General features: G+C 34.4%; 3 protein-coding genes across 3 annotated transcripts in view; 2 read left to right on the forward strand and 1 right to left on the reverse strand.

Moving 5' to 3' along the window:
* Positions 1–3,143, forward strand: part of LOC111695888 (RAC-alpha serine/threonine-protein kinase) — a 13,792-nt gene extending 10,649 nt beyond the window's left edge. The window contains exons 13-15 of the mRNA XM_023465355.1: positions 1,168–1,279; positions 1,501–1,603; positions 2,736–3,143. Of these exons, the coding sequence (XP_023321123.1) occupies positions 1,168–1,279; positions 1,501–1,603; positions 2,736–2,803 (283 nt within the window). The 3' untranslated portion in view covers positions 2,804–3,143. The remainder of the gene's footprint in view (positions 1–1,167; positions 1,280–1,500; positions 1,604–2,735) is intronic.
* Positions 3,144–4,057: 914 nt separating this feature from the next.
* On the forward strand, positions 4,058–5,377 carry LOC111695889 (actin-5C). Its single transcript, XM_023465356.1, has one exon. The coding sequence runs from the start codon at positions 4,128–4,130 to the stop codon at positions 5,256–5,258; it is 1,131 nt and encodes a 376-aa protein (XP_023321124.1). The 5' UTR covers positions 4,058–4,127; the 3' UTR covers positions 5,259–5,377.
* Positions 5,378–36,890: 31,513 nt separating this feature from the next.
* Positions 36,891–52,196, reverse strand: LOC111695913 (protein big brother). The gene is made up of 7 exons (XM_023465385.1): positions 51,208–52,196; positions 47,356–47,442; positions 47,086–47,193; positions 43,008–43,151; positions 42,097–42,149; positions 41,914–41,998; positions 36,891–38,226 (listed from the first exon to the last, which is right to left on the reverse strand). Exons 1-7 carry the CDS (start codon positions 51,475–51,477, stop codon positions 38,179–38,181), a joined length of 795 nt encoding a protein of 264 aa, XP_023321153.1. The 5' UTR covers positions 51,478–52,196; the 3' UTR covers positions 36,891–38,178.
* Positions 52,197–72,089: the final 19,893 nt, after the last annotated feature.

A 72,089-nucleotide genomic window follows, 5' to 3' on the forward strand; every position in this document is an offset into this window, starting at 1 on the left:
TACTCCACAGTGATCTGGTTCTCACTGTGTATATATATATATTATGATTCTAATAAACCGAATGTAACATAAGATGCAGTAACCAATAAACAGGGAAATGATTAACTTAGGTCCTTATTTCTTTAATTTATACAAAATGACGCTGAAGGATTTCTTTATTTCTTTAAATGTGCCTTAATTATTTATAGACGTATTTTATTCTTGAGAAAGACCAAAGACGACATTTATTCCATAGTTTTCTGGTACCTTCCGGATATGTATTATTTTTAATCCTACGTTTTCATGCATATACAAAACCACTGAAAGCTGGCTGTCCCTCACTGTGATTCAAAGGTTGCGAGCTTTCAAGCAAAACTCTATGAGAATTTTGCCAATAACTTTTTTAAAACCAAAGCTAACAAGTTCGTTAAAGTGCTAAAATATACAATATACATCTAATGGGCGACAGAAAAGTATAAGTGAGTTAGAGAGGTAAAATCAAAGTCCAAGGTGTTGCGACACTTTAAAGTCGACCCTGTCTTAAAAATTGATGAAACTTGCTATAAGCAGGCTGAATATATGTCCCCCTAACATGAATTATATCATTTGTTATGTTGAAAATGAAGGTGGGTTGAACAAAAATATAACTTGTGAAACTTCTTTGAAGTTCTTCTAGGGTCAAAATTTGTTTATCCAACCATCATAAAAAAAAAACAATATTATTTAAATTATGTCCCAATAAACATGGGAATTCAGTGACGAATTCGATATCGTCTTTTTAAATAATTCTTTGATTTAGTATAGTGATACCTACTGAGAAAGCTTTAATCTGTTAGATTTTCGTCTGCTATGTTCACATTTTGTTTGTTTATGTTTTGACTGCATACGGTTGTACTTTGTAAAACAAGAAAATTGCAGTATACAAACAGAGTAAACTTGTCCGTCTTCACTGTTCATCTCACAGAGACATTATAGACACATCTTTACAGTCTTTTACCCTTTTCATAAAATAAACTCTAGCAGACATAATCATATTATGGCTTTTGAAATTAGGTATTATAATGCTAATTCATAACTAAGACGATATCCAATTCGTCACTGAATTCCCATGTTTTTTGGGACACCCTGTATTAGAAAGATTTAGATGGTTTTGACCCGGCCTTGACGATTTAACTTCTCCGTGTTTAGGTTGGGATCAGGGGAGGGAGATGCTGAGGAAATCATGATTTCTCCGTTCTTCTCTGACATTGACTGGAACCTATTGGAGAAAAGAAAACTTATCCCACCCTTCAAACCTCAGGTTGATATTCCAGTAAAATATTAAAATATATAAATTCTGTATTTTTTTTTGAGGATTTTTTATAAATCTTTTTTTTTAATAAAAGACGAGATTCAGATTTAACAAACTGAAATTCTTAGTTAAAATTAAAAATATTAACCTGTTTATAGACTAAAAATTATGCATATGATAATGATTTTTTTGTTAAAATGACGACGACATTTTGCACGGTGATTAACTAGGTGAAAGATGAGACTGATGCCCCGTATGTAGCTCCGGAATTCTCCGCTTTAACAACCGACATGACTCCGACAAACCCCTCATCTGTACACTGTAACCTCTCAGGTAGTTCTAGAAAATGCACGGTTTGAATTCCGCAAGTTAATTCTATAGTCAAAGACGACTTTGAAGTTATCATGAATCAATTTTTATTATTCATGGTTATTTAAAATATCAGTGCGTGTGCTTTGTTCTATGTGCACATCTTTTCACCAAAATAAATGCCAAGGTTGTTCAGTTTATATAAATTGAGTTAGATATTAAAAAGAAAAATATGAAGCAGAGCTATAACAGAGAACCTTGTTATTTTGTAATTTATGGGAATTCAGTGACGAATTCGATATCGTCTTTGTTATGAATTAGCTTTGTAATACCTAATTTCAAAAGCCGTAATATTATTATGTCTGCTAGAGTTTATTTTATGAAAACGGTAAAAGACGTTGCAAAGATGTGTCTGTAATGTCTTCGCAAGATGAACAAGTTTACTCTGTATGTATACTGCAATTTTCTTGTTTTACTAAGTACAACCGTATGCAGTCAAAACATAAAAAATGTGAGCATAGCGACGAAACTCTTACAGATTACAGCTTTATCAGTAGGTATCACTATCCTAAATCAAAGAATTATTTAAAAAGACGATATCGAATTCGTCACTGAATTCCCATGTTTATTGGGACACCCTGTAAACTAGAAACTATTCGATTTTAGGTTTTGAATGGGAAATTGGCTAGATTGTCGTCTTCTTTAAAAATCTACCAAAGTAAAAATAGAAAATTCAAAAACAAACCGTCAAACGACAAATTTAAAATGATGAATGCCTAAGAAAATTCACTAGGTTGGGCCTGAAATACTGAACAAATGTGTGAGGCATAAGTTTTTGGGTCAATTGCAGTAGGACAAGTAAATTTGATATAAATGTTGTCATAAACATATATACAGCAGTTTACTGCACAAATGCACTAAGACTGTGAAGACGACCTCAAAATCTTTAAATATGACGATTCTGATGTTTAATTAAGTTTTCTGTCTGGAATAAGATCTTTTTATGGCTTATTAAATGATTTGGTAAAGTATGAAACATAATTTTACAGTTGCAAGGAATCCTGAATATAAGGAAATAGACAGTAACAATTCTGTACAGTCGTCTCTGAAGCCTCAACCTTTGTGGGTAACCCTGTCTGCTATATTATTGTTTTAGATATTTACTTCAAGAAGTACTCCTGGAGTCAGAGCTATTCATCGAGAGATATGGAGTTGTCCATGTGATTGTAAAAGATTCCAAGGCTTAGAACTTGATCTGCTGTTTTACGGAATTCGACTTTGTTTAGATAAAATGTTATCTTATATCATTTACCACCAATTCTGCATTCTGCAATTTGAAATATTTGTAATATTGTAATAAGATAAAAATATCATAACTTAATTATGACGCCATATAGAGTATAGAAGTCTTGAATATTATTTACACATTATGTAAATTGTAAAATGTGTAAATCCAAAGAAATCGAATCTTCTTACAAAACTCCCCAAAAAAGTGACAATTTCTCTGTATAATTAGTGCCTAATTTTCTGATACAATATACAATAAATTGCATTTTTTACTTCATTTAAAGTGTAATTGATGAATTCCAGTAATAATGTGTTGCAGGATGCAAGATGATAAAGTTTTAAGAGCAATCTTATCGCTTGGTTATTGGTTATTGTAGTAACCAATTATTCGTAAATTATGAATTAATAACGGCATCATAATTTCATGGATTTCTTCGTTTTCATTGATAGATTAAAAACCGTCCCTTGGGTGATATGAGTTACTACAAAAATTTCGGCCGTTATGACGTTTTATAGAAACAAACAGACAGACGAACCAAAATAAAAATTTGAAATGAATGAATAGATTCTTCGCCTCCGAAAACATTTTTACTCTTCTGCTAATATATTCTATAATATAATAAATATAATATTCTATGTTTACCCCTTTATACTCATTACTAGATAAAGTGCCCGGCGTTGCCCGTGAAATAAAAAAATAAAAGATTTCGAATTTGGATAAAAATGAATTTGATTTCCTAATTTACCCCCCAGGGTTCCCTCAAAAATTCCGATTTGTCCGGCCGTTTATATATATTTATTATGTATATAGACCGAATAGCTTTATTATATAGATTTAACCTTATTTTTAGACTTTTCCTAGCCTATTTCTCTTTTTTTAGACATAGACAAACCCTAGTTCATATTTATTAAAAACTAAAATAATTCTAAAAGTATGATTTATGTAAATTATGATAATTGTGTTTACTGTTCTCCTATAGGTAATGAAGTAAAGTAAGCCTGTTCTCCCCTCTCTCCTAGGATTTATTATCTCATATTCCCACCTATACTCTGGAGAACCTAGAGAACCTGCTCGAAGCTGAACCCTACGGTCAGGTTGGGGTCAGCTTTCTCACAATAGTTTGCCCATATATGGACATATATCGCTTTCTTGGCTCTGACACAAAGATTAGAGTGTAAGTCTATTAAAGTTAGAGAGGATGCATTCTATGTTATCAGTGTTGATCTTACTCCCGTTAGCTGCAGATACATCAGCTCTAACATGTGTGACGAGGACGTTGCTGCTCTTGTTGTTGACAATGGCTCCGGCATGTGCAAAGCTGGATTCGCTGGAGATGATGCTCCCAGAGCCGTCTTCCCTTCCATTGTCGGCCGTCCCCGTCACCAGGGTGTCATGGTTGGTATGGGACAGAAGGATGCCTATGTTGGAGATGAAGCCCAGAGCAAGAGAGGTATCCTCACCCTGAAGTACCCCGTTGAGCACGGAATCATCACCAACTGGGATGATATGGAGAAGATCTGGCATCACACCTTCTACAACGAGCTCCGTGTTGCTCCCGAGGAGCAGCCCGTCCTCCTGACTGAGGCTCCCCTCAACCCCAAGGCCAACAGAGAGAAGATGACCCAGATCATGTTCGAAACCTTCAACATGCCCGCCATGTACGTCGCCATCCAGGCCGTCCTCTCCCTCTATGCTTCCGGTCGTACCACTGGTATCGTCATGGATTCCGGAGATGGTGTTTCCCACACTGTTCCTATCTATGAAGGTTATGCTCTCCCCCACGCCATCCTTCGTCTGGATCTGGCTGGTCGCGAACTGACCAACTACCTCATGAAGATCCTGACTGAGAGAGGATACTCCTTCACCACCACCGCCGAGAGGGAAATCGTCAGAGACATCAAGGAGAAGCTGTGCTATGTAGCCCTTGACTTCGAGCAGGAAATGTCCACTGCTGCTGCCTCCACCTCCCTCGAGAAGTCATATGAGCTTCCCGACGGTCAGGTCATTACCATTGGTAATGAGAGGTTCAGGTGCCCTGAAGCCCTCTTCCAGCCTTCCTTCCTCGGAATGGAGGCCTGCGGCATCCACGAGACCACCTTCAACTCTATTATGAAGTGCGACGTTGATATCCGTAAGGACCTGTACGCCAACACCGTCATGTCCGGAGGAACCACCATGTACCCCGGTATCGCTGACAGAATGCAGAAGGAGATCACCGCCCTGGCTCCCTCCACCATCAAGATCAAGATCATTGCTCCCCCTGAGAGGAAGTACTCCGTATGGATCGGAGGATCCATCCTGGCCTCCCTCTCCACCTTCCAGCAGATGTGGATCTCCAAGCAGGAGTATGATGAGTGCGGACCCTCCATTGTTCACCGCAAGTGCTTCTAAATGTTTAATTCTGACCAACTGCTCAACACTGTACCTACTGTACTATTTTTCCAATATGAAATTAACTGTACTGGATCAAAAATTTTAAATAGGAAATGTGAATAAAAAATTCAATCCAATCTTATTTATGTTAAATGAAAAAGAGAGATACGAGACGAAATAAGTCGTCTCAGAATTATTGTTTTTCCATTTACACAATTTGGAACATTACAGACATAAATATTAGATATATTCTGCAATGTTCTTTAAATTAAATATATAGAAAATAAAGAAAACAATGTTCGAACAGAATTTTAGCATGCATAAACAATAATTTCAGACTGGATTAACATTGACATTGACAAACGTTTTTTTAATTGTGAAATTTTGTATGTTTTTTGTATGTTGCATGACTCATACAATTGCAATCCTACAAAAAGTCAAAAAAAACTAATGTTTAAAGCAAAATTTGCTTTAATCGAACTCATCGAAATTAATTTATATGCTCAAGCAAATCGGCTTTAAGCAATCTTGTGCAATGTGCATACTGCGTTATTGCTTCACTAAACTGTTTTATTTAACAACTAGTTTGCGAACCCAGTTATTTTTTCCTATAAAGGTCGACCCACTAAACTTAAAATACCAAACCTAAGCTAAGAACATTACTGTGGTTCTCCCGAGTTCCCTTATAAAAATTTGATGCAAATCGGTCGACATGGGGTTCCTGAGTTATGATCGGACCAACAAACAGAGATTACAACATTTTTATATATATGGATAATCTGTCCTATTACAAAGTAAACAAAAGAAAATAATATAAAAAAGTTGTTAAAGATCTATATGCGGTAAAAATTGTTCATTGAACTTAAAAAAAAAGAAATATCTCTTTTATATTTGAAAATAGGGCAGCGCAAGCGTGTATAAAAACTAAAGATCATGGTCTATTTGTAAGATTTGAGGCAAAATAAAACATTTTTTAAGGTTAGGAGGACTAGACATCAGTTTTATGCCTGTAATTTGTTTTTTAACTGATTTTTACGTTTTCGGCGTATTTATATTCAGTGTTTGATGAACATTTCAATACCCATTACTTATGCTGATATTTTCAAAGATTTATCAAAAATATTAATAGATATAAAAAAGTTCATAGTTCAAATTTTTTAAATATATGAAAGAAAAGTTTAGAACTGGTAGAAGAAGGTTCTGGGCCAATTGAACCAAGTTTTATGAGTATTACGAACTTTTAACTTTTGAGAGTTTTTTTGCAAAAATGTTCAGGTTTAGGGTTTTTAAGAAGCCCTTGATATCATTAAAAACTCGATAATGTAATCCAGCATATAGTTTTCCATTTTGGCAGGTGTCGTTTAATCATCTTTTGGTTGTCTGATGCTTCCATATGGTGTAAAACTAAGTGTCCTATATTTGAAAACCTCTGTTACCGTTAAACAAGGAATAATTCTTATTATTTCTTTTTCAAATATTTTTTTTAGAGAAAATAAATAAACTTTTTTAATTTTTCTCAATTAATGTTGCAGCCTCTCTTCAAGTTTCTTTCCAGATTATTCAAAATTCTGGAGTTTGGAATACTCTCTATGAAAAATTTTTTTTTTTGATTCTTAAACATATTTTAGTGTAATGAGAGATTTTTGAATTTTCGTGTAGTTTTACACCAAATGGAAGGATCGGAAAACAAAAAGTTACTTTAACGAATAATGACTCCAATCACACTAAAAACTACATTGTGTTGTGTCACATTTTTTCGAGTCTATCCCCCGGTATCTGTAGATCCTATATACAGGTTTACCCACAAAGGATGAGACTGTAATGAAGACCTAAAACTCCTTAATTCTGGAGAACCAGAGGTTAAATATTTTGTCCGTGGTTCTTGATATGTGTTTTTAAAAATGTATTAAATGATTTGGCAAAGAATGCACACAGTTAATTTTTAACTTTAGCACAGAGATTCAGCCTGGTTTGAAATGTTGCATCAATTTTTTAAGACAGGGTCGACTTCAGGCTTTGATTTTACCACTCTAAACCACTTATGCTTTTTGTAGCCCTAAACATGTTTTTTTGGACCTATAAAGCACTTGTTTTTAACCATAGTGTTTAAGAAGTAATTAAAAAAGTTCTCATCAAATTTTTATTTGTGAGCTTCCCTCCTTTAAATCACAGCGACCGAGAAGCATCAATTTAAGATTAAAGGCTGTTAAGATTCCGTACAGTCGTCTCTGAAGTCTCATCCTGTGTGGATAATCCTGTACTTATGCACGCTTGTGTACTTTCAAATGCTTTATTTCAATAACAAAATTTACTAATTCTAGTAAAACTGTACTATATACATTTGTTGAAACTTAAGCGGGGAGTCGTTGATTAGTTAATTGATGGTTGATGGCTCCTCTACTCCATAGTCTCAATAAATGAATTTTTATCAAACCTATAAAACTACAGTTTTAGTGGAAATAAATATTAATATGACATTTTAATAAAATAAATATTGTTGTAACATTGTTTTACTGTTTAATAAAATAAATATTGTTGTAACATTGTTTTACTGTTTAATAAAATAAATATTGTTGTAACATTGTTTTACTGTTTAAAAAATAAATATTGGTGTAACATTGTTTTACTGTTTAATATAATAAATATTGTTGTAACATTGTTTTACTGTTTAATAAAATAAATATTGGTGTAACATTGTTTTACTGTTTAATAAAATAAATATTGGTGTAACATTGTTTTACAGTTTAATAAAATAAATATTGGTGTAACATTGTTTTACTGTTTAATAAAATAAACTTACTATTTAGGTGTGTTTGGGGGTAATTAAGGAGTGATGAGTGGTGGGTAAGTTTAAAAAAAACATTTGGATAAGACTTCTGAAAATAAGAAACTTGATTGTTTAGGTAAAATTACTATGGATTGCAAAGATATTTTTGGATTTAATTATTCACTTAGTTAAAAGGTTTCATTATTTGATGTTTTTCTTTTGTCGGAGTACAGAGAAATTGCCGGAGTATTGCTATGGTTTGGACTTCTCCGAGAGGAGAGGTTGGTAAAAACGACATAATGTGTGGGGGGTGGGGTAGAAGGTAAATTTATGGTCAACAACATTATGCAGGTTACCTACAAAGGATAAGACTACAGAGACGACTGCACAGAACTTATACTGTTCTGTTTCCTTATATTTATGATTCCCAAAACAATAAACTTCTTTTTTTTTATTTGACAAATCGTTAAATAAGCCATTGAAATACCTCATTATACTTGGGATCGTCATTTGAAGAACGTTTCAAGTTGCTTTTCAGTCTCATCTTTTGTGGGTAACCCTGTATATATTTTAATATATTTAATTTTGTAATTAAAGTACTAGGAGGAAATTAACTGGAATAAAAATTAAAGTTTTGTTTTGTTTTAAAGAACAAGTATTTACAATGCTGCGTGTGCTTTTAAAATGTGCACTTTGAGAGAAAATGAAGTCCAATTTTTATTTTTTTAAATAATAAAATGCTTAAAATCTTTCTTTTATGCCATGACGACAAAATAAACTTGGCTCACAAAAAAAACTAAGAATCTTAAAACATCAAAAATGCTCCATTTTACTGATTTAATATTTGTATTTGGTAAAATAACGAAACCTCGAATTCCAAGGAATCACGCAACCTCGATAGTTCTTATCTTCACGAAACCTCTACGACATGTCCTCGCCAGTCCTCGCCTTTTAAAATTATTAAAAACGAACCATCGAAGTAAAATATGAAGTAAAACAAGAAGCATCGAAATTAATTTATCTTTATTTCTAAGATGGAAATTACAGTAAGTAAACCAGAAACTATCTATGGTAATGCACTCCAGGTGGTTAAAGTCTAGAAATTGTTTTCAAGACCTAGACAACTAGACAACTGTTTCCCAAGCTTCATAACCAAAATATAAATCAGTCTCAGGGGCTAGAGAGTATCTGTACTAGGAGTAAACCAGGGGAACGAACTCAACCATCAAAGGAGTAGGATTGGATAGGGGAAAATGACGGTGGAGTAAAAAAGAGCACGGGGTTCAGGCAATGGAGAACAGGGTTGGAGTAGAAGAAACAATTGTTGAAGTAGAGGAAAATAGGGTTGGAGTATAGAGGAGAACAGGGTTGGAGTATAGAGGAGAACTGGGTATGAGTAGAGGAGAATAGGGTTGGAGTATAAAGAAGAACAGGGTTGGTATAGAGAGGAAAAGAGGGTTGAAGTATAGAGGAGAACAGGGTTGGAGTATAGAGGAGAACAGGGTTGGAGTATAGAGGAGAACAGGGTTGGAGTATAGAGGAGAACAGGGTTGAGTGTAGAGGAGAAGAGGGTTGGAGTATAGAGGAGAACAGGGTTGGAGAATAGATGAGAACAGGGTTGGAGTATAGAGAAGAACAGGGTTGGAGTAGAGGAGAACCAGGTTGGAGTAGAGGAAAACAGAGTTGGAGTATAGAGGCGAGCAGGGTTGGAGTTTAGAAGAGAACAGGATTGGAGTAGAGAAGAGAACAGGATTGGAGTAGAGTAGTTTTAAAACAGGGTTAGAGAAGAGGATTGAGTAGGAGGGGATTAAAGTGCATAAGAACTGGTGGGAAGTTTATACGGACAGGTTTCCTGTTTGACAATGAAAGGTTTGAATGATGAATTGACTGTTGATTTGTGGCTTCAAATTCTGGACATTATACAATCAATCTTATACAATATACTCTCTCATTCACACAAACACACACACAAGCATACAATACTTTCTTACACTTAACAGAAACCTATTTGATACTAGTCCAAATATAGGTTTAAATGCTCTGGGTAGGGTTATAAACCTGCCAGATCTTCTCTCAACGTAAACTGCAAGGGTGAAGTAAAGGTGCCGAGGAAACCTTTAGTTTTTATGGTTTCCATCTGTGTAAACTATGTGTACTCGGAGACAGAATAAATATTTGGGTAAAAACTATTGCATTCCCTTCTCAGAAGCTCAAAATAGAGAGAAGGATTTTTACGAGAGTTGACACAGAGAAAGGGAAACTGAATGTTTAAAAAGACTTGAGTCTTGTCCACGACCAGAAGGGGTCACACAGACGAAAATTAAAGGTCGAATTATAGAATTTTGAAATGAAATTGAAAAGAGAACGGTTTTGCAACTTAATAAAGAAGTTAAGATTGAAGAATCTAAGGTATAAATGTTATAACGACAGAGTGGATTTAAAGTGAAGAGAGGAGGGTTGGTTGGGATGGATAAGGGGGTGAAGATTTATACGAGGGAAGGTTGAATTTTGCATCAGGGAAGGTAGAGTTATATGGGAGGGAAGGTTTAATTATATACGAGAGAAGGTGTAGTTATGTACTAGAGAAGGTGTAGGTATGTACTAGAGAAGGTGGAGTTATATACTAGAAAAGGTGGAGTTATATACTAGAGAAGGTGGAGTTATATACTAGAGAAGGTGGAGTTATATACTAGAGAAGGTGGCATATTATCTACAAAGGAAGGTAGTTCTAAATTAAAGAAGGTGACGATATAATTAAAGAAGGTGACGATATAATTAAAGAAGGTGATGATATAATTAAAGCAAAGCTGGGATTGTTAAAAAAATAAGTGGAGCCGCTTAATGAAATTCTTAATGGAAAAAAGATCTAGAAAAGAAGGATTAAATGTAGATTTAGGAAGTAGAGAATGGCGGATAAATAAAGTTTATAGAACGGGTTCTGGCTCCAGTTGTAGTTAAAGTCTCATGAAACACATGCTGTTTAATGTTTTTTATGTGACTAATACTAACTTTTCAGTTGATTTCATCTTAAATACATCTGTAATCCAACAATTAAGCGCTCTGTTCAAATAAATACAGTGTTAGTTTCTTTTTATTTATAAATAAAGTTGGGAGGGTTGTAAACTTGTAGATTTGTAGATTTGTAGATTTGTAGATTTGTAGATTTGTAGATTTGTAGATTTGTAGATTTGTAGATTTGTAGGTTGTCAGAATATTATTTCTATCCAAATTATAAAACTCCCAAGGAAAGTTTTTCTCCCATGATATTGTGTGTTTTGTGAAAAGTTTATGATATTAAATTATTTTGATATTCCAGGATTAGCCGGGTTATCCGGGGTAATCCCATCCTTGTTTGATATTATACGACACGTATTCTTTCTCCAATCCATTGACCCAATCCAACCCGGAGCTCGGAGCTGGATATCCGTCCTACTCACCCTAATTCCCAGACTAGTTTCCAGATTTCCCAGTTTGCTGAAAAGCTCAATGAGATTTGGAAACCTGATAAACTTTGTAATTATCATACGTCGTCTCTTTCGCCAAACCTTAGTATTCATAGTGTCAGGGGAACTTAATTCAATCTATACTTTAGTTTAATTAAAAACCATCAAATAATAACAATGCTGAGGTTCCAGATTTGGATCCAATGGACCCCGCAATTTTTTGGCTCCTGGGATATGGATCCAAATGAACTACAGATAAAGCTTCTTCTAAAAAAAATCCAAGTATTTGGTGAAAACTACGATATCCGTTAAGTCTGATGATATATTCTTGAGCTGAGTATAAAGAGTGTACAAGTTTTAGCCTAAATAGTTCACTTTTAAATTGACTTTAACCTTAATTTGAAGAATCCTTTCATATTAAAAGGTTTTAAAATGGAACCCTTTAAACCTTTTCTTGAGCAAAAGTTAAAAGTTAAGAAGATATTTTTTTTTCTGTCTGAAAATTGAAAATTCTTAATTGCGGTTTCGGGTTTATGTTGCAGAGAATGAAAAGAAATTCATTAAGTTTAAGATATGAAAACGACGATATCTGCCATATTGTTGTTCAGATAAAAATCCAAAGGGTACTGGTGTGAATCGGAAATGTCCCTAGATAAATAGAAACCACTTGAAAGACTTGAACCTACTTCTACAGTCCCTGTAAAAATGAATCTTTGAGTGAATTTTTTACAAAAACATACAACCCATTTAGGCCTGGGGAGGCTGAGTGGGGATTAGGTGGAGAAGGAGGGGACCGGAGCAGCTGAAAATTTAAATTCATCCATTATTCAGATTTTGGATAAAGAAGTTTATACAAGGTCTCCATTCTCCATTCTCTGCTTGAAACTCTGGTATTTTATCCTGGGCTGATTATTCCAACTGATAAAGAGTTGAAACCATCTCCAGGTCCAGGATTGATATATATCTCCTAAACCATCTGGTTCCATAGAACCTTGCAACCATCCACAAACCCAGAGACACGTGTCAGACTCAACTTTACAACCAATATTTTGAAGAAAAACGTTTTTTAAATCCTTGGTTCTATGGTTTGGCACTTTTAGGGCCGGGCTTAGACATCTCAATCCTGAGTTTACTGTACGCTCCTGCCTCAAACCTAACCGAAAGGATTTAGCTTGAAAATATAAAAAGTTTAAATCTGGTTTCAAGCATATATATTCCATTCATCGAAGAGCAGGCAACCAAAACCATACTTTAGGGGGTCAAACCATTCTCTACTATTCAAAACTGTACAAACACATTTATTACACTTAGGAATCAAAATACAGGAAAAATGTGAGTCCGCTGTTTAATAGGAAATAAATATATTTACCGTGAACTCCGCCATATTTGATAAAATATGAAAAAATGCGCAGGATTGCCGCGTGACTCATCCTCTAGCAATTTGATCCACGTTTGATATGAAATTATAGAAACGTAGTTGCACATAGGGAGAATATAAAAACTGTGTAATAATTGTTGTATTAAATTATATATTTCCTATATGTAACTTAACTCAAGACTAGCCCAAAACCAATTGGGGTTGGGACATTTAATTAGAAAGATAGAGATAGAAACATCGGACATTTTGAATAAGACTTTGAGTATATCGTTACATTGTTTGGATATGAAATTTCCTGGATATTACATTTTAAAGGATAGGACGTTTTATCTAAAGGACATTTCATGGACAGGACATTTTATAGATAGGACAGGAAGAAAGAGAAAGAGTGAAATGGAAGCAATGCGGAGAAATATATTGAAATAGTCGGAGAAAACGGGATGTTATTCCATCTAGAATTGTTGTATAAACGTTATGTATGATGTTATGCGTTATGGGGGGTTACACAAGGACGGGGGGAGGTAGGTGCTTAAAGGAGGGGGAGGGGTTGTATTATGTAGATGTCATTTCCAGTTATACATTATAATACATTAAGACCTAATCTAGCATAATATATTATATAACATAATAAAAGGATTCAGGATTTATGAGATCATTAATTCTCCAGGGTTGCAATTAGATACGTTCGAAAACAAGGGATGTAATTGAATAATTCCGGTAGCGCGGATACAATGTACAATACAGAACCAGAAATAATTATATTTATTCGCAAATAATTGCAAATAATAATAATTCTAATTAAACTGCTAAATTATGTAAACGAAATGAAATCAATGAGATTACGAAAATAAACAAAATTAAATTAAAAGCATAAATTTTGTTTTCATGAAAATCTTTTGCATTTAAACTTAAATGAGCCACCACAAAAAATCCGTGAAACATTTTTCATCAAAAATGAAAGTGAAGAAAAGGAAAAATGTTAAAATAGGTGATTGCTTTCCAATCCTAAAAATACAGTCTTACAATTCATAAAAGATCCCCAACATTCAGTGAAATTGATCCTATATATTGTTCATAAAAATAACACAGTTAACAGTTGAATACATAACTTAAAATGTTTTCCATTTCACGGCACTAATTCTTGGATCTGATCTTTTCAAAGCTCAGAACCCCTTGAATGATTTGCCTTAAGCTTTGATTGTAAAACCCGAAAGAAGCATTTGAATATTCTTTATAGTTTGGTTTAAATGTAATTCTAAGTTGAGTGGATTGATTTCTACAGAGAAGGAATAGTATCCATTCAGGGTTTTCAAGTTAGCACAATTTGAAAATTAAATTAAACAAGTTGTAACGGTAATTTTTATAATATCAACAAAAGAAGTTTTATTCGCAAAATGTTGAAAAATATATGTACAATAAAATGTGAACTTGTAAATACACGACAATATAATAAATTACAACGAGCTGAAATTTATTTTGAAAAATGTATTTTGACAGAATAAATATGATAAAAGAGAAGAACCAGGACCACCTTAGATGATCTAGAGAGGGGCGGACACATTAGTATTTCTTTTAATAATAAACTCGTCCACGGGTTAACTGGAAAATAAGATTCATCCTTCCAGAGTGCTCAGTACTTAGGTTTCAACAGTCAAACAGATTTATCAGGAGTTCTCAACAGTCAGACAGATTTATCAGGAGTTCTCAACAGTCTGGCAGAATTAACAAGAGTTCTCAACAGTCAGGCAGATTTATGAGGAGTTCTCAACAGTCAGGCAGAATTAACAAGAGTTCTCAACAGTCAGGCAGATTTATCAGGAGTTCTCAACAGTCAGGCAGAATTAATAAGAGTTCTCAACAGTCAGGCAGATTTATCAAGAGTTCTCAACAGTCAGGCAGAATTAACAAGAGTTCTAAACAGTCAGGCAGATTTATCAAGAGTTCTCAACAGTCAGGCAGATTTATCAAGAGTTCTCAACAGTCAGGCAGATTTATCAAGAGTTCTCAACAGTCAGGCAGATTTATCAAGAGTTCTTAACAGTCAGACAGATTTACCAAGAGTTCTCAACAGTCAGACAGATTTATCAAGAGTTCTCAACAGTCAGGCAGATTTATCAAGAGTTCTCAACAGTCAGGCAGATTTATCAAGAGTTCTCAATAGTCAAGGCAGATTTATCAAGGTTTCTAAACGATCCCTCTTTTTCTTTTTTTCTCCTTTATGTATTTAGAATTTCCTCTTCTTTATTCTTCTTTTTCTCTTTCTGTGTCTTTTCACCTTCTTCTCCTTTCTATACCCTTCCTTTCATCCACCTTTATTGTGGAATTATGGATTTTTCCATTTTGAAATTTTTTTTGTTAGCATGATCACTATTTTAAGTGAATACAATTGCAACATCTCTTCTGATCAATATGTGTACAACACTTTCTTGGGAAGATAAAAAAATGAAGTCCTATATTATCATTGATAAAATAAAAGTTGTAGAATGGATACTTAGATTCTTTATATCCCTGAGTTAATGAACTCTGTGTCCCCTCATTAGCTGCCCTTATCAACACCTGATAATTTCAATTATACATTCATCCTTACACATTTAACCTTATACATTCATCCTTATACATTCATCCTTATACATTCATCCTTATACATTCAACCTTATACATTCAGGATATCCATTTCTGTATGAATAATTTATACCACTCTTCGTTCCCCTTTACCTCTAGCTATCTATCTGTATATCTATACTATCCATGCTAATGAACTGAAAGGGTGAGATCTCATTAATTTACAAAGAGGGAAATGGAATCTTAAAAAGCAAAGGGAGCTGTGAGGGAAGAGAGGGAGGGGGGACGGGGGTTGAGGGGTTGGAATATGTAGGAGGATATACATAAGGAGAACATGAAAGGGGAAATAAAAATTAAAACATAAGATTATATGGTTGTAGAAGTAAAAATAAAATAAAAATAAGTTCTTTGTTGTTTGATTGTCAAATGCAGTTGTGAGTTCACAGTTAGATTTCTAATTCTCCGGGACGTTTCCGTTCTCACTTTTTCTTCGGGTTGTATTGCAAGGTCCAGTTAGTATAATTTCTCATCAATATATATCAATCATTCTAATCTCCACCTTTATCCCTGTATTAGCACATTTCAACCAGAAAACATAGAATACAGATAAAAAGGTGTTAATATGTATTGTATATATTGGTTTCATGTATATATTAAATTAAAAACAGGGGTTAATATGTATTGTATGTATTGGTTTCATGTATATATTAAATTAAAAACAGGGGTTAATATGTATTGTATGTATTGGTTTCATGTGTATATTAAATTAAAAACAGGGGTTAATATGTATTGTATATATTGGTTTCATGTATATATTAAATTAAAAACAGGGGTTAATATGTGTTGTATATATTGGTTTCATGTATATATTAAATTAAAAACAGGGGTTGATACTTATCAAACGTAAACAGAATTGTGTAATTTTTATGTTTCAAAAACTGCATTTTAAAAATTTTAAAATTTTTAAAAAAAGGTTTTTAGGGGACCGCTGTCACTGGGACATGCTTCTTTACATATAAATGGAGGGTACTCGAACTTACGACTAAAGTACTTGTAATCTTGTTACCCTCCGTACACTTCTCTTCTTCTTAGCATAGTTTAGAAATGTTTAAAGGGCTTTTCCAATATTTCCCCTCTTTGAAGTAGAATCTAATTGGTTCCCATGGACCCTGGATTATATTAATTATAAAAATACTAGTTTAATATTTGCTAAATATTTCCCCCTAGATATTTTACTAAGAAGGGATTCCAGGAGCTGAGCTTAGGATTATTAAACTTCGGCCTCGGATTCAGGATTATATTTAGAATAAATTCATCCACATATACATTCATTCTTATACATTCATCCTTATACATTCAACCTTATACATTCATCCTTACACATTCAACAAGGAAACAATGAAACAAGGAAACAAGGAAACAAGACAACAAGGAAACGAGGAAACAAGAAAACATAGAAACAAGGATAAAATTAAAAGACAAGGAAACAAGGAAACAAGGAAACAGGAAAAAAATAAACCAAGAAAACGAAGAAACAAGCTTGTAAGGAGACAAAACCCAAGCAAACAAGAAAAAATGGATACATTGAAAGCTGGATATAATCCCAAAAGTAAATAATACAATCCCAAGATTAGATAATACAATTCCAAGAGTAGATGAATACAATCCCAAAAGTAGAAGAATACAATCCCAAGATTAGATTAATACAAAACCAAGATCAGATGAATACAAGCCCAAGATTAGATTAATACAATCCCAAGAGTAAATGAATACAATCCCAAGATTAGATTAATACAATCCCAGGAGTAAATAAATACAATCCCAAGATTAAATTAATACAATCCCAAGAATAGATGAATGTAATCCCAAGATTAGATGAATATGTTCCAAAGAGTAGATGAATAAAATCCCAAGATTAGATGGATACGATTCTAAAGTTAGATGGATACAATCCCAAGAATACATGAATACTATCCCAAGAGTAGTCGGATACAATCCGAAGAGTAGATGAATACAATCCCAAGAGTTGATTAATACAATCCCAAGATTAGATTAATACAATCCCAAGATTAGATTAATACAATCCCAAGAGTAAATAAATACAATCCAAAGATTAGATTAATACAATCCCAGGAGTAAATAAATACAATCCCAAGATTAAATTAATACAATCCCAAGAATAGATTAATATAATCCCAAGATTAGATGAATATGTTCCAAAGAGTAGATGAATAAAATCCCAAGATTAGATGGATGCGATTCTAAAGTTAGATGGATACAATCCCAAGAATACATGAATACTATCCCAAGCGTAGTCGGATACAATCCGAAGAGTAGATGAATACAATCCCAAGAGTTGATGAATACAATCCCAAGATTATATTAATACAATCCCAAGATTAGATTAATACAAAACCAAGATTAGATGAATACAAGCCCAAGATTAGATTAATACAATCCCAAGAGTAAATGAATACGATCCCAAGATTAGATTAATTCAATCCCAAGAGTAAATGAATACAATCCCAAGATTAGATTAATGCAATCCCAAGATTAGATGAATATAATCCCAAGAGGAGATGAATACAATCCAAAGGCAGATTGATATAATCCCAAGAATAGATTAATACAATACCGAAGTTAGATGGAATCAATCCCAAGAGTAGATTAATACAATCCCAAGAGTAGATGAATACAATCCCAAGAGTAGATGAATACAATCCCAAGAGTAGATGAATACAATCCCAAGAGTAGATGAATACAATCCCAAGAGTAGATGAATACAATCCCAAGAGTAGATGAATACAATACCAAAGTTAGACGGATACAGCCCCAAGAATAGATTAATACAATCCCAAGAGTAATCGGATACAATCCCAAGAGTATATGGATAAGGTAGATCTGTATTCTGTAAGGAGAGAAGGATTGTAAACGCTGATCCAAACCTTCGATATTATCAATCTACTTCTTATCTTATCCATTCTTTCTTTATCTTGGGGGGAGGGGGTAAAAATGTCACGAGCATGTGTTTTTTTGTATTTAAAACGAATGCCGTGATTGGTCTGTCTATGCTAGACTGTATGATCGTGTATATATGGAGAATAGGCCGCCAATACTATATATTGGGTGTGTGTATGTGTGGGTAGGTGGAGGCAGTTCATATCTAGACTTGTGGTTGGATTTTTCTCATTTGCGGTTTATCCGGGTTCTTCCCTCTCATTGGAGGATTCATCTCAACTCTAGCTTTCTCCAGGTTCTTCTCTTCTCCAGGTTCCCACGCAACCTTGCTCATACTCATACTCAAACTCAATACTCATACAGTACTTTTCAATTCATTATGCTCAAAATCTAGATTCTGTTATAACGTTTCATTTTTTATCATCCAATCTTATAACCTTATACGCAAATATACATCTTATACGCAAATATACATCTTATACGCAAATATACATCTTATACGCAAATATACATCTTATACGCAAATATACATCTTTAGCCATCTATATCCCGAATCTCAAAGCAACTTTTCTCTTTCTCATAATTTCATTTATATTTTTTGATTGTTTATGTTCTTTTCGATTTTTTTTTCTTAAATATTCTTTAAAGAAACATAAGATCAAAGTAAAATTAAAGTTTAATTCAGTTTTGGGAATTTTCTAAAGGATTTGATTAGTTGATTTAACCCCAAATTTTCAAATCCTTATACATTTCCAACCTTTCGGTGGAAATCTTTTTTTTTAACTTTGAAAGTTTGATTTAACAAAATTTATCGCTTATGAAATAGGAAATGTTTGGTTGCAAAGATATAATGATCAGAAGAGTTTAGTTTAAGTCAAGTAATCAGTTTCTTTCCAGTTATAATCCTCACCGTAGTACAGTGATAACCAGAAAACTATAGAATAGGAAAACGACATTAACGCAAAAGTAAATTGAGAAGTACATTTGATTTTTTTACAAGTCAGCTTTACTAGTAAGTTATTAAATCACTTATTAAGTTTAGACTGTACATTTGCTGTGCTTCATTTTCATCGGTCTATTTAAAGTCATAATTTGAGTCAAGAAATGACTTTCTTTTCCAGATTTTTCTGGTTATCACTGTACTTCCTTCTCGTACCATAAAATTGCACAAAAATCATTTTCTCTGAGGTCTCCTTGCATAATGAAGGAACAGTTCTTTTCTTTAGAATCTTTTTTTTCTTTATATTCACTTCTTTATCCTTTGTAATCGTTCCTATTCAGACTATTCTCATTCCTACAAATCTTCTCTGATTGCTGAATTTATTCATCCTGATTTCCTGTCATCCCAACACAGTGTTTCGTTTCTAATCATGCCCTATTGTTTTTGCATCACAAATATATCACTTATCGTTGAACACAATATCTATCTTGTACAACAACTGTCTAGTTTTTCATGTCCCAACCTTGATTATAAGAACCCTAAGGCGCGTATAATGGTTGAGAATCTGACCGATTTACAAAATAATTTAGAAAATTGTTTCTTCATTTACATAAAGTTTACATTTGTCAACAGATTAGGTGTTATCTAGTCTAGCCAAGGTGACTCTAGTCATATAATAACTAGGACCTGGAGAAATTTAACATTCGGAACATAGAGAACTGGAACCTAAATAATGGGAACCAGGAGAACTAGACAACTGGAACCTAAATAACTGCAACCAGGAGAACTAGAGGACTGGGATATAAATTAGTAGAACCAGGAGAACTAGAGAACTGAAACCTAAATAACTGCAACCAGGAGAACTAGAGGACTGGCATATAAATTAGTAGAACCAGGAGAACTAGAGAACTGGAACCTTAATAATTGCAACCAGGAAAACTAGAGAACTGGAACTTAAAAAATTGGAACCAGGAGAACTAGAGAACTGGAACCAATATAAATAGAACCAGGAGAACTAGAGAACTGGAACATAAATAAATAGAACCAAGCGAACTAGAGAACTGGAACCAAAATTGATAGAACCAGGAGAACTGGAACTGCAACCTTAATAACTAAAACCAGAAGAATCAAAAGAAGCATGTGGTTTTAAGATGGAGTTAATTAAACTGGAACCTGGAAAACCCAAGTAACAAAGGCCAAGATTGATAGAACCTGGAGAACCTTGGCCTTTAAATAGACTATGGAGAACTGAAACCTGAAGGATTAGAAGCTAAAGAACTAAATACTGGAGAATTTGAAGCTGAAGAACTGAAACCTGGTAAATTATAAGCTGAAGATCTGAAACCTGGTAAATTATATTCTGAATAACTGAAACCTGGTAAATTATAAGCTGAATAACTGAAACCTGGTAAATTATAAGCTGAAGAACTGAAACCTGGAGAACTAGAAGCTGAAGAACTGAAACCTGGTTAAATTATAAGCTGAATAACTGAAACCTGGTAAATTATAAGCTGAAGAACTGAAACCTGGAGAACTAGAAGCTGAAGAACTGAAACCTGGAGAATGAGAAGCTGAAGAACTGAAACCTGAAGAATTAGAAGCTAAAAAACTAAAACCTGGAGAACTAGAAGCTGATGAACTGAAACTAGAAGCTAAAGAACTGAAACCTGGAGAATGAGAAGCTGAAGAACTGAAATCTGAAGAATTAGAAGCAAAAAAACTGAAACCTGGAGAATTAGAAGCCTAGAACTGAAACCTGAAGTATAAGAAGCTGAAAAACTGAAACCTGGAGAATTAAAAGCTGAGAAACTTAAACCTGGAGAATTAGAAGCTAAAGAACTGAAACCTGGAGCTCTAGAAACTGAAGAACTGAAACCTGGAGAATCAGAAGCTACAGAACTAAAACCTGGAGAATTATAAGCTGAAGAACTGAAACCTGGAAAGTTAAAAGTTGAAGAAATGAAACCTGGAGAGTTAAGAAGCTACAGAACTGAAACCTGGAGAATTAGAAGCTGAGGAACCGTATCCTGGAGAATAGAAGAAATGAAACCTGAATCCTGAAAACTCTCATTGTAAATATATAGATAGATACTGGAGAACGAAGGTAAGAACTAGTTGAAGAGCAGAATGATAAATGATGAGGAACGGATTCCAGGATGTAAGTTTTGACTATTAAACTAGACAGGGGAGAGTTAAAGGTGAGGAAAACTTGCAACAACTCTTCATTAATAATAATAATATTATCTTTCTCTTCCTTTTCACGCTGTGTTTTCTATACAAGCCAGAGGGCTGGGGGAGGGGGAGCGGGGATAGAGCGAGGGAGTGAGCTCCATTAGGTAATTGTAACTGATCAGTATATCAGATCACTAGATACAAATAAATAAATCTATTTATCTATCTCTAGATATAGATGTCAACATCTTTCTGCCATATTCTATATATTCTCCTAATTGTTCTCTGTATCCATTATTCTTGTACCGTACCAGGTTTTCTTTATCATTCTTTTTTTTGTATCTTCCGACTGTATTCTGTATCAGTTCTCTAGGTTTCTATAATGTATCCTTCTTCTACTTTTCCCCTCCTGTATCCTGTATCCTGTGCTGTATACTTCTAAGGTTCCCTCCTGTATCCAGTATATTAAGTTACATGTTCCACCCTGAGTCGCGTTTTGTATGCAATTTAACAATCTTTAAATTTTAGGAGTTTTTGTTTAAAACTTTTCATATAAATAGCATATGCCGACAAAAAATAGAAACAATTAATGTTGAATTGGTCAAAACGTGACTGAAAGACGCAGCTTGCTGAGATAAGGACCGAACTGTTATATCCGCGTGGTCCTTGTCCTTGTACTCTGAAAGACGCAGCTTGCTGAGATAAGGACCGAACTGTTAACTCCGCGTGGTCCTTGTCCTTGTACTCTGATCTATGTCTTGAAGGACGGAATCTTGAGACAATTAGCAGCGGGATGCTGCAATTTGAGCCTAGCAGCGGGGAGGTGCAATAATTACACATATTGTATCCGGTCAATATTACAACGTGTGTGGCATATGGTGAGAGATGCTTCAAAGCATTATTTCCTACGGTTAACAAGTACAACCTCAAAACAGTAAAACATTTTAAATCATGCTTGATTTATTTCTTTTTTTCTTCTTTCACTTTAATCCAAAGATTCTACCTTCCTCTCTGTAAACCTGGCCTGCCACCTTTTCCCTCTGTTTTTCTAATCTTCACCTTCCGATCATTAATATTTGCACCATTTCCTTACACAGTCCTTTGCACACCTTCCTGCCATCCATTTTTGCACCCAATCCAACCCTCCACCCCCTTCCCTACCACTAGAGATGGGCGCCTTCGGCTTTTTTCAGTTCGTTTGTTTGACAGATCAATAAAATGCGAATGAGCGTAATTAAACGATTTGAAAAAAATAATGTTTTTTATTTCACTGAACGATCTAATTCGTTCGTCCATCGTTCATTAATTGTTCTGAACGACACCATCGTTCACGTAAAATTCCGTTAGTTTAGAAATATTTGGAAAACGATGCACATCTCTACCTACCACACAGTAATTCGTCCCATCCTACCCTCGCCCTTCATTCGGCTTTTAAAAACCAATTGCTAGACAATAAATCAAGGAATATGGTTTAGTTTGAAGAGAAAATTGTAAATATCCTGCTCCGAACCTAGTTTTCTGCCGGAGAAGAAGAGTTTTTGTTTTATCCCTGAACCTGTCGGCGTAATAGGAAAGAGAGGGGTTGTTTGACGGGGATCATTTTTTTAGAATAGATATTCTTAAGAGAAAAATGACGAGTACTGGCATGCTTAGAGTAGAGATATTTCGAGGAAAAGAGACATGATAGGGAGAAAGGTATGCTTAGAATAAAAACGGAAAAAAGACATGTTCAGAAGAAGAGACCTGTTGAGGAGAAGAGACATGCTCAGGAGAAAAGACACGATAAGGAGAGGAGACATGTTGAGGAGAAGAGACATGTTGAGGAGAAGAGAGATGTTGAGGAGACGAGACATGTTAAGGAGAGTAGCATGTTGAGAAGAAGAGACATGTTAAGGAGAAGAGACATGTTGAGGAGAAGAGACATGTTGAGGAGAAGAGACACGTTGAGAAGAAGAGACATGTTGAGGAGAAGAGATATGTTGAGGAGAAGAGACATGTTGAGAAGAAGATTCATATTGAGGAGAAGAGACATGCTCAGGAGAAAAGACACGATAAGGAGAGTAGACATGTTGAGGAGAAGAGACATGCTAAGGAGAGCAGCATGTTGAGGAGAAGAGACATGTTGAGGAAAAGAGACATGCTAAGGAGAGCAGCATGTTGAGGAGAAGAGACATGTTGAGGAAAAGAGACATGCTAAGGAGAGCAGCATGTTGAGGAGAAGAGACATGTCGAGAAAAGACATGTTGAGGAGAAGAGACAGCATGTTGAGGAGAAGAGAAATGTTGAGGAGAAGAGACATGTCGAGAAAAGACATGTTGAGGAGAAGAGACAGCATGTTAAGAAGAATCGACATCTTGAAATAATTAATGATTTAAAAACTTTGAAGAACAGTTTTAAGAAAAACAAGAATAATATATCTGTCAAAACCGAGAACACACGCATGCATAAATCTTCTATCCATCTTTCTCACTTTCTATCTCTTGTATCTATCTATCTGTCACTGTTACCCCCCTATCTACCTGTCTATCTACCCTGGCACCTAAACATCATTTATCTCTATAGATCGTTTTCTAAATCTCTTTATCCACTCGCCGTTTCATCTCTCTTCAAGAGTTTTCAACCTATGATTCTGGATACCAGGACATCAGGAAACTGTTCAGGGTGGTCCGTATCACTTAAAATCAAAGTAAGTCACGTCAAAATCTTACATGTTTTCAATCAAAGCTTCTCTTTTTGGAGAATATTGAGAAAATATTAAGTTTTGAATTTCTAATATACAACCAAATAAATTTGCTTTCCTCATTCTTAGGCCCACTAGTAATTTCGCTTGAATTTGACATTTTCCTTTTGTCCAGAATAGAGTGGGTCAATACCAAAGAGAATAGAATATATATTAGAGTGGAATTTAGACAATCCATCGGTATGAATTTTGTCAGTCCCTTTCAGCCTGAAAGGGAGTTCAAAGTGTTCAAATCATGTAAATGTTCACAAATTATATGCAGTAGAATACATTAATACAGTATGTTCCCTAGACTATCCATTTCAATTTTGAATTTTTTAAAGCTGTTAATTAAACTTTATAAAATGAATTAGGTGAATAAAAAACATCATTTGATTTATAGTTATAACGGAAAATCATCGTTTGTGAAGTGAAAGGCATAGAGACTATGTGAAATGATCATTGGTCCATAATGAAACCAGCCTATTTCATAATTTGGTTTTCTTTTAATATTAATTTTAGATTTTCTATAAAATGATGTTCCAGGACCCAAAAGGTTATATAACACAAATATGTGAAGTACACCTGCAGTATAGAAACAGTACAACAAAATGGCTGTTTTACACTTTTTTCTAGTAAATTCCCCTCTAATATATATTCTATTCTCTTTGGTCAATACAGTTTTCCACGTGATTTTAACCAAGAAGCGTGACCTAAGTGACCACTCGTCAAAAAAAATTCTGTTTTTAAAATTGGAGTTTCTTTTACCTCCGCTGATATACGAACCTACTCCAACCGCTTATCCAATAAGCCAACGACCCAACGAACCAACCAACCAATTAATCAAACAACAAATCAACCAATCAACCAACCAACCAACCAACCAACCAACCAACCAACCAACCAACCAACCAACCAACCAACCAACCAACCAACCAACCAACCAACCAACCAACCAACCAACCAACCAACCAACCAACCAACCAACCAACCAACCAACCAACCAACCAACCAACCAACCAACCAACCAACCAACCAACCAACCAACCAACCAACCAACCAACCAACCAACCAACCAACCAACCAACCAACCAACCAACTAACCAACCAAACAGTCAAAGAAACAAACAAACTAATTCTAAAACAAACAATTGAGAAAGTTTGAGTAAATAGAACATCTGATCTGACCAGTGTAAATAAAAAGTTTAGAACAACTTAATAGATAAATATATATATAACAATATTTGCCCAGGAAAGTAATTAAGAATATTAATCTATTTCGGTAATTGAGAACTGTTATTTCATTAGATTTAAGAGTTAAATAAATCTATATATATATTAATATATAACAATATTTGCCAGACAATTAATCTATTTCGTCCATTGAGAACTAATATTTCATTAGATTTAATATCATCATGCACATATTTTTCAGGCGCTTATTCAAATTCAGATATTCAGTTTCTATATCACAAGTTCTTTTTTATGGTAAAAATGAAAGTATTTAGAAGATAAATGGAACCATCGGTTATATCTGACATTTTCCAATAAATGAAAGTATTTATAAGATGAAAGTAAATGTCGGTTATGTCTGACATTTTCCAATAAAATGTCGACGAAATTTCAAGCAGCGACCCTCCATTCATTACATGTCCGATTCACAACGACTCGGAACAATTAAGAATGAGATATCTTCATTTTTCGAGCAGAAAGTTAATAATTTTTAAATATGGTTTCTCAGTGCGATTTTCTGCTGTGTGAATAGCTCAAAAGATTTTGAGAATTCAACACTTTTCCTGAGAGAAAAACAATGATATCTACCTTATTGCTACTTAGAAAAAATAGTTTAAAAGGTACCGTTGTGAATCAGACATACCACTCTATCAAGGGTCTCTCGAAATTACTTTTACAGTTCCATTAAAGTTTATCCTTGGTTAATCCCAGGTTCTGGAGACTAGATAATTAAGAATGTACCGTGTATAAGGTTGGTATTCAAATCTCTGATAAGTTAATCTAGTTGTAAATACTGATATACTGATACAGATACCATCCAAACCTCTTGTACTCATAGAGATACCTAGAGATTCCTTGATATACGTTCTAGTATACACCTCTTGTACTCATAGAGATACCTAGATTCCTTGATATACGTTCTAGTATACACCTCTTGTACTCATAGAGATACCTATAGATTCCTTGATATACGTTCTAGTATACACCTCTTGTACTCATAGAGATACCTAGAGATTCCTTGATATACGTTCTAGTATACACCTCTTGTACTCATAGAGATACCTAGAGATTACTTGATATACGTTCTAGTATACACCTCTTGTACTCATAGAGATACCTAGAGATTCCTTAATATACGTTCTAGTATACACCTCTTGTACTCATAGAGATACCTAGAGATTCCTTGATATACTTTCTAGTATACACCTCTTGTACTCATAGAGATACCTAGATATTCCTTGATATACGTTCTAGTATACACCTCTTGTACTCATTGAGATACCTAGAGATTCCTTGGTATTCGTTCTAGTATACACCTTTTGTACTCATAGAGATACCTAGAGATTCCTTGATATACGTTCTAGTATACACCTCTTGTACTCATAGAGATACCTAGAGATTCCTTGATATACGTTCTAGTATACACCTCTTGTACTCATTGAGATACCTAGAGATTCCTTGGTATACGTTCTAGTATACATCTCTTGTACTCATAGAGATACCTAGAGATTCCTTGATATACGTTCCAGTATACACCTCTTGTACTCATTGAGATAACTAGAGATTCCTTGGTATTCGTTCTAGTATACACCTCTTGTACTCATTGAGATAACTAGAGATTCCTTGGTATTCGTTCTAGTATACACCTCTTGTACTCATAGAGATACCTAGAGATTCCTTGGTATACGTTCTAGTATACTATAGTCATTATACGTACAGTTACACGTAGTAGCAGTAGGTTTTAATCTGAAGTATGTACGTATATAGGATGAACAGAAAGTAATGCATTCAAATTAAAGAAACTTAAATTAAGTACTTTTATAAAAAAAAGTTTTAGAAATTTGGATAAGAAAACCTCTCAATCAAAAAGTTCTGATCAATTGAAACATAGATATTTTCATATATGACAAATTGAAAGAAATTAGAGCCATCTTCAAACATCAACATTGGTTTGACATGTTAAGCTTGTGTAATAAAGTGTTAAAGAATATTGAATTGTAAAAATGTTTTAATTTTTTCCTTTTTGGTTCTTGGATGCTCAGTGCTAGCCAAGTTTGCTGATTCCAAGATATTACTTCCTCTGAGAGTTGATCAGTCAGAAGAAATTTCCAATGAAATCCGGAAATAGAATGAGAGACCGGAAACTAAAACCAAATATCTGGTTCAGCATCTTTTAACGTAAAGAGCTGAAAACTTTCTTATTAATTTTTTTAACATTTGGCTTAAAATAAATCACACGTACAATGGAGATGTAAACAGTTAAATTATTTTTGAATAAAAACATGCTCCACCATTAGAAATTAATCAATCAACAATTTCATATGTTTTTCCCGCCAAAAATGTGAGAAAATGGAGGGTCTCTGTACACTCAATCCTGAACAAATTTTCTTTAATATCTTTATTTCGCGCCAAAACTAATAATTCCGAATAATTTGAAATGAGGGTAAAAACTGAAAATTCCATGCACTTCGCTGTAGAATTATTGATATTATGTGTACAGCAAGAAATAAGCTGGCAGATTTCAAGTAAAAATACACAACTGAACGCAAATACTAATTATCTTTTCCCTTCCAAATCTATTACAGGAAATGAGGCATGAAAAAAGTTTAATCATATATTCGTAAAAAAATCCTTTTTTCAACACTGGTAGCATTTTAAATATAAAGTTATTATTTGGTTTTAAAGCAAGAGCTAAACCGATTAAACCTTTAGAACGCACAATTACAAGCGTAAGAGGAGGAGGAGGAGGAGGAGGGAGAGTAGAACGAGACAGATTATGTCTATTGTCATTTCATGGTTCGGAGATCCTCTGTCTCGAGTATACACATTCCGAAGAAACCATCCGGAGATCAAGAATCCTGAATTTAACAAAACTCATTTGATTTGTGATTTGGTATAAGCTGAATTCGTCCCTGCTCCTGAGTTTCAGGAGTAGGTTCAGTATGAATTCATTCCTACTCCTAGCTTAGTTTCAGGAGTAGGTTCAGTATGAATTCATCCCTACTCCTCGCCTTGTTTCAGGAGTAGGTTCAGTATGAATTTATCCCTACTCCTAGTTTTGTTTCAGGAGTAGGTTCAGTATGAATTAATCCCTACTCATCGCCTTAATTCAGGAGTAGGTTCAGTATGAGTTTATCCCTACTCCTAGCTTTGTTTCAGGAGTAGGTTTAGTATGAATTCATTCCTACTCCACGCCTTGTTTCAAGATTAGGTTCAGTATGAATTTATTCCTACTCCACGCCTTGTTTCAGGAGTAGGTTCAGTTTGAATTTATCCCTACTCCTAGCTTCGTTTCTGGAGTAGGTTCAGTATGAATTCATCCCTACTCCTCGCCTTGTTTCAGGAGTAGGTTCAGTATGAGTTTATCCCTACTCCTAGCTTTGTTTCAGGAGTAGGTTCAGTATGAGTTTATCTCTACTCCTAGCTTTGTTTCAGGAGTAGGTTCAGTATGAATTAATCCCTACTTCTAGCTTAGTTTCAGGAGTAGGTTCAGTATGAATTCATCCCTTCTGCTAGCTTTGTTTCAGGAGCTGGTTCAGGAAACATTCTTCCCTACTATTTTGTTTATGAAGTAGTTTCAGGATGAATTTGTCCCTGCTCCTTTGGTTCGTTCCTGCTTCTTTGTTTCAGGAGTAGGTTCAGGAAGCTCATTCCTGTTCCTTTGTTTAAGGAGTAGGTTCAGGATGTTCACCCCTGTTCCTTTGTTTCGGGAGCAGGTTCAGGATATTCATTCCATGTTTCAGCGTAGGTTCAGGACGTTCTTTCCTGCTCCTTGGTTTTAGGAGTAAGTTCAGGATTTTCATTCCTACTCCTTGGTTTCTGGAGTAGGTTCAGGATGTTCATTCCTCCTCCTTTGTTTCATGAGTAGGTTCAGGATATTCATTCCTACTCCTTGGTTTCTGGAGTAGGTTCAGGATGTTCATTCCTCCTCCTTTGTTTCATGAGTAGGTTTAGGATGCTCATTCCTGTTCTTTTGTTTCAGGATTAGGTTCAGTATGTTCATTCCTCCTCTTTTGTTTCAGAAGTAGGTTAAGGATGTTCATACCTGCTCCTTGTTTGAGGATTAGGTTCAGTATGTGCATTCCTTCTCATTTGCTTCAGGAGTAGGTTCAGGATGCTCATTCCTGCTCTTTGTTTCAGGAGTAGGTTCAGGATGTTCATCCCTGCTCCTTTGTTTCAGGAGTAGGTTCAGGATGTTTATCCCTACTTCTTTGTTTCAGGAGTAGGTCCAGGATGTTCATCCCTGCTCCTTTGTTTCAGGAGTAGGTTCAGGATGTTCATTCCTGTTTCTTAGTTTTAGGAGTAGGTTCAGGATGAAATGATCCCTTCCACTTTGTTTTAGGATTAGATTCAGGATAGATTCATCCCTGCTCCTTTGTTTCAGAAGTAGGTTCAGGATGAATTCATCCCTATTCCTTTGTTTCAGAAGTAGGTTCAGGATGAATTTGTCCCTGCTCCTTTGACAGGATGACAGGATGAACAATCCGTCTCCGTTCTAGCAGTCTGTTTACTCTATTCAACTAATTAACCGCCCAGTCTATAGTTCCGACAAAGGTTTCGCTAATGACTGGAAAACTATCGTAATTTAATATCTTTTCACTAGTCCTTCACATTTCATATTTATTTATTTTTCTTTCTCAGCAGACGAGAATTCTTTTCAGTTTCCGAAATTTTTAGCATTAATCGTTCCGCCCATATTTTCACACAAACACACTACCTCCCACCCAAGTCCATAAGGTCGAGGGTGTGATATCACTGTCCTCAATAATTCATTCTGTTGTTAGTATCACACAGTAATGGTGGTGGAATGACTTGGCAGTTATTCAAATATTCAATAGGTTGATAAAGAAGGTTTATGTAAGGTTGACAAGGTTTATATAAGGTTGACAAGGCTTATATAAGGTTGGAATAAAGTTGACAATGTTTATATAAGGTTGACAAGGTTTATATAAAGTTGGAATAAAGTTGACAATGTTTATATAAGGTTGACAAGGTTGATATAAGGTTGGAATAAAGTTGACAATGTTTATATAAGGTTGACAAGGTTATTTAAGGTTGGAATAAAGTTGACAATGTTTATATATGGTTGACAATGTTTATATAAGGTTGACAAGGTTTATATAAGGTTGGAATAAAGTTAACAATGTTTATATAAGGTTGACAAGGTTATATATGGTTGGAATAAGGTCGGCAGGGTTTTTATGAGGTTGACAAGGTCTATATTACCTTGGAATAAGGTTGACAATGTTTATATAAGGTTAACAAGGTTCATATAAGGTTGGAATAAGATTGACAAGGTGGGAGTAAGGTTGACAAGGTTTATATAATGTTGACAAAGTTGATATAAGGTTGACAAGGTTTATATAAAGTTGAGAATGTTTGAGTAAGGTTGACAAGGTTTATATAAAGTTGTGAAGGTTTGAGTAAGGTTGAGAAGGTTCATATAAGATTAAGAAAGTTTATATAAGGTTTATGTAAGGTTGACAAGGTTAATATAAAATTGAGAAGGTTTGAGTAAGGTTAAGAAGGTTTATATAAGATTAAGAAAGTTTATATAAGGTTGAGAAGGTTTATATAAGGTTGAGAAGGTTCATTTAAGGTTGGAATGAGGCTGACAAAGTTTGTATTAGGTAGGAGTAAGGTTGACAAGGTTTATATAAAGTTGAAATAAGGTTGAGAAGGTTTATATAAGGTTGGAATAAGGTTGACAAAGTTTGTATTAGGTAGGAGTAAGGTTGACAAGGTTTATATAAAGTTTATATCATGTTGAGAAGGTTTATATAATGTTGACAAGGTTTATATAACGTTGAGAAGGTTTATATAATGTTGACAAGGTGTATGAAAGTTTGATAAAGTTTATATACTTAAATACTACATAAGTACAATAAAATACAAACCTTATTTTGTATTTTAGATAGAATACTGGGTACAGAAGGGATGTTTGAGGGGGGGGTGTATAAGTATATTTGAATTTTATCTTATTGTTGTTTGGTATGAATTCCAATCTAAAGAATAGTTTTAATTCTCAGTTTCCCGACAATTTAGCAGAATTAAACCCCCAGTGGGAATACAGAATACCAATGATAGAGAATTCTTCTTTAAGAATTTGCATATGGTAACACAATAACCCAGAGTAGACAGGGGGAAATTCCAACCATGATATTAAACTCCAACCTCCCTTCTATCCTCCTCTCTGAGGAAAGGTAATTATGGGAAGATGTCTGAAATTGTTTGTTAGTATATCATTTCCTAATTATTATAGATATTGATAGTTAAATAATTGCAAAGCAGGATGCTATCAAAACTATCAACACAATATTAGGCTCCTTCCTTTTAAAACCGGTTTATAAACTGCAAGATTTCATATATTAATTTCGGAACAGTGCAGCTAGTAGCGAATCAACAGTGGATCTAATATTAAACTATACCTAGAATATATTATGTAGAACGGAACCCAAACCCATTTTACTCTCCTAGTAGTAAACTATTCCTAGAGTATATTATTTAGAATGGAACCAACTCCATTTACTCTCCTAGTAGTAAACTATTCCTAGAGTATATTATTTAGAACGGAACCAACCCCATTTACTCTCCTAGTAGTAAACTATTCCTAGAGTATATTATTTAGAATGGAACCAACCCCATTTACTCTTCTAGTATGAAACTATAACTGGAGTATATTATTTAGAATGGAACCAACTCCATTTACTCTTCTAGTATGAAACTATAACTGGAGTATATTATTTAGAATGGAACCAACTCCATTTTACTCTTCTAGTAATAAACTAAACCTAGACTCCTAGGGTACATCATGTTGAACGGAACCAACCCCATTTTTCTCTTTTAGTAAAAAACTATACCTAGACTTCTATAGCACATTATGTAGAACGGAACCAATCTTGTTTACTCTCCAAGTAATAATCTAAACCTAGACTCCTAGGGTACATCATGTTGAACGGAACCAACCCCATTTTTCTCTTTTAGTAAAAAACTATACCTTGACTTCTATAGCACATTATGTTGAACGGAACCAATCTTGTTTACTCTCCATAGTGTTAAAACTATATGTACCTGGAGTATATTATGTTGAACGGAACCAATCCTGTTTACTCTCCAAAGTGTGAAAACTATATGTACCTGGAGTATATTATGTTGAACGGAACCAATCTTGTTTACTCTCCATAGTGTGAAAGCTATATGTACCTGTAGTATATTATGTAGAACGGAACCAATCTTGTTTACTCTACATAATGTTAAAACTATATGTACTTGGAGTATATTATGTTGAACGGAACCAATCTTGTTTACTCTCCATAGTGTGAAAGCTATATTTACCTGGAGTGTATTATGTAGAACGGAACCAATCTTGTTTACTTTCAATAGTGTGAAAGCTATATGTACCTGGAGTATATTATGTTGATCGGAACCAATCTTGTTTACTCTCTATAGTGTGAAAACTATATGTACCTGGAGTATATCATGTAGAACGGAACCAATCTTGTTTACTCTCCAAAGTGTGAAAACTATATGTACCTGGAGTATATTATGTAGAACAGAACCAATCTTGTTTACTCTCTATAGTGTGAAAACTATATTTACCTGGAGTATATTATGTAGAACAGAACCAATCTTGTTTACTCTCCAAAGTGTGAAAACTATATGTACCTGGAGTATATCAAAGTGTGAAAACTATGTGTAGACCCCATTTACAGCTGACAACAAGAAAATAGAAATTATTGACACGCCTTCTTTATAATAATCTATCAATATACAACCTTGTATATCTTTTCATCTACTCGAACTACAACAAAGCAATTAAGTCTTTGTAACAAACTCTAATTTTCTAATCCCTATATCTTTGCAACCTAATGTTGTGATACCTATGATATTTCAAACTATGAATTCTGTTAGATTCAATCATCAAAGTTTGAAATATCAAAGGTTTTCATCATAAGGATGCAAAATTAGAAAATTTTATTTTGTGGCAAAGGCTTAATCCCTTTGAAGTTCTTTTTGAATGGCTTGCCACCTTTTTCTTTTTAAACAATATGGTTTTAGAAAATTGGTTAAATTTTGCAACATATTATCCTTAAAATCTAGTCTTTCGAACTGTTTTAAACATCACTTCGAAATCTACAAAAACTATTTACTGAATTCCAGTGTATATTCTTATATATCTTGTACAATGAATGCCCCCCCCCCCCATGAGCTGAGTATGGGTTTAGATCTAGTATCTTATTGATATTTAGATGAGGGAAGGGTTAGAGGAGTGCTCTACAGGGTCAACAACAAAAATATTCATCAATATTCTACAGTATTAAATAAATTTAAATACAACAATTTAATATTTAAGAAGAAAAAGTCCTAAAAAATTAATTTAAAAATTTAAATAAGTTTGATTGCCGATAGCCAACTCTCCGTTCTCTGCTGTAGACCCCCATTTTGTTTGTTTATATTCCGTTATGATTTATTGCCAATAAAAACATTTTGTACAACCCTGTAGCTTGTAGTTGGAGGCAGGAAAGAGAGGAGCGGGGGATTAGATGGGAAGGAATTGGAAAGAGAGGAGCGGGGGATTATATGGGAAGGAATTGGAAAGGGAGGAGCGGGGGATTAGATGGGAAGGAATTGGAAAGGGAAAGGATTAAAAAAGAGGAGAAAAGGAGATATTAAGGAAGAAAAGGAAAGAGAGGAGAGAGAAGGGGGTAATGGACGGATAAGAGGGAAGAGGAGATGGAGAAGGGAAGAAGAGGGGAAGAAGGGAAGAGGAGGGGAAGAAGGGAAGAAGAGAGGAAATGAATAAATATCCTGGTTGGGGGGTCAAAGGTTCAGTTTATGATAGCGCCCCGACTAAAGCAAAAAGAATAATTATTTTAACCAAAATTATGTTTATTCTTAGTTTGTATGAAGATCATCATTCATTGAATAAACAACGGCAGAGGGTTGAGTATTGACATGATAATTACTGGTAATTATACTTGGAGTAATTATATTTCAATTAGATCTTTCTGTGAATAATATGGATATTTTTGATACATTTTCCTTCAATCACTTTCAGGGTCATGTCAGTACAGTCTTTATTCACATTAAACTTAAAGTGACTAAGTATAATTTCAAGTAACCCTCCAAGCAAAGAAGGCAATGGCCAATTCACACCGGTACCCTTAAGTTAAGTTTGTTTGTCGCGCGAGTACAGAGATATGTGTGTGTAAACTTATCGAAACCAGCTTGTATTCAGCTGTAAATTCTAGTGTGTGCTGTATCTTCAAAGAAACAAACTTTTCATTGATTTTTAGATGGAGGATCGTCTAAAATTGCTTTAACATTTCCTTTCACTGACCAAGCAAAAAATTTTTGAATCCTTATTTTTTTACACACCTGTAAATTGTACATTTGTATAATATTTGTAATATTTGTAAAGTACTAAAACTAGAAGTTTTATCCATTTAATGAAGTCTATAAATGTTTTATGCCTCGTGTAGGTTTCTCACCAGTTTGTTTCTGCAAAAATAATATTATTTTGTTAACTACTGTTATCAAAGTCTAATAAAACAATAAAATGTTCTTTGCCACAGCTTGCAACCTGATTCGGGGACAGGGGGGGAAATGTTTCCGTAGATTTTATATTTTTAAACATTGTTATTTATCTTTTATGATAAGGTAGTATTTACAATGCTTAAATAATGTAAAAAATATATTTCTACAGAATACCCGTGACTCCCTGATCTCGTAAAATTTGCACCAACGTGCGCAAATTTGACAATTTTGCTGAGGCCGGAATTAGGTAATTCCGCGCCTGGTAAAAGCTCCACTTTTTGCAGTTCTATAATTACTGTGAATAGTTGATTTTNAATCTGGGGTTTTGAAGGAGGGGGAACTGTTTAAATACTTGTGCAGTCTGACAAGTGCAAATTTCACGTTCTTAGAAAGGGTTAAAATATTCAGCACTCTAGATACACAGTACACACGGAAATAAGGCTAAAACAATACAAACAGATGCACAATTAGGTGTTTAGTGGGGGGATGGGAGTGGTTTTTGTGTGTGGAAAACTAAATATTTTGCTGGAAAGAACTGAGTTCTTGCAACAAAATCTTGTTTTTAAATCTTTATATCTAAGCAACCCGTTGTTGTAGACCTTTAATATTTCAAACTATGAATTCTGTTGGATCAAATTTAATAGTCTAAGTTTGAAATATCAAAAGTTTACTTTGTCAAGTTGTGAAGATATAGGAATTAGAAAATTTAAGTTTGTGGTAAGAACTTCTTTTAAAAATTTGCTAGCGTTTAAAAAAAACATGAAATTTTCATCTTTGTCTCTGTTTCTGCCCTGTAAATTTCCTCCGTTCATGCAACAATAATTCACAAAGATACTCAGCTTATATGGTTGTAATTTTATATATGGTTATATATGGTTATGTATGGTTATATGGTTTGTAATTTGTCAATGGTTGTATTTTTTAATCCAAAACTGACGGAATTTCTCAAATTCCTGGTTTACAGGACCATCATTAATGGCACTTGCATTAATATTTTGTTTTCCACTTGATAATATTATAAAATCTGTTCAATTTTATCTACGGTGGTAGGCGATTATATCAATACAATGAAGACGACTTTCGATTTAAATTTTGATTTTTAAACAGCATGAATGAAAAAAACTCAAATAAAAAAGTCGTCTTCATTATTTTTTCCTTGTTCCACCAACATTTTTTTGTTTTGTTTAAAAACATAATTTTATTTTATTTCTTTTTAACTTTGTCTCTCTTGTAACGTTATTTCTCAGTTTAGTTCATAACATTTAATAAATTCTTGACAACAGCTTATTTAAAAAATCACCACTACCCTTTTGCCTTCATTTGAGCCTACTTCGTAAAATAAGTATGATAACTGCATCATTTTTGATAGATTTTATGTTCAAAAAAAAAAGAAAGTTAACAGTAACAACTCGCCTCAAATTCTTATTCTTAATTCTTTGTACTGGATGGTGGATATTTCAAGCTTTTCGAGGTTTCTGTACGCAATATGAAAATACTAAGAAAGTTTATGGGTCCTCCAGACGGAAACTGAGGAACTGAGTCTTTGCCTCAAACGCAAATTTCCTAATCGCTATATATTACTTCAAACTTTGATTATTTGATCGAATAGAATTTATAATTTTGAAATATCCACGACATTGGGTTGGAAAGATATTGGGATTACAAAATCAGATTTGGTGGCATATTTTTTAATCCATTTGACGAGATAAATTACATTTCTTTTACTTTTTGCATAACAAAGAGATTTTGATCCCCTACCAACCCAAATAGGATTTAAGCAGTTTATTCATATTTTTTGAAAAGATCAGTTGGATTTCTAAAAAAAAAAATTTATCCAAAAAAACTAGAATGATCCAAAGCATCGCCCCTTCACTCGAATTAGCTTTGGAGTAGTTATTTATTATTATTATCTATTATTAATATATAAAATTAAAGCATGAATTTATTCTAATAACATATATTTGAATCTACTATAACAATATAATTATATTACACTATGCATCATGGATAAAATCACAAATAAGAGCTGTATTTCTAAGAGCTCTGATAGTTTATGTTAAGGAGCTATGCAATTGTGGAGCTAGGAGCCACTAAGCTGACTCCAAAATCCAGAACCGGAGCCTGATAAAGCTCTTTTTTTAACAAACATGTTGGCTCATTAATTTTTAAGATTTGGCACATTAATACATGCAAAATCTGGGAGTTTCAAGACTAGGTTTAGAATGACGGTTTGGTTTCTCCGGAGCAAAGTTTGTAGAACAGGATTTCATCTTTCTCAGCTCTTTTTAGATAACCTTTGCTCCAGAATTTATAGGAAATTTCCGTGCTCTGGCATCCGTAGGATGCATCTTTTCCCCAGTATAAGTAGCATGCGCGGATCCCATCTCCGGTTTAAGCAGTATGTGCATATCACTTTCCGCATTAAGCAGCATGCCTTTTGATACTTTTTTTCTCCGGTATCTTATATCCTGATCCAGTGCTTGCAGAAATAAAGAATTTTCCATTTTTGATAATTTGGAAGATTTTCAATTCTGATAATTAATGAATACTCTCAAGTTGTGATATTTTCAATGTTTTGCTCCGAGTTAGTTTAGTTTATCAATACGGATCAACAACCTGAACTAACTATTTAACCCGTTCCTACAGTCATACAACATCTACATCTGTCATCATGCTGTAATAAGCATAGATAACCCTACATTAGAGTACTTTCTCCGTGTAGGTCTATATACTGATGGAGAAGGATGGGTTGGGTGTCGGTTCTCCTTCTCTCCACTGCCAGATACAGAAGAAAGGTGCCGCCTTGAACCTATCCTATCCTTGTTTGTTTGACTAGGAGTAGGGGGAAGGGATATAAAAGAAGGCGACGAGGAGGAGGAACGCCTAGAAACAAGGACGGTGAACACTAAACTTCTCACAATATAACTTGGAGTAGCGGAGACTAGTTTAATCGAGTTTTTTTGCTTAACCGGAGAAGGTTTAAGGGTTCGGAGGATTAACAAACGGAGAATTGGGAATAAAACTGATCAAATGGAGGTAAGAGGAATGGAGAACACTATCTTTGGTAAAGTCCAGGTTTGGGTTGCAGTTTTGGAAGGTTACGAGATTTGAACTGAACTCCGGAGCTGATCCCATCCCGTCCTACAGAGTTGGTTTCACCAGCTTCTCCAGGTACATCAAGGGTCTCTCTATGTTGAGGATGAGTAGGGATTGCTCCGGGAAGGGAGGATCACATTGTTTGATGAGAGGCAGCAAGTTCAAGCTGCTTTTTACGAGCCTGGAAAAAAAAAATATTATTAAAAAATTGTTACTTTTGTTTGTTATATCATGGTATAAGCGTAAAGTGTAATCATATGTAAACCCAAAGCACGTCCCCCCCCCCTTCCCATCTAGCGTATACTATATTCCCCTGGTTAGAACCAGTAGAACCATATGATATAGATATGATCCTACTCACCCTATTGGTTGGATAGCTAGAGAACCATATCTGGCCGGTTTTATGTCTGTATTTTATTGCAAGGATTTGCATCCCCCCCCATCAGATCCCTTCCAACCAACCATACTCTCCCTTCCTTATCCTTAAACCCATCCTGGAAAACCATAAAAACCCCTCCCCATCCTATTATAGTAAACTCATCCTTTAAATTCCATTTTATTGGAACATAATTCGAGTTAGATTTAATAAGCTGTAGGAAGGAAGGACGGATATATATATATCAGGGTACTATCAAGATACCGGAGAAATATAATAAACCTGAGTATATGTTCCGGACACCCGGAGCAAGATTGAATCTTAAACCTCATATAGCTCTTGTGTATTTATAGGATCTAGAGAAAAAATAATTTGATGTTGTATATATTTTATGGGGTACCCTGAGTAGGACGGATTCCTGATCTGGAGTAAAATTGATTAAAATATCAACGTGTTCAGGACAGAATCCTTCAAGAATATTTAGTTTTCTCCTTGTACTACCTCCCACCCTTCATCCTTCTATACAACCCAAACCTAGGTTTAAAATGAGAATGAAAAATTTAGAAAAAAATGAGTATAAAATTTCTTAGAATATCCAAAATTTTGATAGATTTTGTTCTTGTTTAATTTTAAAATCTTTTATTGAGAAAACTGAATTTAATGATATTTCTGTATTCTTCGACTATTTCCCCCCTCTACAGTTTAAATTATATTCTTTACTGTGTTGTATACACTGTTAAGAAGTCAAGATAAATGTGAAATTGATGCAAATGAATAAATCTTTAAACTAAAACAACAAGAGTTCTGGGTTTTATACAAATCCAGCTCATACAGCCAACACTGGGATAGATAGATGGATAGATAAATGTATATATCTGAATAGATAGTTAAATAGACATAGTTTAGATAAAGTATGGTTGGATCGGAGAAATGTTTAGATAGAATATGGTTGGATAAGAGAAATGTTTAGATAAAAAATGGTTGGATCAGAGAAATGTTTAGATAGAATATGGTTGGATCAGAGAAATGTTTAGATAAAATATGGTTGGATCAGAGAAATGTTCAAATAAAATATGGTTGGAGCAGAGAAATGTTTAGATAGAATATGGTTGGATCAGAGAAATGTTTAGATAGCATATGGTTGGAGCAGAGAAATGTTTAGATAGAATATGGTTGGATCAGAGAAATGTTTAGATAGCATATGGTTGGAGCAGAGAAATGTTTAGATAAAATATGGTTGGATCAGAGAAATGTTTAGATAGAATATGGTTGGATCAGAGAAATGTTTAGATAAAATATGGTTGAAGGGAGGGATGGTGATAAAACTGGTTGGAACCATGTAATACGCTGACGAAGCCAATTTTTTTCCACCGAAAATCAGGAAAAACAATCTAAACGAGAAAGAAGGGTGGATAGAACACCAGATAGAATACACATAGTGAAAACACAGAATAGATGGGTACATACAAGAGACTCGTTTTCTGCGTTTGGAATTTTAAATTTAGAAGATTTTATGTTTGTCTGATAATTTGTTTGTTTGTTTGTTTCAACCATAAGAATAATTTGCATAAAGAACTAGAAAGAGAATCTAAGATAGATAGATAGAGAAAAATAGATAGATAAACAGACAAATAGAAAATAAAACGGATAGAAAAACGATGGATAGATAGATAGATAGAAGGATAGATAGATATATAGATAGAAGGATAGATAGATAGAAGGATAGATAGATAGATAGATAGATTTATGAGTTTATGGTTCTCAACTCTAGTGTGACTTGAAACCAAACCTAAACTCTCTCTAACAGAGACATTTAACATTCTCTTCGTCCAAGGAAGAAAAAAGAGGAATGTCATTTCTCATACTATCTATTCAAGGAAGTATAGCCGAGGAAAGTCATATTACGTTTTATTTTTTACCTTTTCTCTTTTATTTCAAGAAAGTAAATGGGAGGAAATTTATTATAAATTTCTCTTTTTTTAAGAGATTAAAGTGCAATGTGAATTTCCATTCAAACGGCTTTTTTACCCATTTTATTTAATTCTGTGTTTATAAAAACATTGTTCTTTTTAGCCAGGATTTAGGATTGGGCACCCTCTGTTTTCTTTGATTGTTAGAACACCCTGTAAAATATATAAATATGGCCGTATGCTACATTATCTTGGGCAAGTGGGTTTATGGGTTTATTATGGGGGATTATTCACAAAACAAGATACTATCTTTACCCATTATGGTCGTTGGCTTCGAAATATTCGGGAAAATGTTTAAATTTAAAAAAATTAGCCAAAAAAAAGATTAGTTACTGTTCTAAAAGTGTGCTTAGAAAGCAAACAATGTAAAATAAAACAGTTCTTATCTATAATCACACCTCCCCTGTCAATCTTTAGTCTTTTACAAAACATTTTTAGAAACTAAAAATTTTAATTTGATAGACATTTATCTTTTTGTACAATTCTCTTCAAATATGATTTACAAAAGAGAAAACAACCTTGGAAGGAACTGATTACTCTTCTCAAACTATAATTTTCTAATCCTTATATATTTGCAACCTTATGTCGTATAGACCTCTGATATTTCTGCTTGATTAACTAGTCAAAGATTGGCATATCAAATGTTTAGACAGTAAGGTTTCGGAGATATAGAGATTAGAATACTAGAGTTTTTAACTAGTTTTCAGATTCTGTAAAAGAAAAAATATGGATTTTGGTTTGGTGTTTCTGAATTTTGGAACTGGATTTAAAGAAAATGAACAGCTTAAGCCCAGTATATATATATATATATATATATATATAGAAGTATTCCAATGTTAGTTTAATTAATGAAGTGTGTTCTAGATACTAATTCAAGCAAATATTGAAGTCAGGGGCAACTTTTTAAAATTCGAAGAGATGTGTGTGCGTTTTTTTTTTGGGGGGGGGGATGCAGGAATATGTGGACATAAATTTTTCCTGTTTAGAAACTAATTTTTAATTAATTATTTTTTCATTTTTGTTATTTGATTACTCCTATTTAAGCAAACTGGTGTAGTTAGGTATTTAATTGATTTAATTTGACATGTTGTTATCTTGTCGTGTGCTCTAGTTTAAACAATGTAAACATAAGCACATACAATCTTACAAGCCAAACATAACATTACACAGGATAAAGTCGCATTTTTAATTAACGCCATATTATAAAACAAAATGTTACTAGTTAGAATATAATTGCAGAGATATTATGTAAAAGTTTCTAAACATATGCAGTACGAGTTGTTAACACGAGGGAAACCTTGTGAATCTATAAAACTGACCACAGAGCAGGGTTTAGGAATATCTCCGGGTCTATGCTTTACTGACTCTTCTACCAGTTTAAACCACGGAGTAAAATTGGCAATTCAATGAATTTGGATTGTGGTAAATTTTCTTCTTTTCAACCCTTCCGACAGGGGGGTAATTATAGTAAATATGTGGTTTGTGACCGTATGGATGTGTATGTGTGTGTATATTTCTATACCTCTAGGAGTAGATCTGACTGTATATGATGGTGGGAGGAGAACTGAGAATGAGATGAAGACACAAGACCAGCTAAATGTCGAGATCTAAACAATTAAAATTTAAAAATCAATTGTTTATTCTTTTCTTTCCGAATACAATTTTTTCTTCAAATATCCCGAAGAATGAAAAAATATCTAATTACCTTGCTTTGCTTTGTTCTTCAAACTCTCGTAATCGTCTGTTATAGGATTCAACCTGAACAATATTTAAAATTATTTATAGGATTCAACCTGAACAATATTTTCAATTATTATATAGTATAGGATTCAACCTGAACAATATTTTAAATTATTATATAGTATAGGATTCAACCTGAACAATATTTTAAATTATTATATACTATAGGATTGAACCTGAACAATATTTAAAATTATTATATACTATAGAATTCAACCTGAACAACATTTTAAATTATTATATACTATAGGATTCAACCTGAACAACATTTTAAATTATTATATACTATAGGATTCAACCTGAACAATATTTAAAATTATTATACACTATGGAATTCAACCTGAACAATATTTAAAATTATTTATAGGAAAGAATAAAATTTTTAGTTTTAAAAGAGCGCCAATACAAGATATTATGTTTAAAAAGATCAGTTGAAATACGCAAAGCTTGAAGATTTAGCTAATCTGAGGGCGAATTTAAAAGTTTTGAGCCGCGGTTTAAATTTGCTCTAATACGGTTGGTTCTACTTAAATTTGAATAAAATTCTTCAAGATTTAAGCCGGCGGTCAATTGAAACCGGTTTTGGGAGATTTGAGACGTGACTTAAATTCATTAAATTCATTCATTGGCTAGTTTTTTTACTGATAATATACCAATATACTGATCAGCTAACTATATGCTGACCGATAAACTAATCAGCTGACTATATGCTGGCTGATAAACTAATCAGCTAACTATATGCTGACCGATAAACTTATCAGCTGACTATATGCTGACTGATAAACTAATCAGCTAACTATTTGCTGACCGATAAACTAATCAGCTGAAAATGTTGACCGATAAACTAATCAGCTGATTGATTATATGATGACCAACCTGTTCTCTAAGTTTAGCGTCCTCTAAGGTAGCAGAATCTTCATCAAATTCTAGACAACCAACTCCATCAAGGCGTTCAATATCTATCCAACCTCGCCATCGGACACAAACACCATTTAAGATGAAAGGAGCGCGCAGGTGTACCTAAAATAAATCAGAAATAATAAAATGGATAATAGTAAAAATAATAATTGTAATACTAACAATTGTCAAGGAAAGAATTTACCGATATATCTTAAAAAATAGTAAATTTGGTAGATTTTAACAATATATATCTAGTCTACAAGTAAACTAATAATGTATGAAAATGTTTACAAGTAAAAACACAAACAACTGGAAAAACCAATTTGTCATCATATTGTCAAAACAAACATAAAAACACACCCCCCTCNCTAGCCATATCTATTTATCGATTTTTATCTCGTTGCTGTAACAAAAAAAGCTAATTGAGCTGTTTTCTGTGCAAAATATCAATTAATAAAGAAATATAGATTATCTATATTGTGCTCCGGGTACAAGGATCAGTAGGAGACAACATCTGACTTTTATTGATCCCGGAGAAACCGTTTACATAAAACTTGATAATTATCTAAAACAGCAACTTGTCAAATCAATGTCAGGAAAATATGATATGAAATGCACAAAGTGTTAATTTATGAAACTTTATCTTGCTGCACAACTATATCCAGAGTAAAGACAGGTATATCTATGCTTTATCCTGCAGGTTAAGTATACCCGGAGTAAGATACTCTGTAGCTTATAATCTATCTCAAATAAACCCGGAGTAAGGACGGAGAAGATCGTCAGTTTGTCCGGGATAAGAATAGTACCCGGAGAAATGACGTAGAATATCTATATTGTATCATGTATCAGAAGTGTACTTGGAGAATAGACGGAGAATATCTTCAGTTTGTCCTGTATTAGAAGTATACCCGGAGTAAAGACGGAGAATATCTTCAGTTTATCCTGTATTAGAAGTATACCCGGAGTAAGGACGGAGAATATCTATATTATATATCATGTATCAGAAGTGTTCCCGGAGTAAGTACGGAGAATATCTTCAGTTTATCCTGTATTAGAAGTATACCCGGAGTAAGAACGGAGAATATCTTCAGTTTATCATGTATTAGAAGTATACCCAGAGTAAGGACAGAGAGGATATGTAGTATGTTCTGTATTAGAAGTACACCCAGAGTAAGGACAGAGAGAATCTGTAGAATGTTCTGTATTAGAAGTACACCCGGAGTAAGGACAGAGAGAGAGGATCTTTAGTATGTTCTGTATTAGAAGTACACCCGGAGTAAGGACGAAGGTAGAGCCAAATCTTTGACATGAAATATCATCTAGGATAAAATTGGCAGTTTAGGACGAGGATTAGTGTCAGGAGAGGTAGGGTACTGGATATACTTCCATATATTAATATACTCCCCCTCATCCTTAATCACTAAATAATTAGCCCTGCATACTACTTATACAAACTTAACTTTGATATACGTTGCACTTTATGCCATATACCCAGGATCAACTTTGTAAAAATATGGAAATTAATTTTCGATTGTAATTTATTGTCCTAAAATGATTGAGTAGTTCTCAAATGATAATCATATTGCTTAAATACAATAATGATAATTTAGTAAATTAATATTTTGTTTAATAACTATAATATTTGGAGTGTACTTGGTGGTTTTAGAAGATTTACGGGATTTGGCTGATTTATTTGCTCACAGACAGACAGACAGACAATTAGACATTTGCAATCACATCTATCTACACAGTGTTAAGAATTATTCGTCAACTTTTGAGACCGCGTGTTTATCCTTGGTTTGACCTTACCATCCTACTTAAACTTTTTTGTAACCAGATATGTGATAATTTCAAAGCTTTAAAAAGCGTGTTTCTAAATTGAGCTTTTTTGAATTTTTGAATTTGAAAATGTCCAAATGCCAAAATTCGCCTGTTTTCATCTTCTATTTTTTAAGGGATATTTCGCGTCATAAAATGACAAAGACGGAAACAAAACTGACAAACAAATCGGAAAATCTGAAATGAGCTCCTCTTTTTTCTAAAATAAAAAGTTTTTCAAATATTTCTTGGAATAGTTTTAAAATAAGATATTTTTTGTTTTAAAAATAATTTGGTTATCATCGATTCCCACTGTGTCTTTTGTGATCATGGGATTAAAATATACAAAGCAAGTATTTAGTATAGAATGCATCGTGAAGAAGAATTCCATTGTGCAAATATAACTTGGTGAAGATTAAGTTAATTTAGTTGTAAAGTATGCAATATAAATAATTCGCAGAAACCACTGCAAATTCAGTCAACTGAAGATTCGCACAAAAACTTTACAGTTTTGGTCGATTTCAAGGTTTTAATAAAACAATTCTAGTTTAGCTGTAAACTAGAAAATGAAGTGGGGGGAAGGGGGTGGAGGAGGGGGAAAGGAAGAGGGGGAGGAGGAGGGAGGGGTTGAAAAAAATATCTTTAATTTCAGAAAAGATGAGTCAAACAAAATTTCAGGTTTTAAAAATCGTCTTAATTCTCTTCCACTTAACAAAATGTGAAAGCCATTTATATAAATTGGATCAGGAAATCGAAATTTTTATAAAACTTCTTTAAATGTAGACATCTATAAATATTACCAGTTTTCGAAGCAAAAAGTGAAATAAAACGATAATAATTATTAGTTAAAGTGAATTAAAAAAATATAATTTAGAAAACTTTAATGGACTAAATTTCAACTATTCCCTCCTAATCATTCAATTTTTAATCTAGAGAAAAATTACGGGACAGAATGCATTATGCATGTATGTATATACTATATATAGATACTAGCTTGGGAACCCACCGTTGCACGGGGGGTCAAAGTTAGTCCCGCTAATTACCCGCGCTTTGTCGTCAATTTTAACTATTTTTCCCGATAAAAGTCGATCTGGTCAACTTAGAATGATAGAATCTAAGCTAAGAACATTCCCGTGGTCCTCCCAAGTGTCCCATCAAAATTTTAGGCAAATCGGTCCATGGGTTCCTAAGTTCTGATCGGAAAAACAAACAAACAAACAAACAAACAGACAAATAGAGATTACAACTTTATATATATAGATATGTATAGAGTTGAAACTTGAAAATGTATTAGGTAGGATATTGAAACAATATCCTCTTAAACCTTTTCCCGTACCTTGCTCAGGGTCGTACCCCAATTAGACCAAGAATCCCTAATAGAGTTGTATACTGTATAGCCCATGATAACAAATTTGAAACTTGTTAAACGCAAATCACCACTCACTACGTGAAATTGTATGGAGGGAGGGGAGCTTTAAATTCTTCATGGCTGAGAATAAATTAATAGATTGATTATTTGGTAAAAAGCATTCAAAATTGATCGTCATCTGCGCTCTATACTCTCTACTCCTCATGTACAGATGCATCGTAAATCCTCGAACTGTTTCAACCAGACAAAACAATTTTATTTAAAATGTTGGTTTCTTAACGGATTAAAAAAAGTTCCAAGAAATGTTTACGAAGAAATTCTTCTTGCGACCAAAAAAATCCCCAAAATCTGTACATTGTACAGTGTACATATTCAACGACCAATAAGAAAAGAATGAAAATCAAATCAAAGTGCATACATAACTGCAGGGGACAGTATTAACCAAAACCACACTTGGCACTTTATTTACTTTATTTATAGTTATTGCATTCTATAGACCCACATACTTTCCTACAGTCAATTAAGAACAACTTTTACTAACATAAAGGAACTGGATTCTCCCCTCAAACTTAAATTTTCTAATAATTACATTTTTGTAACATGTTTTCGAAGATGTTTCTTTCACAATGTTTAAAGTTTAAAACATTAATGTAAGGTTCACACCATCAGGTTATAACGATTCAAGAATTAAAAAAGTATAATTTTAGGCAAGTATTAAACCCTTAAAAGAAATTAATTACCAAGGAAGACATAAAAAGTATAGTAGTTTTGATTACTACCTTTTTTATAATATCCTTGGTTATGTACATTATGTACATTATGTACATTATGTACATTATGTACATTATGTACATTATGTATCCGTACCTTTCCCTGCTCTCTCTCGAAATCACATTGTTTGAGTGTATGTGTATAAGATGTACTGCTCACAACATCAAATGACATCATCAGGTTAAAACCAGTTCCTATAAACGCCTAAAAAAAATACTTATAAATTTTTTTTTCCAATTTAAAAAAAAAATTCGATTGAACACATAAATGAACTTTCAAGAAAAAAATCGAAATTTCAGCAAAAAAATATGTTAATTGTCGGAAACATTTTCAATATTTAAAATTTCAAAAAAATGGTATTCTTACTATTTCTGTGGACCCATCTCTGCATGCATTTAAAAATTTGGTTTGTCTCTCGTGAATCGGTCTATCCCTGTATCCTGTGTATCGAACCTGAAAACATTATTTGTCAGAACTCACGCAACCTCTAAAAGTGCAAACTAAGAAAAAATTTCGTTTTCTTAAAAAAAAACTGTTGAAGTGTTTAGGATCTAGGTTTTTTTGATACATCAATCAAAAGGCCTGACAGCACTGCCTTGAAATATGATTTGTGTTGAATGCCTGAATTTCTGACAGTTTATTGACGGGCAGGGCTTAGAGTCAACAAGTTCTAAGCCGAAATAAAGCCAACCAAGTGAAATGTATTTATTCCTCAAACTTCTATTCATCCGAATTCCTTTAAACATAAAATTTTAAATATATAGAAATCATCTCAGTTGGGTTTAGATTCATACAACCGATTCAAAATCCCCGGCGGGAATTTAATAATAAAATTTCCGTGAATATTTCTCCGAAAGATTTGGCAAATTTGACTCTAATTGTGAATTGATTTGGCAGATTTGAAGAATTGTCCTAATACCGGGAGTTTAGGGGAACCTAGAATCCCGGAAAGAATTTTCAAATACAAGAAAAGGATTGGATCGTCTGAAAAATTATGAAGTATGAAACCCAGGGGTGCAGTGGTAGGATGGATGAAAACATGGATGAGATCTTGAGAAATAACATGATAAAATATATCAGGATGGATGGATAGATGAATGAATGTAGTCTGCAGTAAGAGAACCAATTTGAAGGTTTCCCCTCAATTTGCTCTGTATGTGTGTTTAAATTTAAACCTTAACAGGCTGTCAAAATATGTCACGGGTCTCGAATGACCTACCCCCCACCCCCCGGCTCTCCTGGGTCATTATGTATTCACTGTAAGGTTTAAAGACCGATCCCTAATAATGTCCTCAAAGGTTCCCCTGAAGGTCCCTGAAAGAACCCCTGGAGGGGGGAACAGGCAAACCTACCCTGACTGCTGGAATACTCGGCTTTGCTAACAAAGTCATGAGGGAAGTCAGAAAAAGACAAATAGTGTGGGAGGGGGGGGGGGAGACAAAAAATATTAAAAAAGGGGGTTCGGGGTGTGTGAAATAAATAGGCAACTCAAGAATCAAGATAAAGAAGTTCCAAGATGAAAACAAAACTAAAACACTAAATATAATCAATAGAAAAAGATAGAAAAAGATGAAAAAGATAGAAAAAGATGAAAAAGATAGAAAAAGATAGGAAAAGATAGAAAAAATAAAGGAAAAGATAGAAAAAATATAGAAAAAGATAGAAAAAGATAGAATAAGATAGAAAAAGATAGGAAAAGAAGGGGGGATGAATCGTCCTCTGAAGGGGTGAGGAAAGGGGGGATTAATCGTCCTCTGAAGGGGTGAGGAAAGGGGGATGAATCGTCCTCTGAAGGGGTGAGGAAAGGGGGATGAATCGTCCTCTGAAGGGGTGAGGAAAGGGGGATGAATCGTCCTCTGAAGGGGTGAGGAAAGGGGGATGAATCGTCCTCTGAAGGGGTGAGGAAAGGGGGGAGACGTCCCCTGGAGAAGAATAAAGATTTATTCGTTCTCGCTGTAACATTACACACAAAGTTCTCATAACAGTGATCTCAAGGTCCTGCTCTCCACCCTGCTCTAGTTTCTAGTCTTAACCATGGTCTATTATATAGTCTCAACCCTGCTATAGTCTCTACTAGTCTCTAGGATCAACCATGTTCTATTATATAGTCTTAACCCTGCTCTATAATCTTTCGTCTCAATCTTGCTTTAGTCTCTACTAGTCTTTAGGATCAACCCTGCTCTAGTCTCTAGTCTCAACCATGGTCTATCATATAGTCTTAACCCTGCTCTATAATCTTTCGTCTCAATCTTGCTCTAGTTTCTACTAGTCTCTAGGATCCACCCTGCTATAGTCTCTAGTCTCTAATATCAACCCTGCTCTAGTCTCTAGTCTCAACCATGGTCTATTATATAGTCTCCACCATGCTATAGACTCTAGTCTTAACCGTGGTCTATTATATAGTCTCAACCCTGCTCTATAATCTTTAGTCTCAATCTTGCTCTAGTCTCTACTAGTCTCTAGTCTCAACCATGGTCTATTATATAGTCTCAACCCTGCTCTATAATCTTTAGTCTCAACCTTGCTCTAGTCTCTAGTCTCTAGGATCAACCCTGCTCTAGTCTCTAGGATCTACCCTGTTCTGTTCTCTAGTCCCAACCATGCTGTTTTATATATTCTCAACCCTGCTGTAGTCTCTAGTCTCAACCATGGCCTATTATATGGTCTTAACCCTGCTCTATAATCTTTAGTCTCAACCTTGCTCTAGTCTCTAGGATCAACCCTGCTATAGTCTCTAGGATCAACCATGGTCTATTATATAGTCTCAACCCTGCTCTATAATCTTTAGTCTCAACCTTGCTCTAGTCTCTACTAGTCTCTAGGATCAACCCTGCTATAGTCTCTAGTCTCAACCATGATCTATTATATAGTCTCAACCCTGCTCTATAATCTTTAGTCTCAACCTTGCTCTAGTCTCTACTAGTCTCTAGGATCAACCCTCCTCTAGTCTCTAGTCTCTAGGATCAACTATGCCCTGTTCAACCATGCTCTTTTATATCGTCTCAACCCTGTTCTAGTCTCAATTGTCTCAACATTGCTCTAGTCACTAGTCTCAACGGTGCTCTATATTTTCCAGAATGAACCCTGCTCTATCCTAGCTATAGTCTCAACACTGCTCTAGCTAGTAGTCTGAAACCTGCTCTAGTCTCTAGTGTCAACCCTGCTCTAGTCTCAACCCCGCTCTAGTCTTAGTATCAACCCGGCCTGCTCTAGTCTCTACCCCGCTCTAGTCTCTAGTCTTTTGTAGTTTGATCATTTAGAATCTGTAGATAACTATTAAAACCGATTTGCTGAAATCTGATTATTTTCTTCTATATAAAGAAATTTTCATACAAGGTTTTAGTTTAAATCATTTGACTCGCATTATATCACAACTGAAATCAAATATTTCAGGGTGCCATAAATAGTTCTACTATGTTTACTGAAGAATTCAGTCTTTGCCACAAACTTACATTTTCTAATTCCAATATCTTTGCAACCCAATTTCGTAAACCTTAGATATTTCATACTATGAATTCTGTTAGATCAAAGAATCAAGTTAAAATATTAAAGGTTTACACCATCAGGTTGATAAGATAAAGAGATTAGAAAATTTAAGTTTGTGGCAAAGACTCAAATTCTTTGAAGAAATAAACTATATTTATATTAACTGTAAGACTCGTAAGATTGAGTTTGTATCTCTGTATATCAGATTAAGATAAGGATGGAAGTTGGAAGGATTTGAATAGATTTCTTATGCCAGGGTATTCCCAGGATACAGTTAAATCTTCATCAACGTACTCAACAGTTAAACATCTTTAATTATCAATCAACTAATCAATAGAAACTTAATTATAATTATTAATACTGTTCCCCCCTCCCACACCCTGCATTGTTTTAACTAATGAAATTAGAAGTTAGTTTAACCAATAACCTACAATTTATAAACTTCCCCCCCCCCTCCCCCACACAACCTAAAAACCAAGAACCAAACCCAGGATTAACACTTTGGTCCAACCAACCTAACCAGAAGCAAAACCAGTTCCTATTATTAACAAACCATTTTGCCGCCACCCAACCCTTTCCACAATTTTCAGCGCTAATCAATCCACATTTTTTTTTGACAGTTTACATCGTAATTTGTAATTGTTATTTTTCTTTTGTTTTGCGGTTTAGAATTGACATGATTACGAAATGTTGATAAGAGAAAATATGATAAAACTACGTTGAACTATTTACCTCGCCTTCCCTTGAATGTCTTTTTAGAAATTCATCGGAATCAAATTTTTCTTTTTGATTTGGAACTACACGCGGCATTTTGAAGAGAAATCTAGGTTTAGGAGGAGCCTCGGTTTGTTGTGGAGGGTTGGGATGATGTTGATGATGATGATGATGATGGGGATTATGGAACATATCCCCGTGTTGAGGGATGTGGGCGGGGTTGGAATGTTGGGAGGTGTGTCCGAAGGGGAACATGTTAAAGGAGGGTTGGGCTGCACTGTGCAGCATCCTGGTACAACCTGAGTACAAGTTTCAAGATCAGGTTTGGTTTCAGCTCCGGGTCTATATTTCTGGTTGGGATGGTTTCAGAGAAACCACAAGTTTTTGACAATAGTAAACTAAGGGTCGTGAATGTAGGCCTAGTCTAGGGGGGCCTAGTAGTATATATTTCACAGCTCGATATTCCTGACCATGACTATCACTCTGTGGTGAGAAGGTGAGCACTGATGTTGGTGCTGGGCGGCAGGCCGCACTCGGCCACGGTGGTAAGGTTGTGGTGACGCTCTGCCCCCGCCCCGGCCACCATTATGGGCGGTGCGGGGAGCCGTGGCCACAGCCCTAGTATTTCCTGACGGTACGGTACGGTGGCGGCTACCCGCACTCACATTGCCCAGGAAGAGTGGGAAGCCAAGTTGGCCACTCTACATCACGAAACTGGACCGCAGCGGCTGGAAGAGAAGGACGGGACGGGTCACGTCCTCAAACTATTCATTGACCGATCCAACGCCCTACCACAGCCCGCTATATCCTACCCGATCTTTATGAGCTAATACAGTTGAAATTACATGATTTTAAACCATGTCTCTTCTCTGCTTTTATGCTTAAATCCCTGGGAATTGGAGGCTCCGGAGCTCTGTTAACTCTAGGTTCGGATTTAGGAGAAAAATCCACGAGAAAGAGATTACTCTCGTATACTGCGTTTTGCGGTTAGATGTGTGGGGGAAAGACGGGAGAGAGAGAAGAGAGTTGTGATTGGTTAGGTCGGGTTACGCCCCCCTCCCCCACCTGCAGAGCTCATACATTAAACCAGGTGCTCAACTTCAAAACCCGACCTTGCAATATTTTGGGTTTCCCGCAAACCATAGAACCAATCCGCAAACCATAGAAACTACAGGATACGCAAATGAATGGTGGGTTTCGTGGTCAGCTTTCGGTGACCTAGTTGGTTTATGAAATTACGCAGATTCTGCGTAAGTCATTGTTTAGTTTAGTCTAAATATATTAACAGCTTTGATACAAATTATAAAGAAATGTATGTTGAAATCTCAACATGTCTAATTTGAAACTAATTTTGAACTTAAATTACAATAAAACGATACAATATGCAATCATATTTACAAAATCATTTCGGTCCTGAAAAAAAATTTTGTATTTTGCTTCCTTAAAAACTTGGAATCAACCGATTAAACTGTATATTTAATTGTTTATAAATAGAAAGTTTATCTGGATGAACCAAGAGAGAAAGCCTGGATCAGAAAGATGGATGGACGAAGAGACGGATTGATCATGAGAGAAGGATGGATCAGGAAAGAAGGATTGATCAGGAAAGAAGGATTGATCAGGAAAGAAGGATTGATCAGGAAAGAAGGATGTATCAGGAGAGAAGGATGGATCAGGAGAGAAGGAAGGATTAGGAGAAAAGAATGAATCAGTAAAGAAGAATAGACCAGGATAGAAGGAAGGATCAGGAGAGAATGTATCAGGAGAGAAGGGAGGATAAGGAGAAAGGGATGGATCTGGAAGGAAGGATGGATCAATAGAGAGAAAAATGGATCAGGAGAGAAGAATAGATCATGAGAGAAGGATGGATAAGGAGAGAAAGACGGATCAGGAGAGAAGGAAGGATGGATAAGAAGAGAAAGATGGATAAGGAGAAAAGGATGGATCATGGGGAAGGAGGGATCAGGAGAAAAGGTTTAACTAGGAGAGAAGTATGGATCAGGAGAGAAGGATGGATCAGGAGAGAAGGATGGATCAGGAGAGAAGGATGGATATGGATACCAGGATGGATCAGGAGAAAAGGATGGATCAGGAGAAAAGGATGCATCAGGAGAGATGGATGATTTAGGAGAGATGGAAAGATCAGGAGGGAAGGATAGATCAGAAGAGAAGGATGCATCACGAGATAAGGATGTTTCAGGAGAGAAGGAAAGATCAAGAGGGAAGGATGGATCAGAAAAGAAGGATTGATCAGAAGAGAAGGATGGATCAGGAGAGAAGATTAGATCAGGAGAGTAGGATGGATCATGAGAGAAGGATGGATCATGAGAGAAGGATGGATCAGGAGAGAAGGATGGATCAGGAGAGAAGGAAGGATCATGAGAGAAGAATGGATCAGGAAAGAAGGATGGATCAAGGGCAAGAAATGTACTGGGGACGAAGTTTTCATCATGAACGAGACGTGTATCTGTAGAGAAAGAAGGATCAGAAGAGAAAGATGAATCAGGAGAAATAGAAGGATCAGAAGAGAAGTATATATTAGGAGTATGCGTGAAATGGATCAGAGAAGGAGAAAAAATAAAACACTTTTCAAGAACTGGAATCAGCAGTAGTTTGATAATTCACATAAATGTTATTCATAATTAAAAATTATTTATATATAATTGTTATCATCAAGCTGTAAAATATTTCATGTCTGTTTACTGAGGCGTTTCTGCCGTAATCAAAATTATAGAAAATTTAAAAATGAGATAATACATACTACGAGGTTCAAGGGGGGAGTTTTAATACATGACATTAAACAAGATAAGAATATATTTTTTACAAGAAAACATATTGCAATGTTGAATACTTTTTTGATTTTCATTCCCTCAATATCTTTAGAACTCGATGTTGTAAACCTTTGATATTTCAAACTCAGATAATTAGATCTAACAGAATTCATAGTTTGAAATATCTAAGGTCGGTAACATTTGGTTCCAAAGATATAGTGATTAGAAAATCAGAGTTTGTGGCAACGACTCAATTCTTTTCCTTTCCTGATCCAGTGTCCAAAAACCTGCATGCAGTCTCTTTCATAAATAATCTGCACTCTGCATCCATTTAACTGAATCTGCATGCAGTTTGCTGCATACAGTATCCATTAACCTGCATGCAGTTTGCTGCATACAGTATCCATGAACCTGCATGCAGTTTGCTGCATACAGTATCCATGAACCTGCATGCAGTTTGCTGCATACAGTATCCATTAACCTGCAACCTGCATGTTGTATTTTGAATCTGTAAACCTTCATGCTGCATCTTGAATCTATGAACCTGCAACCTTCATGAATCATGCTTCATCTAGAATCTATCAACTTGCATGCTGATTCCAATATCCCTAAAAACTGTATGCTGCATCCAATATCCCTAGAACCTGCATGCTGCATCCAATATCCCTAAAACCTGCATGCTGCATCCAATATCCCTAAAACCTTAATGCTGCATCCAATATCCCTAGAACCTTCATGCTGCATCCAATGTCCCTAAAACCTGCATGCTGCATCCAATGTCCCTAAAACCTGCATGCTGCATCTAATATCCCTAAAACCTGCATGCTGCATCCAATATCCCTAAAACCTGCATGCTGCATCCAATATCCCTAAAACCTGCATGCTGCCTCCAATATCCCTAAAACCTGAATGCTGCATCCAATATCCCTAGAACCTTCATGCTGCATCCAATATCCCTAAAACCTGAATGCTGCATCCAATATCCCTAAAACCTGCATGCTGCATCCAATATCCCTAAAACCTGCATGCTGCATCCAGTAGCGATGAACCTAGAACCTGCATGCTGCATCTTGTACACAACCAGCGTGACACACTGTAAATAGTTTAAGTAGAAAGTTGTTAAGATTGAATTCCAAAGATTTGTATCTTGGCAAATGTGAAGATCTTGATATTATTGGTGTCTCAGGAAGCTTTCTAAAACATAAAATATGTAAAACTAATCAAAACAATATTCTTTATAAAATTGATATATATGTAGCTGAACTGTAATATTTCATTTTAGAAATAATTTTTGCAGATATTTTATATCTTTATTTATTACTATTTATTTCTGGTTTATAAAATGATTTCAAATGTTAACTATCTCGAAAATCAAACTATCTTGAAAAATTATATCAAATGAATTAAATTAATGCACATTTTATAGATACAAATACTTTCGTTTTCATCCCAATACAAATCTGGTCTACATGTTTACTGTTTAGCTCTACATAGTTTGTCGGCGTGAATCTTTAACCCAGTATCAGTAAACAAGAGATTTAAAGTTCAGTGAGTCTTAACTTTAGAACCTATTTTTTACCCATTATTAATTATACATTTTGGCTAATCAACATTATATGATCGCCACAGACTACTTGGACTGAAATTTGCAATTTTTTTCTGCAAATATCTTAACAAAGACAGTAAAAAAGGGGCAGCAGACCCTTCTTTCAATTTTCGATTTTAAAGTTCCCTTTTTAAAGTTCCCTTTTTAAAGGACTTTTCATAAAAGGTCGGATAAATTTTCACATTTTACTCCAAAATCCTGGGAGCAACTTCAAAATCCTGGGAGCAACTTCAAAATCCTGGGAGCACTCCAAAACCCTGTGAGCAGCCACCCCTCCCGCTCCTAACACACATGTGAATATTTAAAGTAGTTAAACCGTTGACCCGTATTTGTTTATAGTATCACCATGGGAATTAGGTCAGACAAAACAAAACCTTAGGAAAAAAACGAGAAAAAAAAACATGGCGTGATATGATGTCATAACAAACATTATAGCTTTCTGGAGTTTAATAATCCAAAATTTGGTCCAAACCACAATAAGTTGACTTCTCATTTAAAAAAAAAAAACATAAAAAAGGAAAATGAAAATCTTAGTGGCCCGCAGTAGTTCACTTTCAGGAGTTTAGTTTTGTGTGGGTATCACTGTACTTCAAGGTTTGGTGTCCAAGATTTTATTCTTGGATTTTAATAAACTTTGTGAAATTGTAAGTCCTTTCCGAGACTCTTTAAAGGAAACAATAAGAAAACACTCGCTTTGAAATGAGATATTTATGCAGTTCTAATTTTCTAGATCTTGCTTCAATGAGAGATTACTTGAAAAAATATTACAAAATTCGCTAAATATTAAAATTTCAAATATCTGGATTAATTAATCTCAGAACCCTTTATGCATTTAATGTTTTCAAAAGTTTTTTTCGTTACATTTCAAGGTTTAAGGAAACGAAATAATAATTTTAATGTGTTAAAAACTCTTTGCAAGTGGCTAGTTGTTTTATACACATTAAAATGATACAAGTTCAATGAACGGCACAGGGCCATTTAAGTTTGTAAATGATAATGAATATTTCTAATATCTGCGACATTTCTTCTGGGTATTGTTGTGTTTATTTATATCTGTTGAATGTATACTGTCTTCATGTATCTCCTGTATCTCCAGTATCCAATGCTCTGTATTCTAGCTCCCTGAATTTCTGGTAATGAAGTAAGTAAGTAATTATTTTTAAAATGTAACAAAAAATACAAAAATAGGTATTTAAGGAAAAAATATTTAAAAACATAATTTATCCCCTGTATGCTCTAGGTCCCTGTATCTTCTGTATCTTCTGTATCCCCTGTATCTCTTGTACCCCCTATATGCTCTAGGTTATTGTACCTCTTGTACCCCCTGTATCTCCTGTACCCCCTATATGCTCTAGGTTATTGTATCTCTTTTACCCCCTGCAAGCTATAGATTCCTGTATCTCCGGTATCCCCTGTATACTCTAGATTCCTGTATCTCCGGTATCCCATGTAAGCTCTAGATTCCTGTATCTCCGGTATCCCTTGTATGCTCTAGATTCCTGTATCTCCGGTTTCCCCTGTATGCTCTAGATTCCTGTATCTCTTGTACCCCTTGTATGCTCTAGATCCCTGTATCTCCGGTATCCCCTGTATGCTCTAGATTCCTGTATCTCCGGTATCCCCTGTATGCTCTAGATCCCTGTATCTCCTGTATCTTCTGTATGCTCTAGGTTCCTGTATCTGCGGTACCCCTTGTATGCTCTATGTCCCTGTATCTCTTGTACCCCTGTATGCTGTACGTTCCTGTATTTCCGGTATCCCTTGTATCCTCTAGATCCCTGTATCTCCTGTATTTCTGTATCCCCTGTATCACCGGTACCCCCTGTATGCTCTATGTTCCTTTATCTATTGTACCACTGTATGCTCTAGGTTCCTGTATCTCCAGTACGCCCTGTATGCTCTAGGTTCCTGTATCTATGGTATACCCTGAATGCTCTAGGTTCCTGTATCTCCAGTACGCCCTGTATGCTCTAGGTTCCAGTATCTCCGGTATCCCCTGTATGCTCTAGGTTCCTGTATCTCCAGTATCCCCTGTATGCTCTAGGTTCCTGTATCTCTTGCACCCCCTCTGTATGGTTCTGGTTCTAATCAATCAATAATGATATATCGGTAATTGAATAAAGGTAAAACAGGAAATCAGGCATATGGTCTTAAATCAGGTAAGGAGACAGGCCGGGCATACAGTATTTCTCATTATATTACATCAAACCGAGTTTCTCATGGCGTTTTCCTTAAAAATATAAACGCATTGAAAATTTCCTTGTAACTATTTGTACTTTCAGTTTATGGCCAAAATAGAATCTACGCATATAGGCCTATTTTGCAAGGGACTGTAAGCGTAAATTCAACACCTCATAACCATTAGATAAATCAACAATTTGAAAGATTTTGTTGATTTTCTAGGTTCTGATAATTTTACAGGTTTTCTAGGTTCTGATAATTTTATAGGTTTTCTAGGTTCTGATAATTTTATAGGTTTTCTAAGTTCTGATAATTTTCCTGCAGTAAAAATGCGTCAGTTACTTTTGAAGAGAAACTACAGTTAAAAAATAATCAGTTATCAAAAGTATAATCAATTGTATTTGATCAAAAGTATAATCAATTATATTTGATTTGATTGCCGTTCTGAATCGGGAAATGTCATCTTTGCATAAAGGGTCACTATAAATTACGCGTACAGTCCCTTTAAGCACATTAAATCCACTGAAAAGCTTGAAGAATAAAATAAGGAAAATGGAATCTAAAAAAGCTACCAGGGAAAACCAAACTTTACGTGACATAGAGTTGGAAATTTAACAAAACTAAGTTTTAAAGTTTTAGTCAAAGAGTATAGAATATATATTAGAGGGGAATTTACTTGAAAAAAGTGTAAAACGGCCATTTTATTGTACTGTTTCCATACTGCAGGTGTACTTCACATATTTATGCTATATAACCTTTTGGGCCCTGGAACATAATTTTATAGAAAATCTAGAATTAATATTAAAAGAAAACCAAATTATGAAATAGGCTGGTTTCATAATTGACCAATGATCATTTCACATAAACTGTATGCCTTTCACTTTACAAACGATGATAAATCAAATGATGTCTTTTATTCACCTAATTCATTATATTAAAGTTTATTTAACAGCTTTAAAAGATTCGAAATTGAAATAGATAGTCTAGGGAACATACTGTATTAATGTACTCTACTGCATATAATTTGTGAACATTTTCATGATTTGTACACTTTGAACTCCCTTTCAGGCTGAAAGGGACTGAAAAAGTTCATACCGAAACATTCCCTAAATTCCCCTCTAATATATATTCTATTCTCTTTGGTTTTAGTTTTTGTCAACAACTCTGATTTTCTAATTCCTATAGCTTTGCAACTCAATGTAGAAGACCTTATTTCAAACTATGAATTATGTTAGGTTTAATAATCTAAGTTTGAAACATTTCATATTGTTTCTCATTTAAAGAAAAGTGTACTGCTATGAATCATTTATCTGACTCTTTTCAGACAGTACACAAGTACATCTAGGTCTAGTACACAAAGTACAACTAGGTCTAGTACACAAAGTACATCTAGGTCTAGTACACAAAGTACATCTAGGTCTAGTACACAAAGTACATCTAGGTCTAGTACACAAAGTACATATAGGTCTAGTACACAAAGTACATCTAGGTCTATGAATTTATTGTTCAATTAAACAATAACGAATAATACATGTTACGCATCTTGATTTAGAAGTTTAAAGCGTGGATAAATCTGAATAGAAATTATACTGAAAACCACAAAAATAAATAATTATAAACAACGGATATAAAGTACTTACAGATGAACGTACTGATGTGTACTTTAAGTAAATAAACGTGGGACTGGGAGGAATGAAAAGAATAAATCAATTTTTAGAATTTCATCATCATAAATAATCTGAAAGTGCAATCTCAGGAAATAGATTTTTGCAATGTTTTCAAGTCTCTCTACACCTTGTTTACAAATTGAACTAAGAACTTAAGTCAGGGTATCGTCATTAAACCCAGTATCGAAAACCGGGTTTCACAAATGGGGTAAGGCTGTAGATATCAATATATTTTTAAAGAAATATTTTTTATGTGTTTAGTTTTTTATTCTCTCTTTATTTTCTTTATTTCTTGATGCACACAAATCTTTCAAAAAAGAGACTCTGTAGTTTCATTCAACTCTTTTAAATTTCCTGCTCAGAGTTCTGTAGTTGCAAAATGAGTTTGTTTTTCGGTTTTCTTATCCTCCAAACCTTCTGCCTTATCCTCCAAACCTACTGCCTTATCCTCCAAACCTACTGCCTTATCCTCCAAACCTACTGCCTTATCCTCCAAACCTACTGCAGCCAAACAAGGAAAAATCTAATTTAAAAATAATTAGATGAAAACCACAAACATATTGGCCCGAGGATTTAATTTACAATTCACACAGAAATATTACAGGTATACACTGTACATACAAGTACATACACTATAGTGATTGGATAGGATGAAATACAGGGTGCCCCAACAAACATTGGAATTCAGCGAATTAGGAAATTTATTATGCAAATTATAGTATTATCCGATTTAAGAATGAATTAGGCGAAAATTGAAGAATGAATTAGATTCTAATGCTTTTTGGTACACCCTGTTTCTCAGATAAAATCTGACCTATACCTCATATACAGGGTGTCCAACATTATATTGGTATAGCTCTAAATTTACATTTAAAGAACTAATCAGAAAATTTAATAGAATGAATCATTAAAAAAATGTAGATATAAGGCAAAAATGTATGCAGAAAAAAACAGGTTTTTCCAGTATTCTATGCGTATTTTGGCGTTAAAGCGTTAAATACAGTTGCTAACCTACTCCCTTTACCTAGTTAAAGACAGTGCTAAACTACTCCCTTTACCAAGTTAAATACAGTATTAACCTACTCCTTTTACCTAGTTAAATACAGTGCTAACCTACTCCCTTTACCTAGTTAAATACAGTGCTAAACTACTCCCTTTACCAAGTTAAATACAGTATTAACCTACTCCCTTTACCTAGTTAAATACAGTGCCAAACTACTCCCTTTACCTAGTTAAATACAGTGCTAACCTTCTCCCTTTACCTAATTAAATACAGTGCTAACCTACTCCCTTTACCTAGTTAAATACAGTGCTAACCTACTCCCTTTACCTAGTTAAATACAGTGCTGACCTACTCCCTTTACCTAATTAAATACAGTGCTGACCTACTCCCTTTACCTAGTTAAATACAGTGCTAACCTATTCCCTTTACCTAATTAAATACAGTGCAAACCTATTCCCTTTACCTAGTTAAATACAGTGCTAACCTATTTCCTTTACCTAGTTAAATACAGTGCTAACCTACTCCCTTTACCTAGTTAAATACAGTGCTAACCTATTCCCTTTACCTAATTAAATACAGTGCTAACCTATTCCCTTTACCTAGTTAAATACAGTGCTAACCTACTCCCTTTACCTAGTTAAATACAGTGCTAACCTACTCCCTTTACCTAGTTAAATACAGTGCTAACCTACTCCCTTTACCTAGTTAAATGTATGAACCTTGTAAACCTAAAGAGAAATTAGGAAGCCAGCTATTCATAAATGTACAACATGCTTATCTCCTGAAAAATCTGTAAAAGCTTTTCTATTCCCTATCCTCCCCCCCTTCCCCCCTACCCCCCAATCTACTGTCCAGTTTTATACATTTTCATCCTATGGAAAGTTTTAAAAGATTTTTAGCAGGGGGAAATGCACGGTATATATATTTTGTGTCGGAGGAGGGGGAGAAGGGGGGGGAAAAAAAAAAGGGGGGGGGGGTTGAAAGCAAATTTTAGTTAATTTGAAACACACATGAGGGGAAAAAAGACGCTTGACCTAACCACACTTCCTCTTCAGTCCTCAATCCTGACATATAAACTAGAGAAAATATTTTAAACCGACGTTTTGTATTTCCTCCTCACAACCCTGACCCAGACACTTTACTGATAGAACAAAAATTATTTTATTTCTCTTAAGTTTTTGTTCATAATAATCTGTTCGTGAACAAACTCTCTTTACATCCGCGTAAAGCACTGTTGGAATAGAGACAAATAACAAAGGTGTTAGGTAGTTTCCCAAAGGCATTTTCCCAAGGGCGACTTTCCAAGTGACAATGCAGTGGCAACTTCCAAAATGGGAAGTACTCTTGGGATAATGCCTTTAAGAAACTTTTGATATTTCAAACTTATATTATTTGATCCAACAGAACTCATAGTTTGAAATATCAAAAGTTTACGACATTGGAATCTAAAGATATAGGGATCAGAAAATCAGAGTTTGTTGCAAAGACTCAATTCCTTTATCAGTATTGTTTGCTAAATATTTCATTGCATGGCACTTATATTTGCGTTTTTTAATTCTTTAAAGTTATTAACGGCTGAACCTGCGTATAATATGTTATTTTCTATTTCGCATATCATATTTAATTTTGTACTTAATATTGTATTTTCATTACATAGCACTGTTTGCTGTTTACAATATTCTATCCTAATAATGTTGTATTTTATGTATTGTATTTTATTCTGTATATAGTATTGTTATCTGTATATAATAATGTATTCTGTATATAGTATTGTATTCTGTATATAATATTGTATTCTGTATATAGTATTGTGTTCTGTAAGTAATATTGTATTCTGTATATAGTATTGTATTCTGTAAATAGTATTGTGTTCTGTATATAGTATTGTATTCTGCATGTAATATTGTAATCTGTATTTAGCATTGTTCTCTGTATAAAGTAATGTATTCTGTATATAGTATTGTATTCTGTATATATTATTGTATTCTGTATATACTCTTGTATTCTGTATATAGTATTGTGTTCTGTATATAGTATTGTATTCTGTATATAGTATTGTATTCTGTATATAGGATTGTATTCTGTAAGTAATATTGTATTCTGTAAGTAATATTGTATTCTGTATATAGTATTGTATTCTGTATATAGTATTTTATTATGTATATAGTATTGTATTCTGTATATGTATTGTATTCTCTACCAGTTGGTAATCGGAAACGGATCGCATGAGAAGTGTATAAAAAGCTGTAAAAGTCCCCCCTCCCCCCTCCCTTCCCAATACTCCCCCCTCTCATTTTCTAGGCAATAAAAGTAACCAAATTAGGGCAAATAGAACATATATACTGGTGTTGTAGGGTCTAACTTCTACCAATATCCGTCCCACCCCATACACACAACACTGAATATTTATTGTCGGAGAGAAGTTTCGACTTTTACCGATATCCGTCCCACTTCATACAATGCAGGACTAAACGGTGTATAAACTTTGGTTTCCTCAACCTTGTCGTTACAAAGAGTTTCATAGTTTTTTTAATTATTCTTTAAAATCAGATGATTCTTGTATTTCATTTATATTTTACTCTCGTAGTTTTTTAGCGGATATTATTTTTTTTATTTTCAAAGTTTTTAATTGTTTGTGAGATTCACACATGGATAAACAATATTAAACCTATTGAGTTCAATTGATCCCTTCTTAGCCCCCCCCCCCCTCCCCCTTTCTGTGTATATATGTAGAACAAATTAAAAAGTTTCTCCTAAAACCGTTTAAATATGTATTTTAAAGGATTAGGTTGGGTTTTAGAACCCGGAGCTTCATGATCAGACAAAGGAAAGTGTTTTACCAGGATCCAAATATCCTGATGTTATCTGTTAAACTCCACAGGAAACCTTTCTCACTCCATCTCAGGGGGTCTCAAATACCACAGGGGGGTCTCAAATCCTCATACATTAACCATTCTCAAACCTATAGGGGCGGAAGATAAACTTCTCATCAAATCAAGAGAATTCTCCGTATGTTTGTTTATACCTTGAGATCTAAGTTTGCTATGAATACTCTCTGTGTATAATAAAGCCCGGATATTGTAAACAAATAAACAGTTCTCTCCTGCAGCTGTGCTACTCCAGGTCCAGGTCTAGGTTGACAGGAGAACAGCTGCTTGCAGGGGTCAAACTGTCAAACAAACTGTCGTCACCACAACCTTGATCCACATTCTTGATTCCATTCCTTGGTACTAATAAATAACCTCTTTTGTACCAATCCTTCATCCTTAAAGGGAGTGTTCGCGAAAAATGAAAGGGGGTATAGGCTTAATGCGATAAAAAGCGCTTTTGATCGCTACTAATCTTACTTCTATCTGTTGCGTCTATAAGGAGAAAATTGTTAAAGACGTCTCATACCGAAGAGCGTAGCGCCCATACAAATTGAGGAAGTTGGAACATACGACTTAGACCGTAAAAAATCAAATTAATATCAAACAAATCATTCAGATATTACAACCTACAGTCATCGATTATCTTTCGCCACATTTATATATAGTTGATTTTTCATAATATGTTTTAATTGTTATGATCTGAGAGTTACTTATACAAACGTTTATTCCTGTTTCGAGGATTTTTGGTAATGAAGACGACATTTTCATATTTTCCAGGAATGTTCGAAAACAAGTTGTAAGCTAAATATTATTTTAAAAAACAAAATCAAAACTAGTATGAAATATTAAATATATACAAATGTGGCGAAAGATAATCGATGACTATAGGTTGTAATATCTGAATGATTTGTTTGATATTAATTTGATTTTTTTACGGCTAAGTCGTATGTTCCAACTTCCTCAATTTGTATGGGCGCTACGCTCTTCGGTATGAGACGTCTTTAACAATTTTCTCCTTATAGACGCAACAGATAGAAGTAAGATTAGTAGCGATCAAAAGCGCTTTTTTATCGCAGTAAGCCTATACCCCCTTTCATTTTTCGCGAACACTCCCTTTAAACAAACCGTTAGTCTGAACTATTCCCATGATCAAGATTTGGATCCTATGAATAAATCCAACCTTTTCTTGATCTATTTATTATCACTTCTCTTGATCTATTTATTATCACTTCTCTTGATCTAGTTATTGACACTTTTCTTGATCTAGTTATCATCAAAGCTCTTATATTAATGACCTGATTTAGCTAATCAACCCTTAAAGGGAGTGACCGGTAATATATGGTAGTTGAACTGGGATTGCAGTATTATTGAGAATTTTTTTAGGAGTCATTTAAAACCTATCAGACGTTATTAATGTCCTTATTTGTTCAGCAAGGGCGCAAATTTAATCTTTAAAATCCTCATAGATTGTCCATTTTGGAGGGATAATTTTAAGAGTCGGTTTTGTTTAAATTATTCAAAGACGACCACGACAAAAGTAACAAAAAATTCGACAGTAAACTAATTAGTTGTTTAGAAACAGGTTGAGAAAATAAAAATTAACTCGTTGAAAAGAAGTAATCTTATTTAGATATTGGTTCAGTAATGTTTCAATGCTGAAAACCATTTTTTTTGTAGATTTCCTGGAATTTTTAATGAAAAGACAACATCTGAAGAATTTGAAGAAATCTGCGAAAAAATTCATAAAGAATAAGAAAATCAATATAATGATGAAAAAGAAACAATTGATTCTAACATTGATTTATTGACAAATATCAAATAAATAATATTGTCCTAAACATCTAATTATTTTAATGTAGAACTTTTGTTACATTTTTCTTCGTCGTTTTTGAATAAGTTTTATAAAACCGATTCTCAAAATCATCCCTCCAAAATATACAATCAATGAGGATTTTAAAGATTAAATTTGTGCTTTTTGCTGAACAAATATGCAATGTAAAAACGTCTGATAGGTCTCAAATGAAACCTAAAACATTTCTCAATAATATTGCAATCTCAGTTCAACTAACATACATTTCCGGTCACTCCCTTTAATCCACCTTCTCCTTTTGATCCAGCCTGGTTTCCCTTGGTCTGACTCTACTTTTCTTTGATAAAAACCTTCTTCTACAGACCCAACTCACTCCCTTAAAGGGACTGTTAAGAGAAAATGGAAGGGGGTTTAGGCTATAACCTTAGTACTTTAGGAGTGCTTAGGTATCAACCTATACCCCTTTCATTTTTCCTTAACAGTCCCTTTAATCAAACCGTACTTCTCTCAATCGTACTTCTCATACATGATCAAACAATATTTTCTCAATCCAACCCTTCTTCTCTTACTTAATCCTAATTCCCTTTATTCAATCCTTTCTCCTCTGATCCAAACCATATAGCCTGGATCCAGCCTAAATCCAATCCGTATTCATTGCTCCCTGGTATTAAACCCTATCGGAGAATCTAGACCAGGCTCCTGGACTGCCGGCATAATCTCCATTCTAGACATTGTTTACAAATACCAGAAAACTCATAAATATCTTTAATCTTTATTATTGAATAATTTTCCCCCAATACCCACTCAATCNCCCTCCCCCACCTCCCCTTCCCCTCCAGCTGAACCCAACATATTGTATTTATATATAAAAGCTGAAGACAAGGTGTGAATATTGGTTGGTTCCGATCTATTCAGGATCAGTATAACGCTCATTCACTACAATTCATCTATACTTATCCATCCTTGTATCCTAGAATTCTAGCATCCTACCATCTTTGTATCCTAGTATCTTTAAATCCTAGCATTCTTGTATCCTTGTGTATCTTGTGCCCAAGTGTTGTTATATCCTTGTATCATTGAACTTTGTATCCGTGTATCCATATATCCTTGTATCCTTGTATTATTGAATCTTTGTATCCTTGTAACCTTGGATCCATTTATCCTTGTATCCTTGAATCCTTGTATCCTTGTATCCTTGTATCTTTGTATCCTTGTATCCTTGTATCCTTGTATGCTTGTATCCTTGTATCCTTGTATCCTTGTACCCTTGTATCCTTGTATCCTTGTATCCTTGTATCCTTGTATCCTTGTATCCTTGTATCCTTGTACCCTTGTATCCTTGTATCCTTGTATCCTAGTATCCTTGTATCCTTGTATCATTGTATCCTTGTATCCTTGTATCCTTGTATCCTTGTTCCCTTTTATCCTTGTATCCTTGTATCCTTGTATCCTTGTATCCCATATGTTCTTGTATTCTTGCATCCTTGCATCCTTTTAGCATCGTTTACTTGTATCCTGGTATCTTCGTATTTTTGTATCCTTGTATCCATGTATCCTGGTATTTTCGTACTCTTGTATTTTTGTATCCTTGTATTTTTGTATCCTTCTATTTTTGTATCCTTGTATTTTTGTATCCTTGTGGATCCCGTTCGTCGCCTTTTCTGTACTTGAATTGTAAAATTAGAACTTTACGAAGTCCTTAATCAAACCAAAAGTATTTCAACTAAAAATTTGAAGTATTTTCATCTGAAACAAATCGTTATTAAATGGTGGATTAGTGAATGTGAAAAGCTTTTATAGAATGGTTTAAAGGGACTGTAAGCCTAATTGTAAGTGACTCTGGAAACCTTTTTCTGATAAAGTATGAAATAGATATCAGTGTTTTTTTTAATTGTTTATTTTCATTTGTGCTTTCTCTGCGAAGTTTCTTGCACAGTAGATAAGCTCTAAGAAATAAACACTTTTTGAGTTAGAAAAACGACGATTTCTTCAACATTTTTTATCAGATAAATGTTTCAAGGGTGCAGTTGTTAATCGGGCATTACCATCTTTGCATGGAGGGTTACTTGAAACTACGCTTACAGTCCCTTTAAGTTTAAGTTAATGTGAGAGTATCCCTGAAACTAGGAAACCTGGTTGCATGAAGAATCAGGTTTGAATTGTTCAAACCTATTCAGAATTTAAGCCTATTGATAGTTTGAGAACAAGGCTCAATACTTGATTATTCATGGCCTACACTGGAATGTAACTCAGTCATATGTATGATTTCTAACGTAATTTTAAGTATTATATATGATGACTCTACTTGAAACACAACTGTCGTGGAATAAAAGTGTTGTTTTCCCATTTTTCATCTTTTCTTTTCTTTTTCCATTCTTTCTCCACCCTCTTATCTTCTTCATTCTCTCATATCTCTTTTCATTCCACTGCTCTTTTCCGTTCATTCTCATCATTTCTCAACCTTTTTCAATGTTCCCCTATATTACACTCGGAAGCAGGAATTCAGACATTGTGCCTCCATTAAACACTGGATATATTCAAATACGCGATAATAGGAGGGGGAGGGGGATTAGGGGAATTTGGGGGGTAAAGAGAGTATTGAAGCATGAGTTCGGGGAATGAGAATAAGTAAGAGCAATGAAAATTAGGCTCTGAAATGCATAAAGGGGTAGTTTAAACTTAAATATGATAAAGTTTGTTAAGAAAACGGGGATCTTTGATTTTTGATAGTTACTTCTGAACCTGAAAATCGACTGAAACCTGATGATAACTCTGAATCTAGAGATATTTTTGAACCTAGTTTGAAATAATTCTTAATCTAGAGATGGATCTAAACCTGATAATTGTTTGAAACTTGGATATAATTCTAAATCTAGAAATAGATCTGAGCCTAATAATTGTTTAAAACTTGGAATCTAAAGATAGATTTGAACCTAATAATTGTTTAAAACTTGGTATAATTCTGAATCTAAAGATAGATTTGAACCTATAGAATCTTTTGAACATATGAGCTGTAGTTGAATTTATTCTAAACTCAAATAATACTTCTAGTTCAAGATGTTGTTTGTTGAAACCTGACAAATAATGAAGTTTAGTTTACCCAGAGATAGGTTTCCAGGGGGATTGTTGAAATGTTAGCGGACAAAATAAACTGACCGCCAGGCTTCTGAGCTGTAACCTGACAAATTCAAACTATTTCTTTCTTTTCTCGAGGTTATCCAGGATACAAACATAAACTTAAACATTTTCCATTTGTTCAGGGTTTAAAAATTAGTTATAAAATGCCTTTTAGACAGTTCAAAGCATTTGGAGCTTTCTCAACATTTGCTGACACAATTTTTTCTGAAAGGATATATTAATAGTTAAAAGACTGGAATAGATGAAATAAAATGGAGAAATAAAAAAATACTGAAGGATGGATTGTATCCCTACTAAATACTCCAGGATGGATTATATCCCTACTCTCTACCCCAGGATAGATTGTATCCTTACTAACCCCTCCGGGATGGATTGTATCCCTACTAACTACTCCAGGATGGATTGTATCCCTGCTAAATACTCCAGGATGAATTGTATCCCTACTCACTACTCCAGGATAAATTGCATTCCTACTAACTACTCCAAAATGGGTTGTATTTCTACTCACTACTCCAGGATAGAATGTATCCCTACAACTACTCCAGAATAAATTGCATCCCTACTCATTACTCCAGGTTGGATTGCATCCCTATTCATCCGGGATGGATTGCATCGCTACTCACTACTTCTGAATGGTTTGTATCCCAGGTATTCTGGGATGTATTGTATCAATACTACTTCTGGATCGATTGTATCCCTACTACTTAAGAATGAATTGTATCCCTACTAATTCAGGATGGATTGTATCTCTGCTAAACTAGGACAGGTTGTATCTCTGGTCCTATGAGACGGATTGTAACTCTGCTACTCTAGGTCGGATGATATCTCTACTACTCTAAGACGGAATGTATCTCTGCTACTGTAAAACGGATTGTATCTCAGCTACTCTAGGTTGGATTATATTTCTACTACTCTAAGACGGAATGTATCTCTGCTATTGTAGAACGGATTGTATCTCAGCTACTCTATGGCGGATTGTATCTCTGCTACTCTTGAACGGATTGTATCTCTGCTACTCTAGAACGGATTGCATCCCTGCTACTCTAGGACGGATTGTATCCATCTAAAAGGAATTTTATCTGCCGGGACGGATGCCAACTAGGTTTGGAGCAGAGACGTAGAGAAGCCAAGATGCCAGGTCTAGCAAATTATCCAGAAAATATTGTTAAAAAGAAGTTTTACAACAAGGGGGGGCATGGGAAGTTCAGGAGGGGGGAGCTAGACAGTTTTACAACTAGTACAATATATACATATGTGGAAACAGGACAACTATATATACATATATACAACAACTAGTTAGACACAAACTAACAGATTTTTGGGTAAAGAACAAAGCTCTTCAAATATACTCAGGAAACTAAATGAATAGACTGGAAAGAACAAAGGGAAGACAGGATACATGTTTAACTTCTCCGGGTATCAATGAAAACACTAAAACATGGGAAATCTATTCAAACTGTATTTACAGGTGTAAAGTGAACCACGGAGCTGGAAGTTCGAGGAGAGCAAAAATTTCAATTTTATTTGTTTTGTCATTTGTTTTCCTTTTGAGCTCTATACCAGTACTTTGCGCTCATACTTTCTACGAGTTATAGATGTTATCAAATGTAGTACAGTTGTAAGTTTAACAAAATATCTTAGGACAGTCTAAGGGAAGATTGCTGTGGCTAAGGAGATGAGTTTATATGTTTTGATTTTCTTTTATCTTGCCCATCACCGAATCTGACAATTTCGGAACTTGGAATTCTAATCACACCTTCAAAGCAATGTCCATCCAATTCCAGGTTGATTTGAAACCTTCTTTGGATAGAACTTGGTAAATTTTTATTTACTGACTTAACTTCTTCTGCACAAAGTGCTTAACCATACACTTGTATAAATATTAGTTACAGCTCTCTGATACTCACTGTTTGGTTGCCTACCTAGAGAAGGGGTTCAGGACGGACCGACATGACAGGTTCTCCGGGCTCCTATTGATATGTCAGGACTGAGAGGTTTAGACAACTAATTGTCCTTTACTCCTTGTTTTACGAGTCTTTAAACCCACTTGGTTTCAGTCTTTACTCTTTACTTAGAGATTAGTTGAAGACTGCTAATTGAAGTCTGAAGACCAGGTTCTCCTCTTATCTTTTAATCTGAACCCGAAGCCTGGTAAAACGTACACAATATATAGTGTAAAAAATAGGTTTAAAAGGAAGGGTTAAAAGAGAAAATGAATGGATTGTAAACTAGGGCTCCCTCTGTATTAAGAGCTTACTGGCAGAAGGGGAGGATTGAAGGGGGAAGGGAAAAAAGGATTTGCGTATAGCTTATGTAAATGTGTGTAATAATGTAATTTATAACCATAATTATTACTGCTGGAATTAATCATGGTGTTTTGTAGAAATGTCTTTATTTTGCCGAGGACTGATCAATTTATCAAAATGTTTATAAGACAAGGATTGATTGATTGCCCGGCTCGCTAAATGAAAATAAATGAGAAAGTTTGAGGTTTGCGCGCAAAAACTGAAAAGTTTTTCATTTTGTGGTATTTAGCTGTACCAGTGTTCAATTATACCTACAGTAGTGGTTTCGTCTACATAATTAGCGAGTTATTGAGGGATGGATTGAAACCGTTCAAAACCTTGAAACCTTGTAAACTTTTAACCCTTTTTTCAGCCTTTTTCATATCTCATTATTTCTTAAATTGTTTTATAGAGTCAGTTCTAAAGATAGTCCATTTTTTTCTGATGCACAAAATGTACGCTCCTCTTTTTATTTTAATAATCTCGTTATATTATACCTGTTTTGTATATAATTTTTTTTAAATTTTTTTTAAAGGTCTTTTTTTTCAAATTACGAAATATTATCAAACACGGATTTTCTAATCCAAATATCTTTTCAATCCAATGTAGCAGACCTTAGATATTTTTAGCTATGAATTATGTTAGATCACATAATATAAGTTTGATATATCAGGTTGCAAAGATATATGGATAAGAAATTCGAGTTTGTGGCAAAGACTCAATTCCTTTTCTCATGATTTTCAATTTTAGTTTGGAGAACGGATTTAGTAGAAACAAGTCTTTGAGACCATTATCAAAACTTTAAAGTAAACATGATGGGGTGTTCAACAATTTCGAGCGATTTATCATGATCTGTAGTATTTATCGTGATCCGTAGTATTTGAACTATAGTCATTAGATCAAATATAGCTCATCTACATATTTGATGAAGAACACTCAGTGTAAACCAAACCAGAAACAAAATATTATTTTTCCTTTTCAACTCCAAACAGAATAATAAATATCACCACAATCAAACATATCCAACAAGCCTGATATTCATTGCTTCACGCTATTTCCATTTTCTAAAACAACAATTATACTTTTCTTATTCTCCCGTTTAAGTAAAGTAAACTTCAGGTAAGATTGAAATCCTTAATGTGTTCAATCAAAGCAACATAAATCTTACTGGAAGGGGATAATTCACTTGCCTTACATGATCTGTAATCGTACTTAATTGTACTGTACAGCTGATTAAAAGTCGGCCTGGTACTTAATTGTACTGTACAGCTGATTAAAAGTCGGCCTGGTACTTGGAATGAACCGAAGTTTACAGTGTAGCTTCTCTTATTAAAGCGCTTTTGAAAGGAAAAATAATCTTAAATTTCTAATACGTAATCGTAGATTTTCTCAAACTTGTGCGTAAATCATAACAATGAGGAACCCTTCAAGGTCACAAAGCTGTACTAGTAGCATAATTGTTTCAGTGTATAGAACCAAGGAAGGTATAGAACCCATGTATATGTTTAAAATTTATGAAAATACAGAGGAAATCAGTAATTTCTAGAATAGGAAGACGACTTTTTGACT

This window comes from Eurytemora carolleeae, unplaced genomic scaffold, assembly GCF_000591075.1.
Source record: "Eurytemora carolleeae unplaced genomic scaffold, Eaff_2.0 scaffold142, whole genome shotgun sequence".
NCBI classification, from domain to species: Eukaryota; Metazoa; Arthropoda; class Copepoda; order Calanoida; family Temoridae; genus Eurytemora; species Eurytemora carolleeae.

Coding starts and splice junctions, on each gene's coding strand:
- LOC111695913 (XM_023465385.1), bottom strand. CDS start 51,477: ATGCTGCACAGTGCAGCCCAACCCTCCTTTAACATGTTCCCCTTCGGA. Junction 47,443..51,207: donor GACATTCAAGGGAAGGCGAG/GTAAATAGTTCA, acceptor TAATGTTTTCAG/GTTCGATACACAGGATACAG. Junction 43,152..47,085: donor TCGAGAGAGAGCAGGGAAAG/GTACGGATACAT, acceptor GATTTATTTTAG/GTACACCTGCGCGCTCCTTT.
- LOC111695889 (XM_023465356.1), top strand. CDS start 4,128: ATGTGTGACGAGGACGTTGCTGCTCTTGTTGTTGACAATGGCTCCGGC.